Here is a 72,089-nt window from a genome sequence, read left to right as displayed (position 1 = left end):
TAATCAATCCTCTCTATTATAAATGGAGAAAATCAGTCAAATTAATTAAAGACGACTTGACTTCAACAAAGCTAGATTTCCTTAATTAATCTACACTTGTCCAAGTGACTATTTATTTTGTTCCTTCTCATCATTTTTGAAATGTTTCCTATCATCAAGGTTAATCTGATTTCCTAGGACTTGTTGGATTTATCCTTACATCCTTTTTTTGAACCAGGAAGTAACTTCTGCAACTTCCTGGTCCTCTGGCTGCAACTACATATTTAAGGACAATGAGAAGACTGTGCTCAATACCTCCACAATTTCTACCTTTAATTCTGGGCTCCGATGACACACTCCCTTGTAACAACTTAAGCTGTTATCATTACATAGCCTACTTGTATTTCAATGCAATTATTAGGTTTTCTTCCAAATCAACCTGTGAAATAAATAACCAGGCTGATGAAGCTCCAGTTATCAGAATGCTCTGTGATATCATGGGTTAATACTATCTCTTTATCCTTCCACTCAAATAAACCTCTCAAGGGCAACTAGCGATGAGCAATAACTGTTAGCATAGCCAGTGAAACCCACGTCCTATGAATGAATAAAACAAAATAAATATATAGTGCAAACGACGAAGAGCCTTTGAGATCTGTTTTATAAAGGGATGAGTCCTACTGCATATTATCAGAGATCTTTCTTTTGAGACAAGTCAGCTGAGTAATGGGATTTTCTTTTTAATACATCACTCAACCTTGTAAGTGTCATCAAGACCATAAAAGTTCAAAGTCAGTGAAAATAGATGGTTAAGAAGTTCACATACTTCAGTCTTCATTAGTATTGTCAGTTTTTTTAAGTTCATGAAATCAAAGACAGCTATCAAAGGAGCACAGCCTTTTCAAGAACATTTGATTGACGTACAAATGCCCTTTATGACCATAAATGTTATTCAAATTGTTTGTAAAAAATAGTTGGAAAATGTTTGTAATTTCAAGGCAGTGTTACTTAGGGCATGGGTTCACGTAGGTCTAAGTATTCAAATGATAACAATACACACAGCCTGAGTAAAACTTGCTTGCAATAATTAAAGATTTTCATTTTAACAGTGTGGTACTTTAATGTCATTTGTTTTGATTTCTTGAAGTGCCAACATAAACTTGCTAAGAGCAAGTTTCCATAAAACTTGACTGACGATATTTCTAATGTTAATAAAAATTTGAGGTCTAATTTTAGAAAAGTGTTCATAAGGCATTATAATTAATAATGCCATCAATTCAGCCTAAGCCTGAAGACAATTCTCGACTATTGAAGGCTTGGAGTTAAGGGCAAAAAAAATTACAAGCGAAAAAATGTCATTAGAAGATATTCATATTCTACAACTAAGCATTTTGATACTTAGTTATAATTATTTGTATATATCAATGTGAGAAAAGTTGGGAATAAAAACAGAATGCTGGAGAAGTTCAGAATAGGCAGCCAATGTAGAAAAAGAAATTGGGTCAATGTTTCAAATCAAATATACCCTTGCTTCTTCCAAAGAGGTCTGTCTCCACAGGAGCTACCAAACCTGCTGAATTGCTCCAGGACTTTATATTGCTTTTCCAGATCTCCAGCATCTGCAGTAGTTTGCTTTAATTTAATAAATGTTAAAGCCTGGCAATGGAGATCTCCATTTGCCATGTAAATGGCAGTCATCCATTTTTAGGCTTGGAATCAACATAGTACAGCAAGCGAACAAACAAACTGCATGATATTCAAAAGGTAAGCTACTAGCACAATTAATTGGTAATTCACCTAATGGAGAAAATGGAAGCCATTATGGGGCAATAAAACATCAGACCTTTTATAAGACCATAAGATCATAAGACGTGAGTGCAAAAGTAAGCCATTAAACCCATGGAGCCTGCTCCACCATTCAAAGAGATCATAGCTGATTTGATAATCCTTAACTCCATTTTCCTCACAACACTAGATTCCTTTACTGATTAAAAATTTGTCTGTTTCAGTTTTGAATATACTAATAACCCAATTTTTACAGCCCTCTATCATAAGAATTCTACAAATCCATTACCTTCTGAGAGAATAAATTTCTCTACGTATCAGTTGGCATGGTGGCTTAGCACTGCTGCCTCACAGCATCAGGATCCCAAGTTTAAGATGGGCCTTGGATGACTGTCTGTGTGGAGTTTGCACATTCTCACTGGGTTTGCTTCTTGCTTCCCCTCACAATTCAAAGATGTGCAGGCTGGGTGAATTGGCTGTGCTAAATTGCCCATAATGTTCAGGGATATATAGGTTAGGCGCATGTGTCAAGGGTAAATGTAGGAGAACGGGTCTGGATGGGATACTCTTCGGATTTGTTGGGCCGAAGGGCCTGTTTTTAGGTGCATTAGTCAGAGGGAAATGGGTCGGGGTGGGTTACTCTTCGGAGGGTCGGTGTGGACTGGTTGGGCTGAAGGACCTGTTTCCACACTGTAGGGAATCTAATCTAATCTTATTAAAATCTTCCTTGATGGCCTATTTGGTGAATGCACTGCCAGTTGCAACACTAAGCCAGATATTCGTAGATGTGATTCTCAGGCTGTGCTGTATTAACTGATTGTACCAAGAATGCTTGTTAAAGGCAACCTGCACCTCTTAAATGGGGAGATGTACTGTGTTCGCAGGCAAATTGCTTTGATCTCAACTGCAAACAAATGAAAGTTAAAAAAAAAGTCGTAAAAGATAATTTTCATGTGGCACTTTAAAACTTTCAATGATGGAGACTACACAAACACAGGAGATGAGAGCACACATTGACCATGCAGCAAGTGTTATGCTTTCCTTTATTGGTCAGAGTATTGAGTACAAGAGTTGGATTTACAAGGATGTTGCCAGGGTTGGAGGATTTGAGCTATAGGGGGAGGCTGAACAGGCTGGGGCTTTTTTCCCTGGAGCATCGGAGGCTGAGGGGTGACCTTACAGTGGTTTACAAAATTATGAGGGGCATGGGTAGGGTAAATAGACAAAATCTTTTCCCTGGGGTGGGGGAGTCCAGGACTAGAGGGCATAGGTTTAGGATGAGACAGGCAACTTTTTCAGAGGGTGGTACATGTATGGAATGAGCTGCCAGAGGAAGTGGTGGAGGCTGGTACAATTGCAACATTTAAAAGGCATTTGGATAGGAAGGGTTTGGAGGGATATGGGTCAAGTGCTGGCAGGTGGGGCTAGATTGGGTTGGGATATCTGGTCGGCATGGGAAGGTTGGACTGAAGGGTCTGTTCCCATGCTGTACATCTCTATGACTCCATGAGTCAAACTACTCTACCATTCCATACGATCAGAACTGATCTTGAATTTCAACTGCACTTTCTTACCTGCTTTCCATCTTGTCTGATTACTCGAGAGACAACAATCTGTTCAATCTAACCTTAAATATAGTCAGTAATAGAGAATTCACAGCCTCTGAGAGCAGGCAATTTCAATGATTCATACTCCTCGAAATGAGGGCATCTTGATCTCTAAGGTCCCTGAGTGACAGTGACTTCTGGAATCAAAGGTCATTGTGTCAGCGCCAATCGGCACCTGTGGAACCTTCAGGTAGCTGTGTGGATGTACAGATTAGAAGGAACATTGCTGTTCACCTCAGTCTTAGCCTCAGGATAAGTGGTCACTTAGTTATGTTCCCATATGATAGATATCACATCCAGAAGAAATAACTTCTAAGTGCTTATCTTGTCAAGCCCCTTCAGAGTCTTGCATATTTTAACTCAATTAGCTTCCATTCTTCTCAATGCCAGAGAATATAGGCACAATATATTAGCTCCTTATTTCTATTCCAGTAACTAATTCAGTGAATCTTCCTCTAATGTAAGTGTATCCTTCCTTTGGAGATGAAACCTGAACACCGTACTCCTGATGTGGTCCCAGCAAAATCCTATACAATGGTAGCAAGACTTTTTATTCCTATACTCCAATTCCCTTGCAATAAAGGTCAATCTCCTTAATTTCTTCTTGTAGTTTCTGAATTCCTTCTTCAAGCAGACCTAAGTATCTGCATATCAACCTGTACAAACTTCATGACTTTTTAAAAATCATTCTGCTTTTTTATTCTTGCAACTAAAGTCAATAGCTTCACACTTCCCAAATTGTACTCCAACTAGTATCTCATTGCCCATACAATTGATCTGCAGATGATTGACTGCAGTCCGTGAGTCCATCTCAAACTTGCATTACTGAATAGCTTTGAATCGTTAGCAAATACAAATACGTTACTCTATGAAAGTCTTTGCTTAAGTCATGATACTTGTGGCACTCCACTTGTCACTGTCTGCCAACTTGAGAATGCTTTTTTTAAAAAAAATCATTCATGGGAATATAGACATCCCTGGCTAGGCCAACATTTATTGCCCTTGCTGAGATACCTGGTGAAGTTGATGATGAGCTTCATTTTTTGAGCAGTTGCAGTCCATGGGTTATATAGGGATGCCCACAGTGCTCTTAGGAAGGGAGTTCCAGGACTTTGATCCAGCGACAGTGAATGAATATTTCCTTCCCTTAATTATTAACACTTTACCAAATTAACTGTGGTGCACTTCTCTTTACCTCATTTATTTCCAATGTCACAGTCTGCAGCTTTTAATCTCATTATCACTGCTTGCAGCTTCTCAATACTCTAACAGCTTCTCATACTTTTACCTCTGCATACATTGTGCAATAGTTATACTCTCGTTTATTTTTTCACATGGTTCATGAGCAGTCTTTGCAAGGTGTCGCATGGCAGTCTGGTTAAAAAGCCAAGAGCCCAGGGGATCCAGGGCAACTTGGCAGATTAGACCTAAAATTTCCTTAATGGTAGGAATTGGGGATGATGGCCAATAGTTGAATGGAAGCCTGTGTCCAATGGTATACCAAAGAGTTTGGTGCAGGATCCCACACTACTTGTTGTGCATATTAATGATCTAGACATGAATGTAGGAAGTAGTTATGATCAGTTATTTCACAGATGGCACAAACATTAGTGTGCTAAATAGCAAGGAAGAAAACCTGAGCTTACAGGATTATATAGATGGTCTGGCCAAATTGGCGAAACAAAAGGAAATGGAATTTAATCCTGGAAAGTATGAGGTGATACATTTTGGGACGACTAACAAGGTAAGGGAATTCAGTGAATGTTAGGATCGCATTTGGTACAGATGATCAGAGAAACTTTGATGTTCATGTCCATAGATCTTTAAAGACAGCAGGATAGCTGGATCAGGTGGTTAAGGAGGCACACGGGCGAGTTGCCTTTATTTGACAAGGCATTGAATATAAGAGCAAAGAGGTTGTGGTGGAGCTGTATATAATTTAGTTACACAACAGCTGGACTACTGGGTGCAGAACTGGTTACCACATGATAGGAAAAATGTGACGGGCGACAGGGAAAATGAGATTCACCAGCATATTACCTGGTGTGGACTGATTCAACTCTGAAGAGAGACTAGATGTTTTCTTTATCACAAAGAATGCTGAGGAAAGATGAGCTGCACAATGTTCTGAGGGCACAGACAGGGAGGAGAGGGAGTAACCTTTCTCCTTAACAGAGGGGGTAATAACCAGAGACACCGTTTTTGACCATAAGACGTAGGAGCAAAAATTAAACCATTCAGCCCATAAAGTTTGCTCTGTCATTCAATCATGACTGATATGTTTCTCAATCCCATACTCCAGCCGTCTCCCCATAACCTTTGATTCCCTTAAGAACCTGTCTATCTCTGTCTTAAATATTCTCAATGAGCTAGCCTCCACAGCCTTCTGTGGTAATAAATTCCAAAGGTTCACCAACCTCTGGCTGAAGACGTTTCTCTTCATCTCCATTCCAAAGGTCTTCCCTTTACTCTAAGCCTGCTCCCTCGGATCCTAATCTCTCCTGCTAATGGAACCATCTTCCCAGTGTCCACTCTGACCAGTCCATTCAGTATTCTGTAAGTTTCAACTAGATCCCCCCCCCCCCCCCTCACCCTTCTAAACTCATCAAGTATGGTCCCAGAGTCCTCAAACGTTCCTCATATGTTAAGCCTTTCATTCCCGGGATTATTCTCGTGAACCTCCTCTGGACGTGGTCCAGGGCCAGTACATCTTTCCGGAGGTATGGGGATCAAATTTGCACACAATACTCTAAATGTGGTCTGACCAGAGCCTTATAGAGCCTCAGAACACATCCCTGCTTTTATATTCTAGTCCTCTCGAAATAAGTGCCAACAGTGTATTTACCTTCCTAATTACCAACTAAATCTGCAAGTTAACTTTCAGAGAATCCTGGACTAGGACTCCCAAATCCCTCCTCACTTCCAATTTCTGAATTGTTTTCCCTCCTTGAGATGACAATGTTTGATTTACAGGTACCATTGGCATGGTGCTATCTGTCCTAACCAGCACTTCTTACCTCGGAGAATTTACCCTGCGTGCATAGCAAATGGATGAGGAAATTATTGGAAATGAAATGCAGTTGGAGTTTACAAACACATGCTTCAGATATTTGCCCCTTCAATGGCCCAGCATCCAGCAGACATGGATCCTGCACTTCCATCCATCAAAGTGACACTGACTCTACCCACCCAAGGCCTTGGAGTGCAGGTTCATAGCTCCTTGAAAGTGGAGTCACAAGTAGATGGGATAGTGAAGAAGGCGTTTGGTATGCTTTCCTTTATTGGTCAGAGTATTGTGTACAGGAGTTGGGTGGTCATGTTGCGACTGTACAGGATATTGGTTAGGCCACTGTTGGAATATTGTGGGCAATTCTGGTCTCCTTCCTATCGGAAAGATGTTGTGAAATTTGAAAGGGTTCAGAAAAGATTTACAAGGATGTTGCCAAAATTGGAGGAATTGAGCTAAAGGGAGAGGCTGAACAGGCTGGGGCTGTTTTCCCTGGAGCGTTGGAGGCTGAGGGGTGACCTTATAGAGGTTTACAAAATTATGAGGGGCATGGATAGGATAAATAGACAAAGTCTTTTCCCTGGGACCGGGGAGTCCAAAACTAGAGGGCATAGATTTAGGGTGAAAGGGGAAAGATATAAAAGAGACCTAAGGGGCAACTTTTTCATGCAGAGGGTGGTACGTGTATGGAATGAGCTGCCAGAGGATGTGGTGGAGGCTGGTACAATTGCAACATTTAAGAGGCATTTGGATGGGTATATGAATAGGAAGGGATATGGGCCGGATGCTGACAGGTGGGACTAGATTGGGTTGGGATATCTGGTGGGCACGGACGAGTTGGACCGAAGGGTCTGTTTCCATGCTGTACAACTCTATGACTCTGACTTTCAGTTGTATTTTGCTTTCAGACAGCAGCATGTAATGGCTGGGAGTTCAGCTCGCCATCACTTTTCCATTCTGCCTGGTTGCCTGGTAACCTGGATACCCACCTCCATGCCTCCCTTTTGATCTACCCAGAAAGCATATTTCCACCTAACACTCCCATCATCTTTGTCAGACCATCACAAATGCTTTCACTTTTGTAAACCTCAAGCTGGATTCCTGCACCACTTGAGGCAATGATTCCCTCCATTGCCCCCACAAGCCCCACTTGCACCTTCCCCAGAGATTGACAGATGGATCCATTTGGATGAATGGCACTAGACATGACTGACCAAATCCCAGATGATGTCTTTGCAGTTCTCCAACTGACAATATACAATTCCCCTGATTGCCGGTGCTGGTCCTACAAGTCTGACCATTGCTCACTCCCTGAACTGTGATTGGACAGATCCTCTGTGACCACACTGACTACTCACCATGGCCATGTCCTTTGGTTTTTGTGTGAGCTCTGCTCCTGACTGACAGGGACACCTCCCTCCCCCAGCGGACTGAAAACCTATACCCAGTTTCAAACATGGCAATTTGGTTGAATAAATATCAATGTGCCATACAGCAAGCTAACCCACCCTCCCTAGAATAACGAGAAACTTGATAAGCAATCTGTGTGCCTGTACAATATAGCTCGTTAAAATGGCGATGCTGATAGCCTTTGGCTCTCATTGATGCACCAATGTATTAACAGATGTCATACAGTATGACAAGCCAAGGATGCTGCAAGCATGCAGGTAGATGTAAGTGAGTGAATGCTAAGAAAGCAAATGAGCCGCCCTGAATTGCAGCCTGACTGAATTAATGAGCTGGATATTTGTCTGTGTTCACAAAGTGTCCTTGTAACAGCCTTTCAATGCTAGGTTACCGGTGTGCACTGCAATGTCAGTCTGGACTTACTAAGCAATCTGCAAGTGGAACTGAAAGGTGCCATGATTGGTTGTGATGGTATGGCAGATGCTAATGCCCTTGGATGACAGTTGTGTCTGGGTGGTGCCCAGAGAGTGAGAGAGATATTGTTTGGCACTGAGCAACATGGAGGCTTCTCGCAGCTAACTTTCATATTGAGGATGCTTGACATGTAGCTTGTTCAGTAAGATTGGAAGCTCAATATTAATAAGGTGAGTTGCAGTATTAATAAGGTATTTAATTAGTTCTAATCTCAGTTAACTGACAAATGACTGCTACCCAGCAAGAAACTAATCCTGCCGCTTATCAAATGTGTAAAAGGTGCATCAATTTGCTTCTGATATCAAGAGAAGCCTTTAGACTACTCACCCGATTCTGCCTCAAAGCATTGCCACAGCCAGCACTGCTCAGATCCCCATTTGATTCTGTCCCAGCAGTCACAACCTCAGAATGAGATGAGGAGAAATGGCTTCTTGTCAAAGGTTACAGATTTTTGGTATTCTTACCGCTAGTAAAAGTCTAAGATTGATAGCTTTCTAGTTACGTATGAAACTAAGGAACATGGGGATATTAGAGGAAGGTGCTTTGAGTTAATCTTAAATGGCAGAGCAGACCCAAAGGGCCAAATTGTTACTGTTCCTTGTGTTCTTAACTCGGAGGCAGTATAATGGGCAGTGGCAGAGGTTGGGGGGAAGTGGTAGTTGTCATTGGGGGTATATGTTGAACCAGCATTGTGGCTTTCATTAATGATGTTACTGAGTGACAGGATATAGTTAGGAAATAGAAGAAGTGAAAGGATAGATCCTTGGGGATACCAGAGACAAGGATGCAGATGCAAGAAGAGAAACAATTGCAGGTAATGTGCTGGCAACAATTAGATACATAAAGATGGAAGGAGATCAGGGCAGTTCCATCCAACTAGATGAGGAAGTAGAAACATTGCAGGAGGATGAAGTGGATAGTTATGGCAAAGATTGAATAAGGATCAACACTTTTCATTACCACTCACACAGATGTAATTTCTATTTGATAGCACTTTAGTTGGGACTGAAACCTAATTGCAGAGGTTTAAAAATGAAGTTGCAGGACAGATGGTAGATTTTGGGAGGCAACAGCATGTTCAAGAAGTTTCCAATAGAAAAAGAGGGTTGGCGATGCAGAGTATTTTATAAATATACAAGGGTCAAGTGTGAGGATAAATTGATGACAAACGATCTGAAGGATAAGAGGACAAATACCCAAAAGAGCAGAAGTGCTAATTATATCAGATATATGGAAACCAGAAAAGTTCAAGTGGGAGATCAGCCAAACACAGTTGAAGGAGCAGCAAGTCGCATAGACAAGATGTCTTGGGAAGAGCATGAAGGGAGAGAGCCGAAGAACTAGATAAAGATTGGAGTTCACAGACACTTTACAGCATAGAAATAACTTCTGTTGAATTAGATAAAGAACAAAAAGCAAGGTAAAGTGAAAGCTATAATTTAACATTACTGTATACAGAAGTTACAAAGTAAGCTGGGATACAATTTGGATGTTAAATATAATTGCTTAAAAGTTTGCAGCAATTTCCCTATTGCTGTTCAAGGAGTAAAATGTTGCAGACTAAAAGCTGTGAAGCACATTCAGTGTTCAGAGTTAATGAGGATCTTAGTAGAAATGTAACTACTACAATGCGCGGTGAATTCTGAAAAATATTTTGACAACATCCAGTGAATCTATTTCAATGATAGTTTAACTCATTAACATGTCCTGTTCTTAGATTTAGATTAGATTACATTACAGTGTGGAAACAGGCCCTTCAGCCCAACAAGTCCACACCGACCCGCCGAAGCGCAACCCACCCATACCCCTACATTTACCCCTTACCTAACACTACGGGCAATTTAGCATGGCCAATTCACCTGACCTGCACATCTTTGGACTGTGGGAGGAAACCGGAGCACCCGGAGGAAACCCACGCAGACACAGGGAGAACGTACAAACTCCAGTCAGTCACCTGAGGCGGGAATTGAACCCGGGTTTCCGGCGCTGTGAGGCAGCAGTGCTAACCACTGTACCACCGTGCCGCCCCACCATTCATATATGAAACAATTATAACTCATTAACTTCTAATATTTCAGTTTTGAATATTTGATTGGCTCTCGCAGGACTTTTAATTTAAAATTGGGAAGCTGACTGAGATATGCATATAACTAACAATATGGAACAAAGACAGAGATTGCAGGAGCAACTCAGCAGGTCTGGCAGCATCTGTGGGAAGAAAGCAGAGTTAATTTTTGAGTACAGTAGTTCTTCATCAGATCTCCAGCATCCACAATTCTTTGCTTTATTATGTAACTACATGAAATCATAGAATCCCTACAGTGTGGAGATAGGCCATACTGATCATCCAATGATCATCCCAGACAGACCCAATTCCCTATTCTATCCCTGTAACTCTGCATTTCCCATAGCTAACCCATCTAGTCTGAACATCACTGGACACTATGGGTAATTTAGTGTGGCCAATCCGCCTAATGTGGGAGGAAACTGGCATACCCAGAAGGCAAGGGGAGAATGTGCAAAATCCGCTCCGACCCGGATCCCTCGTGCTGTGAGGCAGTAGTGCTAACCACCAAGCCACCAAGCAGTACTTCAGGAGTTGAGCTTGATAGCTTCTCCTACTTAAGTCTCAGTTTAGAAGCAGAAAAAAACCCACTTTAACCACTTCAAACATTTTTTTGGAACTTGGAGACAAAAACGCTTTTCAAAACTTTTTTTGTGCATTTTATCAAAAACTTATAATTCAGATTGTAAGCATTAAGAATATTGTGCACAAATTGCAAACTACTGATATTTCTACTTTAAAAATAGGCATACAAAGTTTTATGTAATCCGTATCATCGAAGCAGTTGAGGAATTTGCATCGATTCCTTGGCGGCAGGCAGCACGCCTGGTCATGACTTGCATGGCCCATTTGCTTTTCCTCTGCCCTCTCCCGCTAACGTGTTTTAAATTAATCCCAAGATTTAAATTGCAATGGTGGTGAAGAGAAAAGCAAATAATGAAAACGTACCTGCAATGATAATCCTTTGACACTTCTCAAGTAGCTGACGAGCCACATAGCCTGTAGAGATGTTATTAACTCAGTGACGGAGAGCAAATTACTGGTTAGTAAATAGTCTTGCAGCTGCTGATGACCACTGTATGAACATTGCAAGGATATGTCTGGTGGAAATAAGATCTTTCAAAATTGCAATAGAGGAGGTAAATGTGAAAGCAAGTAGAAGGCTAGAAAAGTACGAGACGTTCTTGATTGAAAACATTTTGCGCTTCCCATCAGAAAGGCCAAATTTGGTGAGGGAAATTAGTAACGTGACTTACTTCCACCAGCAGTACAAGTTGGCCCCTGTAGTAACTTGGGCTTAGATGTTGAGCAAAAAACTAAGGCCACCAAGACCAAAGAAGTGGTTACTATGGTTGAGGTTACCGGATTGTTCTTTGAAAAGAGCTTGTTTGAGAATTACTGAGGGGGATTGTAAGTAAGAGATGACATTTAATGTTTGAGCTTCCTGAAGATTTGGGAGAATCCTTAATGCTTTATTTTTCAGAATGTCCTTCGATGCTCAGCAAGTTAACCTATAAGATGCTGTCCAAGTGCTATTGTTGCTTCACTGACCTTGTTTAAGTAAAAATGCTTAATGGGAGTATGGATGGAGAAACTCTGAGATCTGGCAGCATCTGGGGAAAGAAATCAGAATTAATGTTTCAGGTCCAGTGATCCTTGTTCAAAATGCAACAAAACAGAGGTGTCTTTTTTTGTTAGATCTTCAGCACTTTCTTCTGATACTTTGACCCATATGGAATAAGTGGCTGATGAGGAAAATTTCTCCTCTGTACTCTAAGCCTTCATGTTAATGTTTAAGAGCAAATATCTCATTCAGGAAGAATACTGAGGTGGGACAAGAAGTACATGCCATCTTTTGAAGAGTTGAATGCTGCAAGTTAGTATCTGTGGCAACAGGAAGGTGTGCAAAACTATGTATGTACCAGCTTTGCAAGTAATCACCCCCATGGTCATGAACAGAGGTGCACATATTTTACCATTAAAATGTTTTGACTTTAATTTACTTGAGTAGTTCTGAAATGGCTTTAGCAAGATTATGGCAAATAAATAAATAGATGATTATTATTTTATCTTTCACTCATGTTAATATTTGGAGTCCTCAGAGTAGGATTAGAATAATGCAGATGCACAACTTCATCAACACTGCACTAGTTTTTTCATAACTCAAATCTGAATTATTAAATGTTAAAACAACTAGAAATATCAGTTAAAAGTTGAAAAAGGGAATGGTAAGTCTGATTTGTGAGGTTTGTGATTGAAAAGCCATTTATAACCTGATTTTAGCTATTATTTGAGTTATTATTCACATTAATTTTTCACAATATCATGAACTGCTTCATCATTGCTAGGCCAAAATCCAAGAATCCCTACCTTAGAGAGAACCTTCACCACATTGATTGCAGGCTATGAAGCCAGTGCCTCACCTTCACCTTCTCTAGGGTGGTTTGGCATTGGCAATAAATGCTGGCCTTGTTAAGGACACCCACATTAATGAATGAAATTTTTAAAAAAAACACACATACAAGAATGACCACAAACAATGTATTTAGAAATTTCTGAATTGTGAAAAGATTTTGTGGAAGAGACCTAGTAAATACAAAATCTTAGATTTTGAACAATAGTTCAAGGGTTTGCAAACAGCTCCCTCTTGTGGGGATAAATCTCTTTCTTCTGGGGTCGGTGTAATTTTTGTGAAGCAAATGTGATGACAGTTTAATAATTATTCTGCAAAGCATTAACGTATGTAATTTCTAAATCATGAGGAAATTGGTTTAAAATACAGTTTATTTTAGTCATTATGCTTATTCATAATATTTTATAATGGTTTGTTTTGTTAAAATCATAAATAAATATTAAACTTTGTCCAACTATTAAACTTTCAAGATGCTACCTTAACAGCCAAAAGGATAAAAAAAACCCTGAAAAATACAATAGTTACAAATAACTTGAGATAAATGCAAACCTCCAGTCAATACAGGAGAAAAAAAATGTTTTAAGCCAGTAGTTAATTCAAAATATTTAGGTAATATTTATATTAATTTTGGCCGAGAACTGGTAACATGATCTTAATGCTCTTTGGATTTTCTCTGAATGTGGTTTCAAAATCAATTCAAATTACCTTGCAGATGTTGGAGATCAGAAATAAAATCAGAAAAGTGCTGGAGAAACTCAGCAGGATTGGCAGCATCAGTGACAGAGAAACTGAGGTAATGTTTTAAGTTCAAATTCAAGGAAGAGTCGTAGTGGACTTGAAAGGTTAATTCTGTTCTCCCCGAAGGTACTGAGTTTCTCCAGCTCATTTTGTTTTAATTTTAAAAAGTTTAGAGTTATATACGATTTAGAATGCAAGACAAAACTTTTAATGGGCAAATGATTTTAGGAAGTGTGTACTGTACTGGGTCACCCATACTTAGAGAAGATGTAAATGCATTGGGAGTTATTCAGAGATTTATTAGATTAATGCCTGGATTTCTTTATGAGCAAACTAGACCGCTTAGGCCTTTATCCTCTGGTGCTTAGAAGATTCAGAGATGACCTAATTGAAATATAAATGACCTTGAGGGGACTTGACCAACTGGATGTGGAAAGGATGCTACCTCTTGTGGGAGAATCAAAAATTAGGGGTCATAGTTTAAAAATAAGGAGTCACCCTTTAAGACCGAGGTGAGGAAACCGATTTTTCTTTCAGAAGTTTCTGAGCTTTTGGAATTCTCTTCCTCAAAAGGCAATGGATGCAGAATATTTAAATACTTTTAAGATAAAGATGGATAGGTTCTTGATTTCCAAGGGGATGAAAGATTTTGGGGGTATTCAAGAGTGTAGAGTTGAGATTAAAACCAGATCAGCCATGATCTTATTGACTCTCAAAGCAGACTTGAAGCGCTGAGTGGCCTACTGCTATTCCTTGTTTGAATGTTCATAAAAGAGAAAGACCTTCCATTAAATGAAAAGTTTATATACTGCCCTCAAAGTGTAATTCTGAAAGAAATGGATAGACATCATTACGCTCAACAACTCCATTCTCATCCATTCTCAGCCATCTGTGTATGATTCAGCTGAAGTCATATTTTACAATGATAGAGAAATAGAATGCACCCAAATATACCAAATAGGCTTCCTATTAATAGATCAGAACTGCAATTTGTTCACATTGAGCTTCCTGAGTTTTATCATGGAGTCATACAGCACAGAAACAGACCCCTTGGTCCAACTCGCCCACGCCAACCAGACATTCCAATCTGACCTTGTCCCATTTGCCAATATTTGGTCTGTATCCCTTTTAACCCTTCCCATTCATATACTCCTTCAGATAGCTTTTAAATGTTCTAATTGTACCTGACCCCACCACTTCATCTGGCTGCTTGTTCCATACGTGCTCCATCCTTTACCAGAAAATGTTACCCCTGATTCACCCTATCCATGCCCCTCATGACTTTATAAACCTCTCTAAGATTATCCTTCATCCTCCAACATTCCAGGAAAAAAGCTCCAGCCTATTCAGCCTCTCCTTACAACTCAAAATCTCCAGTCCAAGCTACATCCTTGTAAATGTTTTATGCACTCTCTCAAGTTTAACAACATCGTTCTTATAGAAAGATGACAAAAATTGTACACAGTATTCGAAAAGTGGCCTACGTCCAGCCCAGCTGCAATGTGATGCTCCAACTCCTATACACTATGTTCTGATCAATGAAGGCATGTGTACTAAATACCTTCTTCACCACCCTGTCTAACTGTCGCTCCACATCCAAGGTACTATGCACCTGCACCCTTTGTCTCTTTGATTTTATGAATTCGTCTTTCAATGGCTTCATTTTTAGCAGTGCTATTGAGAATTCAAGAATCTTTTTTGTGTTCTTGTTGTCAGAGTACATAAGATGTTATAGTATGTGTTGCTAACAGAATCATTCGTTGATGGTCTGATTGTTCAATACATTAGCAATAATGGCTTAATTGCTGAAAGGCCAAGAATTATTCCTGGTATATCTTTGATTGGTAAAGGTAATAGTGGGAGTGCACAAGGTCAATAGTAAGCTGGAGTGCTAGGAAAGTCTCTGTTATTGGTATGTCCTGCACTTCTCTTGAAAATAAAAGGGCTTTGGATTAGCTGGAATATCCAAATGTAAAATGATTGAGTCATTAAATAAGATAACATAATTTTGGCATAACTAGTATCTTGTTGCTTAGATAACTCTACCACATTGTGTAGTAACATTTAAAATCTAGTTGATATTAACAATTCACCCCAAAGATCAACCACCCTCTGGTTTCAACTTTAAGTACCAGCTAAATGAAAATTTCTTAACCTGACTCTCCTCTGTGCCAAACTAAGCTGACCATCACAGACATACATGCTTTGCAATCCATAGATTCTGTCGAGTCTGTTCTGGGTTTACAAGTCATGGCCATTCACTGAGATCTGTTTTGTTTCCTTGGCAAAATTCTGGAGCACTGAAGCCAATCCTTCACCTAACCTGCCTCCGCACCTTGGCAGCCACTGTGGACGCCTCTGATCTCCTTCTGCGGCGTGCTCACAATTCCCAGTTTCAAATGCCCCTTTTGTCCCCATCATGGGCATCAAACTACTGGAACACCTGCTTTTGGTTTGTGTTTGTCGATCCAGGGATTGCCCTGATTCCTGAATCAGGAATAAATATCCAGGTCCTACATATTGAATATATAATAAAGATGAGCCAGCATGCAATAAAAGTGTAAAAGTCAGACTTGTATTATATTCTAGTACAATCTATAATTTAGTATATTGCCCACTCCACCATTACCATCCAGCAAGGGGACCAACTTAACAAAAAAAGAAGCCAGTCACTCACCCAGTAATTAGAGCATCATCCAATCTCTTCATTACCAAACAGAAGTCCAACTTTAATTTTTCACTCTAACCTAAATTCTGCACATCTGCAATCATATTTATGTTCACTTTAGAGTAAGAATGCCTGTCTATCCCATAATTTAATAACTGGATTTGCACATCTTCAGATGGACTGACTATTTCCTTGCAAACCAACAGTTTGCACTACTATAACACTGCTAAGGCTATCCAAAGTACCATGGTGAATTTTATCTTATACGTAAACACTACTATTCATCTTCAATCAAAAGGTAAATTTCATGATCAGTATGTTGAAACACTATTCCAGCATATAATTCCTCTTTGAGGGTGGAATTCTATTAATTGTAACAGATGGAAAATCTCCAAGGAGTCACTGAGATCTGTGCCTGAATTCCGACATGTGCTTCTGGCTCACGACATTCTGTACCCAGTGCACAAATTCATAAAATCCATCCTCTGCTTCCTTGTTCCCTTTCTAATTATTTAATGTTTGCCAACATGGAATTGCAGCTGTTGTTTATTGATCCTTGTGTCTAAAAGACCTGGGGATCTGGATCTATTGTTCTTTATTAATCACCATAAGTCTAATTGAGTAAGTATGCTTTTAAATGGGGCTACAGATGACACCGGAGAGGATTCACTTTTTGTCTAACTCTTGGCATTTTGTAAACAAATAAGTTTTTAATTGCACTGATTAAAAATAAAATCTTTTCAGTTTAGCATGTCCAGACAATAGTTAGATAATACACAACAGAATACTCCTTTCTTATCCTTTTTGAAGAAAGATACATCAGCACTGACCAGCTGCTTACATTGACTAAGCTTTCGATCAGAATGTGGAGACTTAAAGCAACTGGGTGGTTGTTAGACTGAAAGAAATGAACCCTTTGTTTTTAAATATACAATGTAGGGCATGGTTAAGAACTTTGGCTATAATTTTAGAATCAAAACATCAACATGTAAAGCTAAAAGAAATTAAGGCTAATTTTCAAATTACTGATCTTACCACAGATGACACAATATTCTATGTGTTTGCCTCCAATCTGCCCTTCAGGCCATGCACATAATTAGAAATATTATGTAAGGAATAACATTCTGATTGACAAACTATCTGAATCTATTAGTGCTTGATTGCAACAGCCATGTTTGTGATTAAAATTTCCAAAAACCAACAATGCATTCGCAATCACCAATTACATAATAATAGACCTGCTATGGATTCAAGAATTTATTGTCTGATGGTTATAGAGGAGAAACAATATGTTTAAGGGTCAGTTATATAGACTTTAATCTTTCGAATAATCAGTGACTGAAATAGCTTGGATATAACATAGCCATGAGGCTTCATTTAAAATGAGGTAGTTTGAAAGGAAGGAAGTCTCCATTAGTGGTTATGGATTTAGTTCCAGCCACAACCATAAGCAAGTTTTATTTGCTAGTTTTTTCTCCCCATTCCTTTCTTTTCTTTCCCATGAAAACATTCTTTCAGACACTTCGTGCCCAAACCACAAAGTTCAAAATGTTATTTCAAGCAACATGGAAATAATTTTGTATTTATCTTATCCATTACCATTACTATTAGTCACTAGGTGTATGGTTTCAAGTATAAAAATTACTACCATATTGCGGGAAATAAGTGGTTACATAGTAACTGGAGTTAAATTGAACACAGAAAAGATGACTGCACAAATCCATTCTCAATTCCAACAACAGTACCCTGAAACAAAACTGGAATCAAAAATACTGTCTTGCATCCAAACTTTAGCCCAGTTGTAAACACTGTGGAGCATGTCTGTTTTTCTCTAGTTTATTACAGATTATTTGCCAGTTGCCATCAGCTTTTGGGTTTCAATAAGTGTTTAATACTTAAATTCAAACCAGATTTTGGAGTAAAGCAAAGATAGTGAATTGTCATTGTAAGAGATACAGATCTCAAAGTGATAAAGTATCAGTGCATATTCACAATTCCTAATTCAGCACTTTTCTGCTGGGATGCATGTTTGAATGTACAATTTAAAGCTACCCATCAGAAATTCTTGGAATTTGATTACAAAGATTAAATAGTAACAGGTGATTTGTCTGCTATTGTGACCAAGGAACGACAAACAGCAAATATTTAATGATGTTACATCTCTTCACCAACCACACACAATTCTTACTTTTGATCTATGCATTAGGCTGGTGCCCATCTGCTCACCAAATTGCTAAAGTTAAAGATAGGAAGAATTTACATTTATATATAATGTTAAGGGGGTAATATACTTGCATAGACTGAGAATTGGTTAGCAGAAAAGAAACAATAGGAATAAATGGGTCTTTTTTGAAATGCAAACTGTTCAGGTGCCTGAGGGATGTGTGCTTAGGTCCCAACTATTTACAATATACATTAATGATCAACACAAAATTTAGTGGGATTGTGAGTGGTGAGGAGGATGTAAAACAGGCTTCAAGGCAGGTTGGACAAGTTAAGTGAAAAGGTCAAATACATGGTAGAGTGAGTATAATATGGAGGAATAACTAAAGACTTGCTGATGTAGGTACTGTATCCTGATGGGGGAAGCTTTCACATTTGCTTCTTCTTTTATCATATTCCTGTTAGCCCTCAGTGTAGATTGAAAATGAGAAGCAAACTACCACAAAAAAAGTAGAAAGCATACAAATTCCATTCACTTACCTTGAAGGCCCGGCCTTCTCATCTTCATAGCTCGCCTGAGATGTGGTGACTTTCAGGTTAAGTACACCCACGGGTTGTCCTCTGGGAATATGGCAACTTTCACCTTCACATACACACACACATGGTAAAACTGCACCCTGGTATACTTGATTCATTGGCAGATCTGCCAGATAATCAGCAGGTACTAACTCGGAACATGGAGAGGTCTGGTGCCACAGTGGCACATATCACATAGTGCTTGGTGGCCATGCTTTCTACTATGAAAATGGTGGGTACCTAAAGGACAGAAATGCCCAAATCAGTCCCTAAAGAGTCATCTACTAGCAATATTTTCAGCTTCCACTGCAACATGAGCTTATTAACCTCTCTTAGGATAACATCATTCATCCTGACACCATTGTGTTGAAGAGATTTGCTGGATAAAGTTATTGAGTGAGGATTTTTGCTGTTGACCTTTATTGAATGCAAGTGCCAATACTAGTGACAATGCAAATGGAAATTTGAGATGGAGAATTTGAAATGATATTCCAGTTGAGAATGGTGGATCTTTGTCAGGGGTGAGGAAATGCGTTTTAACTGAAGAAATACCTCTCTTGGGTCTTTTGCTCCCAGTTTTTCCAGAATTGCAGAGCGTCCCAAAGCTCCTCAATGTATTTATGAATGATGGCATGAGTGAATAGGTAAATGAATTTTTTTATGAATGAATTAAGTGAGTGAGGTTAGGGTGACATCTGGTTAGGATGATAACTGGGTAAAGTGGCACTGAGTGGGAAGACAGGTAGGTAAGGATGCAGGCTGATAAGGATGTAGAGTATCTGGTAGAAAAGGTGGTAGGTGGGTAGGGTTGTAGATGGGCACAGAAATAGGTAGCGTCAGAAATAGGTACAGTGGTGAATGGTTAAGATGGAAGGTAGCAAGCTGTAGGGAGTTGGATGACAGGTAGGATACAGTAACAAAAGTGAGGACTGCAGATGCTGGAGATCAGAGTCAAGATTAGATAGCACACAGTGCTAGGTGGGTAGGGGTGTAATTAGGTAAGGTGGTAACTTGGTAAGTGGGTAGTGTGGCAGTTGCATAAATGGGTGAAGTGGACACTTGATAAGGTAGGTGGATGGGTGAGTGTATGGGTAAGTCAGCAGTCATTGGGTCAGATTGGGAAGGGCTGTCAGGTCATTGGGTCAGGTTGGGAAAGGCTGAAAGGTCATTGGGTCAGATTGGGAAGGGCTGTAAGATCATTAGCTAGTCAGGTTCAGTTGGGCTGGTTAGCTTAGGCTGGGGAGATCAGAAAGGAGAGGCAGAGGGTAGGTAATGGGTTGGGGGTTATGGAGCATTGGGGTGTGAATTTTGTAGCTGTCCAGGGGTTCAACTAGCATTTTTCAGTCTAATATTTTCTGGATAACTATCCAGGTAAATAATTAGAAACAGAGTTTGCGGCTTTTTTTTTTAAGGCTCGGGGATTTGCAAACTGTGAATTAAACTTGCTAGCATTTCCTATGGACCTCATTGTTTTTGGACTTGCATGGTTTCTCAATATGAATCTTCAGTGGTATATCTGATGTCTGATGATCTGGAGATCACAAGATCTGTCAATTTCTTTGAGTACAAAAAAAGTATGCAACACTTTTTTTTAGAGCATAACAGTTACTGGATACAAAAATTAGGCAAATCTTCATAGAGTTGCTCAAGGTGATGCATACAGATTAATTTTGCACCTGCAGGGTCTACAGTACAGAAGCAGGTCATTTTATCCTAACTTGTCTGTGCCATAATTTATATTTCCTATAAGTCTTCTCTCATGTCTCTTCATTCATGCCGAACAGTGTAAAATTCTATTCCTTTCTTGCTCTTTTCCTTCTAGCTTCCCCTCAAACCGTTCTATTATAAGTGCCTCAATAACTCCTTATGGAAATGCATTCCATATTCTTATTATTCCTTGGGTAAAGAGATTTCTTCTGAATTAATTCCTGAATCTAGTAGTCACTGTCTTATATTTATGATCTCTAACTTTGGACATCCCAGCAAGTGAAAACATTTTCTCTATTGTTACTTTATCTGCATAGTGAAGAACAAAAGGGACTTTGAAGACTATAAACCCTGATTATAATGCCATAGACCATAATAATGAACAGACTGAGATCCAGAACTTAGGTTTTTTTTCCACTTGGAACAATTATTTTGTAACCATGAGCTGGATTTGTGTCTCAGCAGACTGTAATGGCTAATGGCCATTGCTAAATTTAACCAGGCAGCCAGTTGCATATTTTTCCACTTCTACAGCTAACTGGCAGATTAAGATACAACTCTTCAGGCCTGGGAAGGGGAACAAAACTTTATCACATTAATCGTTTAGAAAGGTTTACTCTATACTTAAGTGTGAAAATAATTCACTTTGTTTCAGAAAAACTAAATGTATAAATTGCATATGTCAAAAATCTGAAACAAATGTAAAAAATACTGAAAATATTGAAAAGATATGTAATGAGGACAGTTTAATATTTCAGGTGTTCATTCCAAAGAGAAAGAGGTGTAAAAAACAGACATAGGCACACACGTGCATTCACAGTTTATAAAATAAAGTATGGGCAATGAAAACATTTTGTTTAAAAGGCAGGAGTGTTCATGGTAGAGTAGAATAGGAGTCATAAAGGCATGGTTAGTCTGTTCTAACTTGTACCCATCACACCTGTGTTTGCTTATATTGGCTCTTGACTGGGCAATAACATTCTTCTCCTTTTCAAATCCCTTCATGATCTCATCTCCTCCCAGCAGAATTTAATGTTTTCCTCTTTGGCCAAATACCACAAATTCCCAGAAGTAAAAACCAGCAAAACTGGCGAATGGACCAAGCTTGTCCAACTTGTCTTGTAGAGTTCATAATGGAGTATGACCAGTGTATTCATTTCCCATTTTTTAGTATTTTTGCCCTGGCAAACTCTGTAGTGGAAAAGTGTGGTGCTGGAAAAGCAGAACAGGTCAGGCAGCATCCAAGGAGCAGGAGAGTCGACATTTCGTGCATAAGCCCTTCTTGTAAACTCTGTAGTTCAAAACTAGGCTTGTCATATGAGCTAGCATAATCAGACCTTCAGGTTCAGGGTTAACCTTAATTTTGAGATTCTTTAACATATCCGTTTTAGATTCTGTGCAACATTTTCTATCATCAATATCTTCTAAAATCTGGCTCCAACTCTGGGACTTGGATTCTCGTTCAGTCTAGATTGAATGGATGCCAATAGTAAATATTCATATTACCCTTTAAAAGCTATGGCTGTGTGTCACACTTCCTGATGAGTGTCTGTGTGTGTTGCCACAAGCTAATCATGATTTGAGGCAGTACCTTATCAGGATTATTTAAGTAGATAGAAACAAACTCTTCTGACAAAATAAGGATACTATCTTCACCTATATCAACTGTGCGTTTTCCTGAGTGCCCTTATTAACAATTGTAATGACTGCTCTAAGATAATTCATCTGATCTATACAAAACACTTCATTGAAGGTGTGAATGAGATTATTTGCTTTAGGTTATTATTACCTTGCAGCCATTCTTTGGGGCTTATTATATTGTTACTAATAATATAAGAATCTGAATTACTTTGAACATGATTTATTTGACATGATGCAGTTCATTTAACAGTTATAGCTGAAATATAGTCAACTGTGGTGAACTCTGACCTTGTGGTTTATACTTGTCGCCATAATGCCTCAAATTGCTGGACACATTCCTAAATATAATGTACAATAAATTCCTTGTGCTAGTTTTAATTATTTAACAATATATGAAGGGAATTTCCCAAACATTTGTTCGCTAATTGCCTCTCAGTTTTATCAGTTATCTTTACCCCTTCTAGTCAGTGGTAACTCCACCGTAACCAACATGAGACTGCTGGATGAGTCAGATGGTCAATTCCTGGCCACCATTATCATTTATTTCTAAACTCTCACAACTACCTTCCACATACGAACAGAGAGGAACAGCTTACGTTTCCCAGACCAGGTTAGCTGTGAGCACTCATATTTCTGAATCAAAAGGTTGTAGTCAACCTCCATTGCGGTAACATCTAATCAAAGCTCACTGTGTAACATCTAATCAAAGCTCACTGTGCAATATTGAGAGTTCTGAATTGTCAGAAGCATTGTTAAAACATAACATACGAAAGAGAAGCCAAGGTTGGCTATTCCTGATATCGGCATAGTTTTTAATTATCTCACAGCGGTGTCCCAAAAAGAGCAAAGTGTTTTAGCAACATTAGTGATGTTGACTGAAGGAAAATGTTACCTTTTTGTTATTTATGGAATCTGTCCATAACTGTTGACTGCCAGCTTGCTTACAAAATGACAGTAGTGTAAATGTGTTTCAAAGAAATTAATTAGAATACATTGCTTTGAATTGTTACAGAGAAATGTGATACCATGTAATACAAATTCAAGGCTTTCTCTTTTTCCACCTGCTCCATTTCAAGAAACTGGAGGAAAAAATGGAATACATAGAATAAATGGAAAACAGAAAAGGGTGTGGACATCTTATTGATCATTTATACATCTTTCTCTTGCATTATAGTACTTGCCAAAATATATTATTCTGATAAATATCTTAATTGTAAAGTATTTCAATTCGCAATTTTAATCTACAAGAAATGTTTCACCTTCTAGATCAACAGATGACTTGTTAACCAATATTGTATAGAATATATTGTGCATTTCTATCTCTAAAGAGTGTATTTTCCTTAAATGATAAAACTTGAGACATATATTTCAGATATTTGAATTTGTTCAAAATGAAAATGAGAAGTACCGTCAGTTCTTCTATAACGCAATGGTTATGTTCTTGTGCAACTCCATGTTATAGAAAAATTGTGCTTTCGAAACAGTGCTTAATGTATTGGTGCTGTAATCTCATTACAGCCAACGCATGTTTTAAAAGTTTGCACTGTAGAAACAGCGTCCCCAGTTCATCAATGAATTCGCGTTGACAAAACGTGGGTTATAACAGAATGACCGGTACAGTATTTTGTGTTCATGCTGACTTCTATAGTGTTTTTTGTTTCCTGCTCATGTCATAATTCCAGTCTTTTCAAAATTTGGTTTCACAATTGTCTTGGTAAAGATCCCTGATATGTTTTTCTGATCATTTAAACATCAGTCATTATATTCTTGAAATCCTCCCATTTCCCAATTATGATAACTGTTTGTTACTCCAAGAATATAAGGACCACAGGCCACATAAAATGTGGTGAGAGATCAGCCAACAAATTTTCACGTCACTTGATCAGCGATCCCACTGGCTCAAATGAAATCATAAACTTTTGAGTAGAAAGAAGATTACTCCTGACTTCTAAAGTAGAACTTTTTGTCTTGTTTCGTTTGATATTTCACAACAAAAGATAATCTGCAGATATTGAAAAGAAAATCTATGGGCTAGATTTAGTCAGACAATCTTCCACAATTGTTAAAATAACTCTTGACTACTTTAAAGCAATGACTTTAATAATGTACTGAAATCCCGGAACCTTTGGTCAGGCGTTGCATGTTTAAAAAACTTTTTGTTGGCATTATAGTGTGTCAAAGTAGTACCGCTAGTCAATATTTTCGTTACTTCAAATGCTTTTTGACATCCAAAGGCCACTTCCAAGCTATTCCATCTTAGTGCATTTGATACAATGGAGCATATGCATTTGCTAAATTGGGGATGAATTTAGAATAATACACATCAATCCCCATGAATATTCAAAATTCTTCATTCTCAGGCCTTTTCGGCTTTAAAAATTCCTTCAATCTCCTCTTGCATTGGGTGGATACATTCATCAACTATTTGTCGACCAGGTATGTTAGACTTGAGTCCATGAAGAAATACATGCATCCTTTTATCTTTGATGCCTTATCCTTAAATTTTTCGAGGACTTCATTTAATGTTCCAATGTGTTCTTTCATCTAAGAAGCAACCTACTCCTTTAATTGGGTTTCCTACCTGTTTCAAGATGTTCAGGGACACAGTGAGATCAGTAAGCTTTTCAAATGGTAACCTTTGGTACTGGAATATACTGAAATTCTAGATTTGCCTCTATGAATGGTAAGAACTTCTTTGCTTTTGTCAGTTAATTCAATTGCAAATATGCATTTGACATACACAGTCATTTTGCTATAACGTGTGTTTTGTTAACCTGAATTCACTGTAACATGATTGATGAACTGGGGACACTGTTTCCAAAGCATGAACTTTTAAAACATGTGTTGGCTGTAACATAATGACATCACCAACACTTTAAGCACTGTTTCTAAAGCATGCTTTTTTATAATGCAGGGTTATACAAGGATGCAACCATCACATTCTAGAACAACTACCTGTTTCTAGAACACCATTCCCACTGACAAAGTAGAAAATAAATCATCACTGGTGAGATCATTCTCAAGTACTCAATTTGCCCTTATAATCTCCAGAAATGTTAATGAACTCATCTTGCTTTTTGAAATACCATAATGAGTTTAGCTCATTCATTGCTTTTCACCTTCTTCACTGTCCTGTTCTTTCTTACCTAACCAACTTCTTACCTGATGCTTCTAAGTCACTGGCCTTGTGAATTATTGGCTGTACGTTGTCTTTTCTCTTGACCTGAGTCCTTTGGTGTCCAGCTTTATCATTTGATCTTCCTCGGTCAAAGCACACTTTGTGCTCTGTCAGCTCTTTCACAATGTCAGATGTACTCTGATACCGATTGTACATAACTCTGTCTAGTTTAACGGTATTCTCTTAAGTTGGCTTCTTCCCATTAGAGAGACTTTGCTTCCCCCCAATATTAGGAGGAGCAATTAAAGGATGCACCATCATAGACCTCCTATGATTTCATCTCTAAGGCTGAATTCTAAATTTGTGCTTTATCTGCATGCATAGGAAAGCTTCTTCAGTTTAAGAATTTAATCTGCCACAGTTTTACTTGGCAATTGCTTCTTTTGACAGAACATAATCAGTTAAATTTCATTCTCAGTCACACCATAATGTGAATTCAGAATTTCCTTAATTTTAGTATATTCTATTGAGCTCAGCATTCTTGGACAACACTGATATTAAAACATCCAAAGTATTTATTCCATCATGGTAAAGGAAAAGGTTTCTTTATTCTTGTCTGTTATTTTAGTTGCATCACACTGAAACGTTCATAATTGTACCAGTCATCATAGTTAGTGTTGAATTCTTGCATTCTCTGCAAATATCCCTTCAGTCATTTTTTTCAATTCTGCGCCATGTTGGCTCACTGTGTGTCTGAATATGACATGCACATATGGAACAAGCCTTCAAACTGCTCAAACATCTTGAAAATCAACCTTAGAAGTTCCAAAAATATGTCACAATTATCTTCAGTCCTTAAATTATCAAACTAAATGTTTAAAAAAAATGGTTGCCATCTTTCTGGTATGCATTGCATTAAGAAAGATTAAAATGGAAGCTCATGGTCCACAGCCTTCAGTGAACCAAGTTTATTTACACCTCCCCAACAGAGAAGGCAGCAGATACAGTGATATAACTAATCTTGTCATGCACAACAAATATGTTTTAAGAGCTTCTTTATATCTTGCTCTATCTCGCCACATCTTCTATTCCTCTGTCTGCCAAATAAATTATTAATTTCCCCTAAATTAATCTATAACTAGACAGAGTGCTGACCCACTCTGAAGAGTATTTAACTTTTTTTACAGCAGATAGTACTGTGCAAATAATAACAGCTCATCCCTATGTTTTACAGAGAAACAGTTACAAATTTAAAAAAAAAAGATAAAGTGAAGTTTCTTGGATCTCCAACAAAACATTGGGCCAAAATTTGTTGGGAAATTTAGCCGGGAGTCTCATAGCATCTGCTAACAAGCTGATAATGATGCAGTGGGGGAACAGGGCATCTGGGACCTGAACAAACAGGGCAGTCAACGGGATTTCACCGAAACTGATGTGAGTTAATGATTTGAAAGTCAATGCATGAAGAAAACCTGAGAACCCAGGTGTGTTAGAGAGGGTGAATGTAACATCTTGTCATGTGTTAAGAGAGAGATTGGAATGAGAGAACGGAAAAATAGACAAAGAAAATAAAAAGCAGTATAATGTTAATGTTTTGCATTTTCAAAATTTAAGAGAAAAATTAAAAACATGAAGGAATAGGACTGCACATTTATAATAATTTCTGGTCCTAAGCAGTTTAGTTAATAGTAATATTTATAGCTTGATTAATATTTACTACATCATTGAAAGGGTAGTTACTCCAGTTCTAACATGACTTAACTTGAACAATGAGTTTCACAGACAATTGATGGGTTAATAGACACGTTTCCTTTAAAAGAGGCAAACTGATAAACCTCTATCGGAGCCTTCAGTCTGCAACTTTGTCTTGTACTGGGATCCACACTGAAACCATTGAAATGAGAAGGCAACATTCCTCGACAGTACAGGCCACAGGGTAACAGTGGAGCATGACCCCTGTGCATGAAAGACAGCCTTAATTCAATATTTCCTCTTTTGTCTTATGGTGCTCTTTAAATGAGCGATGTGCATAAACAGCCCTGTGTGACTCATCTTATAGTATTCAATCTTCCACCCAACTTCCAATCAGCGACTTCTCTTGTTGGCATTTGTGATTAGACATTTGCTTTGTATGGAACCGTGCACATGAACTCACATTCCACCATCTGTGCCACAGCAGGTTGAAGCATCAACACAAAATGTCACCAGCTTTTGGTGTTAACTTTAATTTGCTTTCGAATTTCAAGGCTTATTGGTAGTTTCTTGCTTTTAAAAAAAAACTGGGAAATAAATTATTGAAATCTTACATTGAAGTTGAATTCTTTCTTTTTAAAGATTGTTATTAACAGAGCAGCATGAACTAGTAGGCCATTATGCAACTAAAATCAATTGAAAATGATTATTTACCCCACTTTTTTTCTTACAATATGGACATGATTATATGCTCTGTGAAATGTAATGGTTGCTGACTTGTTACAGTCTCAAATGAAATGTCAGGAAAGTCAACTGTTCAAAGATGAGTAATGCAGGGTACAAAGTTAAATATTCTGACATTTAACTTTGGAAAAGCAGAATATATCAAGCACATTGCCGTGAGAGAATAAATGGGTCGGGTTGATCCTTTGAAAGGAATGTCTTGATATACTGGTTAGCTGTTTCTCACTAAATCTTCTGATGTGTTTGACCACCACTGTAATAAAAGTATTGGTGTCCTACTGATTTTCATCCGGGTTATCCATTTTTAGCCAAAGTTTGAGTCGCCTGAGATATCTTTCTCAATCAGACCAACTTTACTCTTTTTTTTTTTTCCTGGACTGCAGGTTATTATTGATGTGCGGGAGTCTCCCAGTCAAAATTCCACCACCAAGAAAGTGCTCAATACTGAGACATAGTACAGATAGTATTACAATGGGAGCACATTATTAACAGAGGAAAATGTCTGAAGGCAGAGTCTTGATTAAAAATATGACTGTGAAAAAGATTATAAAACCAAAAAGCCAGTTTTAATAGAGTCTTCAAGGAAGGATTTAGGAAATGTTTATCAGAACAATCTAAGGCACAATGTAAAGATGGAGTGGAAGATGATTTCAGTAGCAGAGGAGAAAAAAAATGCAATGTAAATCAGTGAGAACAAGAATGATAGTTAAGTTGGACTTATCCTATGGAACAGAAATTGATGTGCTGGGTTAGACATCTTAAAGAAGAAGAGACTGGCCAGGATGGCATTTTATTTATTGAATCTCACAGTTATAAATATATGGATGATGGTTTAGCAGTAAATATACTTAAGTGGCAACAGAAATCTATAAATTTTCAGAGGTAGTTATTGTGGTGGACAGGATAGCAATTAAAGGCTTGCATTGTTTTATGGATTGAAAAGTTAGGCTCAGGGTTTAAAGTTTTGATAGCTTGGTTCAGCCTGATGCAATGCCCAGTGAGAAGAATAGAAACAATTAATAGGAACAGGAGTTTATAGTGTGGGCTGAAAACATGATTTCCCAGTGTTTGACTTTAGGAAACTTCAGCTCAGCTAGGATGTTACAAAAGCTGAGGATCACCAGCCGGAGTTGATAGAATGGGGGGGAGTGAAGGGGGTCATTTCAGGGAAGAGTATTGGCTATCATTGAGCACCCCTCTGTGATGATGGGCCTTTTGATCTAGCATTGAGTGCAACGGAAGGAGGACTCTCCTGCTGTTCAGTGCCCACAAACAACTCAATGAGGTTGGATTGTTGTGCTGTCTGCATAGTGTGTCCTCCTGCCACTGGGTGAAGACTGACAGTAGCAGATCGAAGCCTGTGCGCAGACATTAAGTATTCAATTAAGGACCTCAATTGGTAAAGGGTGGCAAGAAATATCCATGGGCCTGCCAACCACAGATCTCAATGGAGTGGAGGCTTTCCTGACTGATTAAATAGCCCAATAATTAAACTTAACACTTGGAAGATTCTGTCCTTACGTAATACAAAGGAAGATGGTTGTGGCTATTGAGCCCAATTGTCTTAGTCCCAGCATTGCCAGATTTCTTCAGGATAATGTTCTAGGCACAACTATCTTCAGCCGCTTAATTATTAACTTTTCCTCCAATGCAAGGTGATAATGGGGATATTAACTAATGATTGCTCATTGTTCTGTTCCATCCACAATAGCTCGTTTAAAGAAGCAGTCTACATACAAACCTGCAAAGTGACCTGGAGAACGGACATTACCATCACTAAATTCCCCACGATCCACTTCATGGGAATACCATTGATCAGAAACGGAATTGGTCCAGCGATTTAAACACTGGAGCAGGAGGAGAAGGTCAAAGGCATTGTGGCAAAAATATTGTGGCTAAAAATTCACCTCCTAATTACTGACCACTATCTACAAGACACAAGTCAGGAGCATGATGACAAGCACCAACTCGCTGCATGAGTGTTGTTTGTTCCAGCTGAACTTGAGAAACTTGCCACCATCCAAGAAAATGTTGTCTGCTTGATAACCCCCCCATCTTTAAATATTCATTCCCTCCAACAGCAATGTAGCATGACTATAATATTCCACTTACAAAATGCACTGTACTAACTTCTAAGGTTTTCTCTTGCAAACCCATGACTTCTACCACCTAGAATGACCAAGGATAGCAAGCGCGTAGGAACTGTGCTTCCACAAGTTCCCCTTCAAATCATTGACTATTCTGACATGGAACTATATCATGTTCATGCTTTTTTGTTGGATCAAAGCCCTGGAATTCCCTTTCTACCAGCTCCATGGGTGTACATTCATCACATGGACTGCAACAGTTCGAGAAGGGAGCTCAAAAACACCCAGTCAAGGACAATTAGGGATTATGGTCAATAAAAGGGCTTTTGCTTGAAACTCGATTTTTTTTCCTGCTCCTCGGATGCTGTCTGACCTGCTGTGCTTTTCCAGCACCACTCTGATCTGAACTCTGGTTTCCAGCATCTGCAGTCCTCACTTTTGCCTATTATGATCAATAAATGCTGACCTCGTCAACTATGACATCTCCTGTTGAATTAAATTAATAATTCACATTTTGATGTTATTTAACATGTTTTGACTATCTCCTGTCTGGTTTTATGGTAACTGGATGTCCAAGGCAGGCATGAGAAAAAAAATTAAAAAGACAAGTCAAGATGACCAGTGGCAACATTTTTCATTTAAAAAATAATAGTGGCTATTGAAAATGATGTTGCTTCTCCATGCTTTATATATTATAGTTCTCCCAGAATGTTGGTGTTAACATTGCTTCACAAGTAAGGAGCAACACAGTGGATGTTCCAGCAGAGATAACACTATGGGACTTATCTCAAAAATGATGCTGGTGGCAATAATTACAGCTTTTTGCTGCAAGTAGAATACACACTATGTTAGGAGAAAGTGAGGACTGCAGATGCTAGAGACCAGAGTTGAAAAATGTGGTGCTGGAAAAACACAGCAGGCTCCTCGGATGCTACCTGGCCTGCTGTGTTTTTCCAGCACCACACTACACACTGTATTGTTGAGTACAATAAATTTATAGTTCCACCTCAGTGTTTGCTGATGTGAATTAAAGTGTTGATGTAGTGTTCAAGTTACTGTAAGTTTTAAGGAGAATCGATGAGGGCGAATAGAAAGTAACATTCTCAATTTTAAGCAATTTGTACAAATCCCATACCTGCAAAAAAAAAGGCTGGCCAGTTGAGCATCCGGCCTAAGTTTGCAGTTATGTCACAGTTAAAAGACTTAGAAATAGTTGCCTGAATGCCAGCAATTTCCCAGGAACAGCAGTTCAGGCCAAGTGTTACTATATTGCAGTATAATGAAAAATGTCTGACTGAGAGTGGCTTGATATGATGAAAAAAGCTCTTAATCCATGAACTGTGGCAAAGGATGGGGTTCTTGTCCAGTAGAGACATATATTCTTTCAAAAAGAGGCTGGTTTAGCCAATAACGTCAAGCAGTTTGTCTGAACCAGTGGTGTTGGATACAGGTCAGCAAGTAGAAAGATATCCTGAAGAAAATTGCAAAGGTAATGTTTCAGCACCATTTTCTAGACAAAGTACATGCTCTAAGTATGAGTGCCTTCAAAATGTATCTTCCTGACATGTAATTTCTTTTGCTATAACCTACCCAATCTATTCATGGGAGCTTAGTCTGTATAATTCTACCAAGATAAGAATGTTAAGTACTTACCATGCAGGATATATTTGACAAATACAAACGGCACTACATAACCTCAGCCCTAGTAAGGCAGCAATCTTAAAATGACCTGATACAGAAAATCTAGGTAAGCAACAATTTGCATGATGCATACTTACTTACCATCAGTAAAAATGGGCGAGATGTTGTGCAGCTACATGTTACTCATTATGACGCCATCTCATACAAGCATACTTTCTATGCATTTATAGAATCCATCTACCAGGCCCGCTGTCAAGGAAAGGCCGCAGTATTCTCAAAGATCCATCCCACCCTGACAATGCTTTTCTCCAACCTCTACCAGTGGGGAGAAAGTACAGAAGCCTGTACACATGCACCAGCTGGTTTCAAGCAGTTTCTAACCTACTCTCGTTGGAATACTGAATGGATTCACAAACTCTTGACATTCGCCTGTACCTGTGTTTTTGATTTTGCCACTGTTTATCTATTATTTACTTATTTATGCCATTTAATTATGTGATCAGCCCATATTGCTTGCAAGACAAAGCTTTTCACTGTGCCTCGGTACATATGACAATTAATTCAATTTTACAGCATGGCAAGAGGCCCTTCGGTCCATCGTGTCCATGACAGTCATCAAATACCTCTCTACTCTTATCCATATTCCTACACTATTGTGTGGTCAGCGATCATGGGCCCAAAATTGAACATTCTAAATTAAACCATTGCCGAAGAAATTGGGTCTGACAAGAAATTGGCCAAATTAATTAAACAGCAGCCAGTAGCTATGACATCCCACGAGTTATTGAAAGAAAGTGGAGTTTTAAGTGAACTTACACACTGAGATAACATTTTCTTTACTCAATTGGAGACATATTCCCATTTCACAGACTGTATTCCCTAATAACTAAAGTGATGGCATTTGTGTAATGTCTGAGAATATGTCCATAGAAATAACGGAAACATCACTTTCTTTGACTTCAGAAATCCATTGAATAGTCATGCTCTCTAAAGGCATGATTTTGGTTGCAAACTGGAGAGGAATTTTAGTTCCTGATATTTTTGAGAGATATGGAGAGAGAGGAGAGTACAGTAGGAGGAGAGGCAGCGGGAGCCTGGAAATCTTAGGGATGTGTGAGCTGAATGTAAAGGCAGGATGTTATCAATTACCTACCCATCAACCAGGTAGATTAACAGGCAAGCTTGCTCAATTCCAGCTAGGATAGTACGAGAAGGCAGTATTTCCTTCAAACTCACGGTGATTTGAAGGAATGCTCCTTTTCAGATGGTTTACTGAACTGAAAATACTCAAGTTCAGAATTATTCTAAATAGAGATATAAAGGTGAAATTGACATTTTGGGCAAAAATCCCCCTCCAACCCCATGGCATCAATGTGGACTTCACCAGTTTCCTCATTTCCCCTCCCACCTTACCCCAGTTCTAACCTTCCAGCTCAGCACCGCCCTCATGACCTGTCCCAACTGTCCATCTTCCTTCCCACCTATCCGCTCCACCCTCCCCTCCGACCTATCGCCATTACCCCCACCTCCAGCCACCTATCGCACTCTAAGCTACCTTCCCTCCAGCCCCACCCACCTCCCAATTATCTCTCCATCTCCAAGGCTCCCAGCCTCATTCCTGATGAAGGGCTTTTGCCCAAAACGTTGATTTTCCTGCCCCACAGATGCTTTCTGACCTGCTGTGCTTTTTCATCACCACACTCTTGACTCTAATCTCCAGCATCTGCAGTACTCACTTTCACCTATAAAAATGTGAAACTCTTCCAATTAGAAAAAGATCAGAGCTGGATGGAGAGTTGGATGTAAAAGCCCAGCAAATGGGAGTGATACATTGCTGTTTAGTAATGGGATGCAGGTTGGCAAATGATAGAGCAGGCAGCCCAAGGTTGATGCTTGGGGATTAAGGTCTGCAGATCAAAGGGCAGGAGGAGTGGAATTAGGAGTAGGGAGTTGTTGAGTTGGCGATGAAAAGCAGGACATTTGTTTGAGGGAGAAAGCATTCTGACTCCTAGGTTGCGCTCCTGCCTTCTGCTGCCAGCAGGTCCAATCTCTACAGAATTGCCAGTTTTCCCAAATCTTGGGAAACACTGCTGACAACAGTAATCCAACTCTCAATTGCAATGGGAGAGATTTTATAATGAGATTTTATAATCTCATTAGAGAGATCAGTCTACCTGACAACAGAAACACCACCCTCTTCAGCAGGCTTAATGACAAAGTCAGAGTTGGAGCTGAGAGCATGGGGAGATAGGTTGGAATGGTCAAGGGGTCAGAGGAATTGAGGCAACCAATGTCATATTGGCAGTCTGTGTGTAGGTAAACAGGTGGAGGGAGATCTTTGAGATGGAGACAGGACCTAAAGAAATGGGCATGGTGATAAAGGCAATGGAAGAAGAGTTCACTATCATTGATGATTATGCTTGTTGGCGGTCAGTCATCTCAGATTCAAGACATCTCTGCAGGAGTTCCTCTGGGTAGTATCCTTGGCCCAACAATTTTCAGTTGCTTCATCAATGATCTTCAGAAGTGGGAATTTTCCTAATGATTGTATAATGCATAGGAGCATTCACAACTCTTCAGATACTGAAGCAGTCCATGATCAAATATAAAAAGACATGGAGAATTTTCAGATTTGGATGGACACGGGACAAGTAACATTAACACCTGAGAAATGCCAGGCAATGACCATCTCCAATAAGAGACAATTTAACAACCACTCTTTGACATTCAATGGTATTACCATCTCTCAATCCCCTACTATTAACATCCTGGGAGTTACCATTGGACTAGCTATATGAATACAGTGACCACATGAGCAGCTCAGAGTCTCAGAATACTGCAGTGAGTAATTCTGACTCATCAAAGCCTGTCCATCATCTACAAGGCACAAGTCAAGAGTGTGACTTCCCCATTTGCCTAGATGAGTGCAGCTCCAAAAGCACAAGAAACCTAACACCATTCAGGACAAAACAGCCCACTTAATTGGCACCACACCCACAAGCATCCATCACCGATGCTCAGTAGAAGCAGTTTGTACTATCTACAAGTTGCACTACAGAAATTCACCTAAGGTTTTTCGACAACGCCTTCAAAACATATGGTCACCTTTAATTAGAAGGTCAGGGGCTGCTGATACATGGGAACAACATAACCTGCCAGTTCTGTTTTTTTTTGTGTTTCACTGCCTATTGTAACTTTACTTTGTACCTGATTCCCCTGCCTAATTAGTTTAAGCCCATATCATCAGCACTAGCAAACACCATCTCAAGTTAAGTCAACACTTGATTGCAATAAACAGATAACAACAACTTGCAAATGATAAAATATTGATACCAATAGCACATATACAAACTTGCTCAGACTCTCTGCAGAGAAATATTAAGTGTAATGAAGACCAGGTTAAGTGGGAAAAGTTAGGAGAATAACTGAACAAAAGTTTGAAAATTCAGGTTCTGGTGTTTTGTAAAAGGACAATGAAATAAGAAAGGGATGATAACCTTATTGGGATTGTATTATAGACCCCCTAATAGTCAGAGGGAAATTGAGAAACAAACTTGTAAGGAGATCTTAGCTATCTGTAAGAAAAATAGGGTGGTTATAGTAGGGGATTTTAACTTTCCAAATATAGACTGGCACTGCCATAGTGTTAAGGGTTTAGATGGATGGAACTTGTTAAGTGCGTACAAGACAATGTTCTGATTCAGTATGTGGATGTACCTACTAGAGAAGGTGCAAAACTTGACTTACTCTTGGGAAATAAGGCAGGGCAGGTGACTGAGGTGTCAGTGGGGGAGCACTTTGGGCCCAGCGACCATAATTCTATTAGATTTAAAATAATGATGGAAAAGGATAGACCAGATCTAAAAGTTGAAGTTCTATATTGGAGAAAGGCCAATTTTGATGGTATTAGGCAAGAATTTTCAAAAGCTGATGGGGGGCAGATGTTTGCAGGTAAAGGGATGGCTAGAAAATGGAAGGCCTTCAGAAGTGAGATACTGAGAATCCAGAGAAAGTATATTCCAGTTAGGGTGAAAGGAAAGTCTGGTAGGTATAGGGAATGCTGGATGACTAAGGAAATTGAGATGAAAGTGTGTTGTTGGAAAAGCGCAGCAGGTCAGGCAGGATCGAAGGAGCAGGAGAATCGACGTTTTGGGCATGAGCCCTTCTTCAGGAATGAGGAAAGTGTGCCAAGCAGGCTCAGATAAAAGGTAGGGAGGAGGGACTTGGGGGAGGGGCGTTGGAAATGCGATAGGTGGAAGGAGGTTAAGACAATAGTAATAGGCCGGAGTGGGGGTGGGGGGCGGAGAGGTCAGGAAGAAGATTGCAGGTTAGGAAGGTGGTGCTGAGTTTGAGGGTTGGGACTGAGACAAGGTGGGGGGAGGGGCAATGAGGAAACTGGAGAAATATGAGTTCATCCTTTGTGGTTGGAGGGTTCCTAGGCGGAAGATGATGCGCTCTTCCTCCAGCTGTCGTGTTGCTATGGTCTGGCGATGGAGGAGTCCAAGGACCTGCATGTTCTTGGTGGAGTGGGAGGGGGAGTTGAAGTGTTGAGCCCACGGGGTGGTTGAGTTGGTTGGTCTGGGTGTCCCAGAGGTTTTCTCTGAAACGTTCCGCAAGTTGGAGGATCTAAGCTACAGGGAGAGTCTGAACAGGCTGGGACTGTTTTCCTTGGAGCGTTGGAGGCTGAAGGGTGACTTTATAGAGGTTTACAAAATTATGAGAGGCACGGATAGGGTAAATAAGCAAAGTTTTTTTCCCTGGGGTCGGGGAGTCCAGAACTAGAGAGCATAGGTTTAGAATGAGAGGAGAAAGATATAAAAGAGACCTGCGGGGCAACTTTTTCACGCAGAAGGTGGTAAGTGTATGGAATGAGCTGCCAGAGGAAGTGGTGGAGGCTAGTACAATTGCAACATTTAAGAGGCAGTTGAATAAGTGTATGAATAGGAAGGGTTTGGAAGGATATGGGCCGGGTGCTGACAGGTGGGACTAGATTGAGTTGGGATATCTGGTGGGCATGGACGAGATGGACTGAAGGATCTGTTTCCATGCTGTACATCTCTATGACTCTATGACAACAAAGAAGCAGAGAAATATAAATAACAAGTTCCAGAAAATATGGTCAGGAAGATTGAATGCTCTGATATTTTATATTTAACTTTAGCCCTAACCCTCATAATATTTTGGGATGAAGGTGGGTAGTATGGCACAGGTTTCTGGATCAGGAAGGAATATATGGTTTGAAGAATGTTTCAAGATCTGGAGATTTGATCTGGAGACAACATCAAGAACTATCTTTTTAAACTAACTTACATTCTCTTCCCTAGCTTCTCACACTTGTTCTTCATTGCTCCAAATAGTTTCTAATCCTTTGGAAATATATTTTTAATAGATGACTGGGAGGTTAGAAGCCAGCGTAGATCAATCAGACGTTGGTGATGAGAAAGCAGTGCATATCGCACAACTGATATTTTGAGTAAGTTGTGGAGAGTAAATTGTTTTTTATTCATTCATTGGAAGTGAGTGTCATTGGATGGATCAACATTTAATACCCTTTCCTATTTGCCCTTGAGAAGGGCAATTACAGAGTGAAGGGACAATTTACTTTGCATTCAATGATTTAATAGTCTGCAAAGAGAGAATTGATTTAATTGAATCTGGAGAATGTGTGGATGAAAGTTTCAATAGTCAGTGTAGTTACACTGGAAAGATTGAAGAAAGCTGACTAAAGATAGACAAGACATGGGAAACAAAGCACAGTGAAGGTTTGATCATGGCAGTAAGGTTCACCCTGAGGAGCTAACATCAACTGTGAGAAGAGTTTATATCAGGAAAGAAAGACTTGCAAATATAGAGTTCTTTTCACCATGCCTGATGTTTCAATGCATTTTACAGTCAGTGAAGTAGTGTATGAAATTGTTATAATGTAGGACATGCTGCAAACATGCTGCAAACAATATTCACACATCAAACTCCCATGAACAAGATCGTCAGATTTTGTGATATTGCTTGAGAGAAAAATATTAACCCAGACATTGAGGATAACTATTGTGGTCTTCAAAACTTTCACATCCATCTGAGAGGACAGAAGAGACCTTGCTGCCATCAGAATAAATAATAAGATGGAGCTCATGCTTACTGACGATGTGGCTGAAGAACAGCATTTAGATAAGAGAGGAGAGGCCAAGGAGGCACTGAGGTGTAGGAACATCCTCAGTGCTGTTTGAGGGTGAGCCCCAGGATTATGACCCAACAAGAGTGAAGGGACGCTGATGTGTTTCCAAGTCAGGATGGTATATGGCTTGGAGGAGTACTTGCAGGTGGTGGTGATCCATGTGTCTATTGCCTTTGTCTTTCTAGGAGATAGAGGTTTCAGGTTTAGAAAGTGGTGTCAGAGGGGGCTTGATGAATGTCTGCAGTGCATCTTGTAAACTGCACACTCTATTCTTCCTGTGTACTGGTGGTGAAGAGAGTGAATATTAAGGTGGTAGATGGAGTATGAATCAAACAAGCTGCGTTGTCCTCAATATTGTCAAGTTTGTTAAGTGTTATTGGACCTGTACCCATCCAGGCAAGTGAAGAATATTCCATCACACTCCTGGGAGATAGAAGGTGAGTTACTCACTGCAGAATCCAAAGCCGTTTTTGATCAATGGTAGCCCTCAAGATATTTATAGAGGACGAATTCAGTGATGGTAAGGCCTTTGAATGTCAAAAAGTGATGGTTAAACTCTGTCTTGTTGGAGATGATGACTGTCAGGCACCTGTGTGGTGCAAATGTCACTTCCAACTTATTGGTCCAAATGTAGATATTGTCCAGGTCTTGTTCTATGTGAACATGTATTGCTTCTGTATCTGAGGAGTTGTGAATGATGCTGAACATTGTATAAGCATCAGCGAACACCTCCATTTCTAACTTTATGATGAAGGGAAGATCATTGATGAAACAGCCGAAAATGGCTGGGTTCAGACAAGCTCATTGCTTTTCAGAAATGCTATATGAGAAGGGTGAAAAACATAAGTTAGAGGACAATTAAGATGGTGTTGTAAGTGGCTCCAAGGCGATGGAATGATTTATAATGGTCTTTTACAAATATCTCAGGAAGGATGGACTGGCTTTGGAGCTTGTTCACAGGAGGTTCACGAGAATGGTTGCAGGAATGAAAAGCTTAACATATAAGAAATGTTTCAGGACTCTGGGTCTATACTTGATGCAGTTTAGAAGAATGAGTGGTGATCAAATTGAAACATGCAGAATACTAGACAGAGTAGATGTTGGAAAGATGTTTCCATTGGTTGGAGAGACTTGGACCTGAGGGCACACCCTTAGAATAAAGGGAAGACCTTTTAGAATGGAGATAAGGAGAAACTTCGACAATCAGAGAGTAGTAGAACTATGGAATTCATTGCCACAGACAGCTGTGGAGACCAGGTCATTGAGTATATTTAAGACTGAGATAGATAGGTTCTTGAGTATCAAGGGGTCAAGGGTTGCAGGGCGAAAGTGGGAGAATGGAGTTGAGAAACTTATCAACCATGATTGAATTGTGGAGCTGACTTGATGGGATCAATGGCCTAATTTCTGCTCCTACTAGTTATGGTCGTATGGTCTTGAATCAAGGCATGATCCTTTTACCCTCATCAACACCAATACATTATATTAAAATCTCAGTGAAGGGTCACACTTCTTTACTTAAACATGTTTTGTTCAGTTGGCATGGCTTTGTCTGGTTTATTTTAGAAAAATGATTGCATTCATTAAAGGCTCTCTTCTTTAGTTAATGTCTCCTTATGAGTGTCTTAAGCAAAATGTTAACAGTAAGTTCACTTATTGGCTATCAGGTAATCTTTAAACTCTTGCATTCATAAGCCTTGTTGGATGTAATCCTGTCTGGAACTTTTAATATGACTATTTTTGGAACCTTTCTTTTCCTAACTTCCAAGTGACTCAAGACTTCTTTTCTGCTTCCCTGACTGCTTTGGAGGCTTCTAACTACACTGTTTCTCCTATAGGCCTTTCCCCTCAGAATGATTTGCTTCTCTCTGAAAGAATCCTGCTTACTTGCTGACCTTTACACTTTCCCAAAATAACTTGTTTCTGTCTCTTGTCTCCCTCTGCCAAAGGACAACTTGTTGTTGCGCAATAACCCAATTAATTCACACTTTCCCCTTTGTTTTCTAAAACACTGAACTATTTATTTCAAAGTGTTTCATTAGAAGCCTAATTTAGCTACAGTTAAAATGCTTTTCCAGATAACCTTCCACCCCTCACAGAACTGAAAATGCAACTAGAACTATGTTTCCCCTTCTTAACACACATACAATCACAGATGTATATATACACATATATACACACACAAGACAATATAGAAGTACAAATACAACTTGTAGCTATACATTGTCCTAACCACTTTAGAACTCAAATTTCCAAATTATAACAGTAATGCATCATGAACCTTTATTACTCCACCTGATGAAAGAGCAGCACTCCAAACGCTTGTGATGTTAAATAAACCTGTTGGACTGTAATCTGGTGTCGTGTGACTTCTGACTTTATCCAAGCCAGTCAAACACCGGTCTCTCCACATCATGGATTTATAACAATAGTTATCCTTTTGCCTTGATTTCCCTCAAATCTCTACTGCGCAGTTCAGTAATATCCAGTATAATCATTTAATATAAAATTAAAACTTAAAATTCTTGGGTACCCTTCTCTCTCCAGCTGTTTTCCCTCTTGTTATGTGGTCCCTTTTCAGGTTTCATTCCTCATGAAGTTTGGAAGGGTTGAAGGATATGTCAGATGAAACTTTCGAATCTGTTTTGATTGACAATGGTAATAATTTGATCAATAATGATTTGGGTGATTGAATGGGAAGCACATTAATACGACATTGGCAGTTACTGTCCAACTAAATCTCTTAACCACTTTTAGCCTGAACCATTATGTTTAGATTTCCTGATAACCACATGGTGTCATCATTCACCTTTTGTGGGTAAGTGAGTGAACTGGTATATTTGAGAAACTCTGTCATCTTGTTGTTGCAGATCAGGAGGAAAGCAAATTTAAGTGCCTGGTGCTTCTGGAAAAGCGATCAATCATCATCTGACAGCAAATTACTTGCTCGCTGTTAAATGTCCTTTGCACAAGCCTGAAAGGTGCCAGAGGCAGAATGATAGACATTCTGCCCTTCAAGCCTGCATCACCATTTAATATGATCATGGCTGATCATCCTTAATCAGTATCCTGTTCCTGCCTTATCTCCATAACCCTTGATTCCACTATCCTTGAGAGCTCTATCCAACTCTTTCTTCAATGAATCCAGAGACTGGGCCTCCACTGCCCTCTGGGGCAGAGCATTCTACACAGCCACCATTCTCTGGGTGAAGAAGTTTCTCCTCATCTCTGTCCTAAATGGTCTACCCCGTATTTTTAAGCTGTGTCCTCTGGTTCGGCACTCACCCATCAGCGGAAACATGTTTCCTGCCTCCAGAATGTCCAAATCTTTAATAATCTTGTATGTCTCAATCAGATCCCCTCTCAGTCTTGTAAACTCAAGGGTATACAAGCACAGTCGCTCCAGTCTTTCAGCGTAAGGTAGTCCCGCCATTCCAGGAATTGACCTCGTGAACCTACGCTGCACTCCCTCAATAGCCAGAATGTCTTTCCTCAAATTTGGAGACCAGAACTGCACACAATACTCCAGGTGTGGTCTCACCAGGGCCCTGTACAGCTGCAGAAGAACCTCTTTGCTTCTATACTCAATCCCTCTTGTTATGAAGGCCAGCATGCTATTAGCCTTCTTCACTACCTTTGTACCTAATTTTTTCTCTGCATATTTCCTTCTTAGTAATCCTCTGTTGTTCTTTAAAAGCTTCCCAGTCCTCCGTTTTCCCACTTATCTTTGCTATGTTTTAATTTTTCTTTTTTAACTTTATATGTTTCTTAACTTCCCTCATCAGCCACAGCCACCCATGCCTCCTCCTAGGATCTTTCTTCCTTTTTGGAATGAACTGATCCTGCATCTTCTGCATTATACACAGAAATATCTGCCATTGTTCCTCCACTGTCATCCCTGCTAAGGTATTGCACCATTGAACTTTGGCCAGCTCCTCCCTCATAGCTCCATAGTTCCCTTTATTCAACAGAAATATTTTCACTTCCGATTGTACCCTCTCCCTCTCAAATTGCAAATTGAAGCTTATTGTATTATGGTCACTACTTCCCAATTGCACCTTCACTTCGAGGTCCCTGATCAATTCTGGTTTGTTGCACAATACCAGATCCAGAATTGCCTTCTCCCTGGTAGGCTCCAGCACCAGCTGTTCCAAGAATCCATCTCGGAGGCACTCCACAAAGTCTCTTTCTTGAGGTCCAATACCATCCTGATTCTCCCAGTCTACCTGCATGTTGAAATCCCCCATAACAACTGTAGTAACATCTTTGCGACAGGCCAATTTCAGCTCCTGATTCAACTTATATCCGACATCCAGACTACTGTTTGGGGGCCTGTAGATAACTCCCAAGAGGGTCTTTTTACCCTTAGAATTTCTCAGCTCTATCCATACTGACTCTACGTCCCCTGATTCTAGGTCCCCCCATGCAAGGGACTGAATATCATCCCTTACCAACATGGGCACCCAACCCCCTCTGCCCGTCAGTCTGTCCTTACGATAGCATGTGTAGCCTTGAATATTCATTTCCTAGGTCCTGTTCACTTGAAGCCACGTCTCAGTTATCCCCACAATATCGTATCTGCCAATTTCCAAAAGAGCCTCAAACTCATCCATCTTATTTCTAATGCTTCGTGCATTCATATATGGTATTTTTAATTTGTTACTGCCCTCACCCTTCCCATCAACTCCTATTTCACTCAACCTTACAGCATGATCGCTTTTTGAGTTTTCTGCTTCATTGATACAGTTGTCCTTCTTGACTTCCCTTTTTCTAACTTTCCCTTCAATTTCCTTCTTAAACATAGTTTAAGCTACTTAGTTTAAACGTAGCTGTGTGGCAGTAGCAAACCTGCCTACCAGAATGCTGGTCCCTAACCTATTAAGATGCAAGTCTCTCTTGTAGAATTTATGCTTACCACAAAACATGCCCCAGTGATCCAAGAATTTAAATCCTTGCTTCCTGCACCAGTTCCCCAGCCACACGTTCAAGTCCATTATCTCCATGTTCCTGACCTCACCAGCCCGAGGAACTGGAAGCAAACCGGAGATAACCACCCTGGACGTCCTGCTTTTCAGCCTTCTTCCTAGTTCTCCGAAGTCCTACTGTAGTATGTTCCTCCTCTTCTTCCCGACATCATTTGTGCTGACATGTACCACCACCTCTGGCTCTTCACCTTCGTCCTTGAGGATTTCCTGCACTCTGTCTGTGATGTCTTTAACTCTGGTACCAGGAAGGCAACATACCATCCTTAAGTCCTGCCTGCTAATCACTCTGATGGCCATTTATAGTACTGTCTTTATGTATGAGATGGTTGCTGGGCTTTTGATGTTTTGTAATTGTCAAACCTGACCCTTTAGTATTGATGTTTCTTGGTCTTTCCAAGTCTTCATGACTAAACCTGAAATTGCATAATTTGCACTGAACTGAATCTAAGCATTATTTAGGCATCTTTGGGACAGGGTTCCAGCAGAACCACACATCATTTTAGCCTTCTGTAACTAAACCATTGCAAGAAAAAGCCTAACAGGATAAGAAAAGACACTCCACAATATCTGAAGGGGTGGTCAAGGTCCTTAAAAGTGTTAAGTTGCTGAAATGATCAGAAGGAAGACTCCCACTGAACATTCAGGTCCAGTGCTTTATCAGGTAGGGGTTTGCAGTTAACTGGATACAGAAAAAGCTGCTTGAAGGCCATTTTCTTCCACTGGGGATCTCTGGTTTGTCTAAAGCCACTTTGTAAGGCTTGCCATGACACCTCTCAGGTGATTGCTTAGGAAGTGGCATAAAAAGCAGGGAAATCTGTTGATGATCCTTTAGTCATTAATGTGCAATTAAAGGAGAAGCAGCACCCAAAGTTGTGCCAATCAAGATGGGAGAAAGAGAAATCCTGATCAGAATGGTGAGGCAGCAGTGCATCTCACTACTTGAATTCTGTAATGTGTTCTGCCACTGGATGGGTTTTGGAAGAGAAAGTCTTTCATTGCATATCTTTAGTGCTCTTTACCCCATTCATTATCCTTCATTATATCATGTTATTAAGGACTTTAAATAATTCTCAGTGCTGTGACTGCATGGATTGCTACTGTTATCTTCTGACACTTGGCATGAGGGAAACTGCTTGGTTTTTAGCTATTTCAGATTGCACATGTGGTAGATGCAAGTAAGCACTTATCTCCATATCATGTGCAATGTGTTATGGGAATTTTGTAATCTTCTTCCTTAACAAACAATAATAACTGATTACATTTACAAGGCACTGCCAGCTCAAAGAGTTCCACAACAATCTTATGCCAGATATCCAAAGAGTTGAATAATCTTAAAGATGCTCCTTGCTCCAGATTGCTGCCTTTGCTCACTCAGTTTTTGATCATTAACATATTTCTCACCTGTGAAAATTTCCAGGCTTGCATGATGGTGTGTTTAGTCCCAGTGTGCATAAACACAGGGATAATATTTGTAATAACCTACCCATCATCATTTGCAAAAGATCTGGTGTCCTTGATTTACAAAGCAGCACAATCACGCTAATTACTCGAGATCTTACATTCACAGAATTACAGAAATACAGAACGCCATAGTGCATGTGCCAGAGCGTTGAAAGAAGTATCTGACTAGCCCCACTCCCTTGATCTAAGTCTAGAGACCATGTTTTTCTATTTCCAATTTTACATCCAAATGCAACTATTGCAATTATCTCTACCAGCCTTTGATACAGTACATTTCAGATGAGAACAAAATCTGCTTGAAAAAAATTGTTTATCTCATCTCTGTTTGTTGCTTTCTGCTTTTGCCAGTGGAAAACATTCCTTCTTATTTATTCTTTTTAATGAATCCTTTATGATTTTTGAATCTCAATTAAATCTCCCATTTACCTTTTTTCTTCTACAGTGGGTTATTCCAGCTTCTGTGGACATTTTCACTTAACTGAAGTTTCTCATCTGTGGTGCAATTCCACTTAATCTCAGCTTTGTGCAATGGCATATAGTACATCCAGCTTGGTTCTCTTGAAGGCAACCTCTCTCTCTCTCTCTCTGAAAGGGAAGCTACATGAATAACAATCCTGCATTTTAAAAGATATACTGTATAGTGGAACTCCAGAGCTAAGAAAGTGTTTGAGATTGAGCGATGGAGATATCAGTAGTAGAGTTAACAGAAAGACAGGCACCAAGGGGTCCTCAGAATTACTCTCAGAACGGAGTGAAAGGAAATGGTCATGGAGGTCAATTCCTGGCATTTGAACCTGTAGATCTGGTAGGACAAGAAGTTTAATAACATTACATAGTTGGTCAAAGTCAGCGAATGTATCTTGTGTGACATCTCCTACCAATGACACTACCAAATTTGCATGAGGTTTAATATACTACACCCCATCACTTACCCAACCACAGTTGAGGATACTCAGGATCTAATCTAACATACAGATATCCCACCACATCTTCAAACAGCTCCCTTGGCTGTCTGCATCAGAAGCAAACTTCGCTGCTTCTGATATACTCAGAAAATCCCTACAGTGCAGAAAGAGGCCATTTGTTCCATCAAGGCCACACTGACCGTTGGAGGAGCATCCCACCAAGACCCACTCACTCCCCACTACCCCCATCCTGCTATGTGGTATGGTGAACAAGCTTCTGAAGATGAGACTATATGTCCTCTTATTTACACCAACCCATTCCCTTACACAGACCTTCTGATTTTCAGGCATCTACAGATTTTTGATTCCCAGCAGCTCAACATTGATGGAGGACTTTCACTTCATTTGATACCAGCTCAGTTACAAGTATTCCATACGCCTTACTCGGTCACGCAGTTGGGATGAATATGGAATGGGTTACTGACAGGAGTAGGCTACAGCCAGGCAGGCATTAAAGATGATTACTTTTCCAGCTCCTCAGAGGGTAAATTCATAGATGGGGTTTTTCTTTTGCAGTGGACTCAGTGAAGACTTTGGTGGATGACATAAAGAAGAGCGCAAAATTGCACAAGCATTGACATTCTGCATGTGTTGTCTGGCCCTACCAAACAGCCTCCTGTCACCGTCAAGGCGCATGGAGCGTTTAGCTCCTTGTTGACAAAGTCATCACATTTCCTTGCTATCCTAAAGACCAGTGACACAGCCCCATAATTGTTTCCCTGGAGAAGTGGATGTAAACTGTTTTTCTACTTCTGTTTTGGGATGTAGGCACACACAAAGTACAGTTAGGATGAGAATTTCAAGGTTTTGACTTTGTGATAATGGAGAAGTAGCAACATACTCTCCGAGTCAGGATGGTGTATGGCTTGAAAATGAACTTTGAGGTGAAGGTGGTCCCTTGCTGCCTTTGTCCTATTGTGTTGCAGAGTTTGTTAGTTTGGAAGATGCTGCCTGAGGGGTCATGATGAGTGACAGCAATACATCCTGTAAATGGCACACAATTCTGCCACTGTGCATTGATGTTGAAGGGAGTGAATATTGAAAACAATGGATGCGGTGCTGATCAAGAGGTTTCTTTATCCTGGAAGATGTTAAGCTTTTTGAGTCTTGTTAAGTGTCACCCATCCAGGCAAATAAAGAGTATTACATTACATTGCTGACTTGTGTCTTTTAGATAGTGAAAAGGTTTTGGGGACTAAGGAAGTGAATTATTCACCACAGAATTCCTAGCCTCTGACCTGCCCCTGCAGCCATAATGTTTATATGGCTGGACCATTCAGGCTCTGATGAATGATTCCCAGCATGTTAATAGTGGAGATTCAGTAATGGCAATACCATTGAACGTCAAGGGGCTATGAGCAGCAGTATGCCATTGAATCCTCAAGCCTGATCTACCACTCATTAAAATCAAGGCTGATCTGTCTACGGTCTGAACTCCAACTGACTCCCTAATTAGTCAAGAACCGATCATGCACTGTTTTAAAATAATCAAAAACTTTACTTCCATAGGTCTCTAGAGAACTAACAATTTCCAAAAGATAGGTACTTTCCTTTTCCCAGTCTTAAATGGGAGAATCCATATTTTTAAACTTTGAGTCAAGTTTAACTCCGAGGTAGACTATGGCTTAGATTATTAATTGAGAGACACAGGCACGTGTCGGGGGACCTGGGTTTGAAACCTCCAATGCAGATTATGGAATTTGAATTCAAGGATAATCTGGAAGTAAGAATCTAATGGCGACCATGAAACCATTGCCAATTGTCAAGAGTAACCCATCTGGTTCATTAATTTCCATTAGGGAAGGAAATCTGCTGTCATTACCAGGTCTGGCCTCCATGTGACTTCCAACCCACAGCAATGTGGCTGACTCTGAACTGCCCTCAGGGAAATTAGGGTTAGGCAATAAACGCTAGCCTATCTAGTGATGCCCACCCCACAAATGAATTTAAAATGTTCAAATTTAAAGTTCGAATACCTTCCACCAGGGAAACCATAAGTACTCTCAGAATCTAACACATTTCACGCTTAATTCTTCTTTCATCTAATGGTTACAAATCTAGTCTGTTCAAACTTTTATCCTGAGATGAACCTGCTTTTTCCCATCCCACCAATCTCTGGTTTCAGTTGGGAGAATTTTCTCTGTGATACTGCTAATGCATTTACTACATAATGCTTCAACAGGGTAATGCACTGGAAATCAAAAACCACCATTCCCAAAACCATTTACGGAAGTTAAAGACTTTATAGTGTATGTAGAGTTCCTCGAATAACCTGTCTTTTAGACTGAGGTTACAGACAATAAAACACTGCAGATGCTGGTATCCAAACTAGACAGGCAGGAGGCTGGAAGAACACAGCAAGCCAGGCAGCATCAGGAGGTGGAGAAGTCGATGTTTCAGGTGTAACCCTTCTTTAGGACTGGGAGTTGGTGTGGAGGGAGCTGCAGATAAAGGGGGAGCCGGGGGCAGAGTGGTGAAATGGGGTTAGGTGAAGGTAGGTAACAGGTGAGACGTGGTTGGTCAGTGGGAGGAATGAATCCGGTTGGTGGCAGGGACGGGGGAAGGAAGTCGGGGATGGGAAGGGAGGTTATTTGAAATTGGAGAACTCAATATTGAGTCCTCCTGGGCTGTAGGCTGCCCAGGCGAAAGATGAGGTGTTACTTCTCCATTTTGCGCTGTGGTTCGTTTTGGCAATGGAAGAGGCCAAGGATGCTCATGTCAGAAAGGAAGTGGTTGGGGGAATTGAAATGGGCAATGACTGGAAGGTCCAGTTGGCCCCTGTGGACTCGGCTGCAGTGCCCAGTGAATTGTTCTCTAAGTTTACATTCAGTCTTCCCAATGTACAGAAGACCAGATCGGGAGCACCTAATGTAGTGAACTAGGTTGGAAGAGAGGCAGGTGAACCTCTGTCGCACCTGGAAGGACTGTTTGGGGCCCTAGATGGAGGTGAGGGGTGGTGGTGTACTGACAGGTTTTACATCTTTTCTAGTTGCAAAGGAAGTGCTTGGGGTCCGGCAGGTCGTTGGGGACCGTGGTGCCAATCAAGGACTGTCGAAGGGAATGGTCCTTGCAGAAGGCAGAGAAGGGTGGGGTGATGTTCTTAATGGTGGGGTCGAATTGGAGTTGGCGGAAATATTTAACAAAGCACGGATTAGGTCACAGCACCTACCAAGAATTATTATTTAATGCAAGTAAATAGATTCTAACCACAGGTAAACAATTCCAAAATATTAACATATAATATTATTAGTTAAAACTTTTGCTAATTTATAAAACTTCTTCTCTACACACTTATAGAGACAGACACAAAAGAAAACCATGTCTATTACGAACGAAAGGGACAGCTGTGAAGGCAGCTTAGTGGACCCGGTCCACAGGCTTTGCTGAGATTTTTTGTGCTGATCAGAGCACTGTTTCTCAGCCTTTCTTCTCTGGGTACTTTCATTTGTTTGCAGGAAGGCAAGGGGTGACTGGTTCACACTTATAATGGTCCCTCTCTTAATAGTTGAAACTTCAAAAACTTATAGTAACTGTTAGGGGGGACATAAACTGTTTATCTTCAGTCTTGGAGATGCTTTTTGCTACCTGTTCACACATGAAACCATTCAGCTACTTACGAGTTAACCTACAGGGTTATTGATGGTCAGGAGGTCTTTGTCATCGATAACTGGTTACCATTTCGCAGACCAATCAACTATTTGTTGCCAGTCAAATCTCCATTTGTAACCATCCCTTTGCTTGTCTGAAACTAGGCTTTCCCCACTGTTTGTAGAAACAGCTGTGCAAACAGCCAGGTAACTTGCTTATACAAACTCTAGCAATCTTTGGCTTTTAAGCTCATTCTTTTTAAGTTTCAATGCACAATTGAAAACAGAATAAAATTATATAAGGTTATTGAAACAGTACACAGTACTTTGGAATATTTCTAGAGGCTTTGCAATAGAAGATGGTATTTAAAATCACCTTACCTGTGGTTTGAGTAATTCACCTTTTTTTAAAAAACACTTGTGTAAGGCCCATTGTGCAGCTCTGCATTTGCATTTTTTAGAATAACAAAGGACCCTGTTGCTGAACATATCACTGCAACTGCTAGTAGGCTGTGCAGTATCAGGATAGCATTGCATCGCTTGCATTCTGTGCATGTAGAGAAGGCAATCTTCTTAAAAGACATTCTGTGCAGGCCATGCATGAAGCAGTTGAGTGTGCAATATGCACATCAGGAGTGAGGAAAGACTCCTGTACAACTACCTCGTTGGGCTACAGAATTGAAATTCGTGCGCAAAGTGTACCATACGACATTTCCAAACAGTGGAAGATGCAACAATGAATCTTATCTCTAAAATGTGAAACATTAAGGATTTTTGACAAATGATTGTTGTGATTAAGCACAACCTGATCAACAACATTCACACAATGTTTGGAGACAGATTCTTCTATATACAATATGCATCATAGCTAAAGCAGTAGAGGATAGAGATTATTGTATTAACTGAAGTTTACAAACACCATTTACAATTCCGAAGCTGATTATTTGTTACAAATGTAAAAGCATTCATAAGCAGACTCGTCTTGCATTGCAGGAAAAGCCAAAAGAATTCTGCGACCTTGTATAAATTGAATATCACCCACTGCTGGGGACAGTAACACTTACTGGCTGTTACTGATGACTGTTGTGAAATGAAGTTTACACTTTTTCAATGCCTCAAAGCCATTTTTCCTCCTCAGCAGTGTGATTTCTCACAGCCCTTTCAAGGATTGATGTACTGAGATTTGTCTTTTGATGTCAATATAGCCTTAAACTATCAGGGCTCAGTGCTGCCAGTTTGTACATAAAGGAACATACAATCTTTACTTGTAGAAATTAAAAAGTCGTCGACAAGATAATCTAAGGTAAAACTTTTATCATCTTCACAATAAAAGGTCTCATAACTTGAAGGTGATGGTAACCTTATGATATCCAATTTGAGAAAACCGGTTGGAGTTAGATATTCATGATGTTCGTAATTTTCTCACCCACTTACATTCAGGCAGAAAAATAAGAGTACTTGGAATGATGATAACACCACTCTACATACTTCAATATATTCAAATATAAATGATTACTGCGCAGAAATTATAATCTTCAATTAGGCTATTATTGGAGGAGCGAGAGAGATCCAATTAATTTAAGTAACATTGAATATCCTGATATTTTACAAACCAATAATCTGCCAGAATTGTAAATCAAACTTGAAACTTTAATCATCTAAACAGTTGAAGTAAAATGTTTAATATAATTTTTCTTAAACCTGACAATTGCAAATTTAAATAAGCCGTGCTGCATCATCACATAATCAAATGTTGCTACTTAATTTAATGTATTTGTATTAAATCTTATTGCAGTTTTTCCAGTTAGACACATAAGCAAAATCTTCTAGGAATCTGAATGATATGGCCATGTTAAAATGTGTGGCAGAATTGGGCGATGAGTTTGGTGAGGCCTATCCCAATGTCTAGAACAATTCATGCCTTTGTTCACAAGTGGCATGGTGATATTCTTGCTAGAAAGTGGTGAGATGCCATTTGGCAACTTGTTTACATGTTTTGTTAAAAGCCCAACTCACCTCAATAATTGAGATAATTAATCAATTGAGGAGCTGCATATCAAACAGCCTATTACCCATCTCAACTCCTTCTGCCATGTTGTGGGCTGTTTTCCATCTGAAATGTGAGAGAGAAACAGGTATTATGGGAGATGAAACTGGGCGATACTGCTATTATATTCAGAACAGTTAGAGAGGTGTCCTGAGTGTGTGAATAGGCAGCGCAGTGTTAGTAGTTTCAGGTTTGGGATAGGTGAGAGGAAGTGAGGGAAGATGTTGCATATGACAGTAAGAGTGGTAGAGCATGAGCCTTAGTGGGAAATGAGGACACCATTGGAGCATGTTGGCAATTAATGAGATGAATTTGTTAAGATACGGTGAGAGATCTCACTTATTCTCACAGCAACAAATGCTCCAAAAAATATGACTCAATTTGTGCTTAGCCAAAAAAATGTAAGATTCAACTCAAAAATGTTGACAATGATCATAATTTTAAGAGAAAGCCATCACAGAGTTCCAGATGCCAATACTTTCCAAATCAGTCTGAGTGTTATGTTTTTCAGTTATTAAACAAAATAGAAACTGAGATTTGGTGACAAAGATTATACCTGTCAAGGAAGTGAGGAGAAGGAAACTGTGGGGGTAATTCCTTGTCTTCTGCATTCTTAGCATTCTTTATACACACCTGGAATATAGATGAGAGTTTAGATTAGAGTGGTGCTGGAAAAGCACAGCAGGTCAGGCAGCATGTGAGGAGCAGGAAAATTGACATTTCAGGCAAAACCCCTTCATCAGGAATAGAGGCAGAGAGCCTCCGGGGTGGAGAGATAAATGGGGGTGGGGTGGGGCTGGGAGAAGATAGCAAAGAGTACAATATGTGAAAGGGAGGTCATGTTCTGCCTCGGAACACTTCAACCCCAGCCATAAATGAGGACTTCACCAGTTTCCTCATTTCTCCTCCCCCCACCTTACCCCAGTTCCAACCATCCAGCTCAGCACCGCCCGCATGACCTGTCCAACCTGCCAATCTCCCGTCCCACCTATCTGCTCCACTCTTCTCTCTGACCTATCACCTCCATCCCCACCCCCATTCACCTATTGTACTCTTTGCTACCTTCCCCCACCCTCCTCTCTGACCTATCACCTCCATCCCCACCCCCATTCACCTATTGTACTCTTTGCTACCTTCTCCCCAGCCTCCCATTTATCTCTCCATCCTGGAGGCTCGCTGCCTCTATTCCTGATGAAGGGCTTTTGCCCGAAACGTCGATTTTCCTGCTCCTCGGATGCTGCCTGACCTGCTGTGCTTTTCAGCACCACTCTGATCTAAACTCTGGTATCCAGCATCTGCAGTCCTCACTTTTGCCTGGAATATATATCAGTAATTTTGGTATTATGGCCTTGTATTTGTCATTGCTGTTTGTGTGCCTTTGAAGATGGATGTGCAGGGAAAGCAAGTTTGTGCAGACTGATGGTGTGAGAATAAAAGGAGGTTGTAAGTTTAACTGTGAATCTTCTGTTTTAACTCTGTTAGAGTTAGAACAATTGTATGATCAGAAGGAAAGGCGACTGTTAAAGTTTTGGTAGGGAATCAGTTGGTGATTCTAAAAAAAGGGTCAGGCAAATATCTTCAGCTGTTATCAAAGCTTTGGTTGTAGCTTTTCATCTGCCTCCAGCTTCGCAATTTCACAGAGGGGATTCTTAAGACTGAACATGGTCTCTGTCAGTAACAGAAAGACTAGCAGCATTCCTCAAAACAGAACTTAAGCTGCAACACAATTTTGAATGCCAAAAGTAAAGGATGATGAGATTTTTTGACAATGTCAAACTGCTGCTTTAAGACAGATTGCTTTGCAAGAAGTAGCATCAGTTGTTTTGCTGTGGACAGTCTGCTCTTGAAAGGCAGCCGGTGAGAGTATGGGAAATCTGTTGCGGAAGCATCTGATATTCATTTACACATAAATTACACTATCATACCCTCTTCATAGGAATGACTCCTAAAAGGTCAGACTAGAAATTTAGGGGCAGGACTATTCAGGTGAAAAATAGGAATGAAGAAGTCGTGCTTAATTTCCCTGTGCATATTGTACACTTTCAAGGCACTAAACACAGGAAAATGCTTATTCCCCCTGTGGTAGATTGCTTTTGAATCCTTTCCAACATGAAATGTTCCCATTTCTTGCTACTTCGCAATGCCCTGTCTTCAAACCAGCTTTCACTTGAATGATGTATTACACTTGAAGTTACTCAAAGTTGAGAAAGATTTTTGATAGATAAGGGAGTTAAGGGTTTGTTGGGCAGGCAGAGTATTAGTACTGAAACTTAATCGAGATCAGACATGGTTTTATTAATTGGAAGAGCAGACATAAAGGGCCAAAAGGCGTAGTCTTGCTCCTAAGTCTTATGGTCCTATGTAATCCTTATACTTGTTCTTAATTAGATTCAAAGTGAAATGCTATAAATATGGCAATAACTTTAGTATCATTATCACATGAATCACATTTTCCCCCAAGAACTGACATTACCCCTCCCCTGCCATCAAATATGACACCGTCCTCTTCCTACTAGACCTGATATCCCCTGACTTTGTTGGTCTACTCAAAACATTCCATCTGGCATCCTACTCACCTCACACTCTTCCAACCTTGCCCACCTGGCACCTCACTTATCCAACACTCTGGCACACTACCCAACGAGCAGTCTGCACACATGGTACATTAACCCCACATTTATCTTATGTACATTCATATCAGCTGTCAAAAAGGCTGTCTGTGCTGCTGGACATGCAAGTCACAGAATACAGAAATATTGCTATGAAAAGGGAGTGTGGTTTGTCGTCCCCAACTAACCTGCACTATCAGGGACCTGTTAGATTGCAGGTATGTTCTGCATTTCTGGAGGAGGTGCAATTGAAATCACTTGCCAGAAATGCAGAGATCAGTCTTGACGAAGGAAATGTAGAAGTAGCGTGACAATCTGACAGTGATTGCTACTCCTGGGAGCATCTGGCCCATTATCTCTGTGTCAACTCTACTCCCTAATTACAAGTAACAGACTTATTTTACGAAATAACATGGACTGCTGTAAATTACTTACGTATTTTGAGTTGTAAGAAAATTGAAATGAACCCATTACATTCAGATATTTGAAAATTCCTTTTCTTTACATGGTTTCATTTTCTTAAACTGTTCATCATTGGGACAGTATGACCATTTTAGGTGAAAATATAATAGCAATTCTAGACGGTGGGCCTGAAAATACACAGAATTTTTGACAAAAACTAGAAAATGTCATTGTCATAACAAAGTATATCGATAATGGCAATTCATTGATAGTGGACAAAAAATGTTAAAAATGTGCTGTTTTTGACAATGTTTCCCAGTGCTAAGGACATTACTGGAGAGCGAGAAGCAAGTTGGTAGTCATAAGGATTCACAATAATCAGCAAGCTATATTAAATAATTATTAGTAACTGTCCCACCCTCTTAGCTCACTGAAAAGAAACAGGTGAAAAGGAAAATGCTGCAAGAAGCAAATTATATCTTCATTGAAAGAGATAGAGATTATAATTTTCTTTTAATTTTTCAAAGTTGTTAATTGCAGTGAAAGTGACCATCAATGGTCCATCAAAACTGTTTTGAAAAGTTGAACCAGTTGAAGGTTTGTAGCAATGCTCATCAGAATAGATATGGGATAATGTCAAGTGCTAACACTTGTCTCTTTTCCTTGTCTGGCCCACTGAGCAGGAGAATTATTCCACAGTGAGGCTCATAAATTAAAGACAGTAAATTGTGAGTAAAACATCAGGACTCCGTCAACATTGCAGCAGCAGTAGTAAAGACTGTGCGACAGAACTAACCACTTCCCAGCCCACTGTTCCAACACAGTTATAATAAAGGTATCTAGCTGGAAATGTGAAAACGTCACCTAGGTATATGCTATACATGAGAAAAGTAGGATGATTCCAACCTGGCTAATTACTGTTCAGTCAATCCACTCTCAATCATCTGTAATGTGATGGAAGGTGTTATTGACAGTGCTATCAAGAACTCACTGATACCTAGTGAGGATTCCATCAGGGCCACTTAGCATCCGACCTCATTATAGCTTTGATCCAAATGTAAACTAAAGGTCTGAACCCAAGAGGTAATGTGAGGGTGAATGCCCTTGAGTTCAGTCAACATTTCAGTAAGTGTACCATGAAGAAGTCCTTGCAGAATTGAAGACAGTAAAAATCAGGGAAAATTATTCACTGACTATTACCATTCATAGCACAAGGGAAGGTGATTGTGCTTTTTGGAAGACAACTGTCTTATTTCCAGCCTATCATTGTGGGAGTTTGTGATACTTGAAATTCTGAAGCAGTCTGTATTGCACAAATACCAGGCAATGACAATCTCTAACACAAGAGAGAGTTTAACTATCTCTCCTTGACACTCAGCAGCATTGCAATTGCTGAATACCCCACCATCAACATTCTGGGGATAACATTTGACCAGAAATGTAACGGACGTGTTAACCAGTGTGATGCAAGAGCAGTAATAGACTGATAATTCTGCAGCAAGTAACTCATTTCTTGTCTACCCACTATCTGTCCGCTAATTACGTGGCATTAGTTAGGAGTATGATGGAATACTGCTTCCTCATCTGGATCTGTGCAGCTCCAACAATGTTCAAGAACCTTAATACCATTCATGACAAAGCAGCCCACTTGATTGGTATCAGACTGAACATTTTTGGATGATATTTGAAAAATAAGTAGAAACTTAAGTCACATGCAACTTCCTTCAAGCTCAGGTGATACCAGGAGCCTGTTTCTGTCTGGTTGCTTGCTTGTCTTTGTAATTTTTACCATGTTTCTCAAAGCATTGCTGCTAAAGTTGTATTAATTCCACCCATTCTGCTGATGCCACACATTCGGTGGGCAGAGACAATAAGTTCTAGACAAATCTTCATCGGGAACAGATATATTCTGTAGAGTTCCTGAGAGTGTGGGTAATTATATCTAATTTATAATCTATTTGCATTTATTGCTATTATGGAATAAACCATCCTGTTAACTGAGAACAGTGTCATTTCTGTAAAGATTCTACATGGGTAAATCCTTTACCACTGATCATTAAACGTGTCCCGGACGAAGTGTAGAAAAGCAGGATTGATCGCAACAAGCGACCTCAAATAACCCTTACTATCAAACACAATATTGATAGATGTGGCAGATACCATAAAGTGTCATCCTGACGTGGCACTATATTGCTGTTCCTTTTCTGCAGTTGGATCAAAATCCTGGAACTCTCACCCCTAACAGCATTATGGGTGCACCTAAGCCAGACGGACTGCTGCAGTTCAAGAAGGTGGCTCACTGGCACTTTCTCAAGGCAGTTAGGGATGGGCAACAAATGCTACCTCCAACTGATATACCAATCCCATTAATACTATATTTTTAAAACGCGTCTAGTTAAGCAAAGGCTTGTATTTAAATAATGCCTATCAAATCATCAGGATTTCTGAAAATATTTTATAGCTAATGAAGTATTTTGAAAATATAGTCATTACTGAAATGCAGGGAAACACAGTTATTTTGTGTGTACAGGTCGTATGAATATCAATAACATGTTTTATAGGTAATGAAATAGATTGGAAATGTATTCATTATTGAAATATAGGAAAATAAGGCAAGCAATGTAGTTATTTTGTGTGTACAGGCCCCATGAATATCAATAAAATAAATAATCAGATTTAGTCTGTTTTAGTTGTTTTGATTGAAGAGTAGTTGTTCACCAAAACCCCAGGAGGAATTCCTTTCTTTTCTTTGAATAGTGTCCAGAGATCTTTAATATCCACTGGAAAGGGCAGACATGGCATCAATTTAATGTCTTATCCTAAAGACCGTATCTCCAACAACGTAACCTTGATTATATGCTCAAGTCTCTAGAGTGTCCCTTGAACTGACAACTATCTGTCTTGAGGCGAGATCTACCACTGAGCTAAGACTGACATCCTAATAATCCACAGTTAATCACCATGACAGTAACTGCAATTGTTAGGTTTAAAAATGTTATGTCCTGTATTGCTGTCGCAAATTATCGAAAGTTTATCGCACATACTTACTTTCAGTAAAAAAAGACAAAAAATGAAAAACAGAAAGTATTTGCATTAAAAGTATTGTTCTTGAATACTGTGATACAGTTCTAGAAATCAATGGGACTGGTGTTCTTCAAAAAAAATTAAGAGGTAATGTTAAAAACATCAGCAGTAATTATTGGCAAAAATTTAAATCCACATCGAGAAGGAAAGTGGTGCTATTATCTCAACAATCAGCAAGATTTAAATACTGCCATTGTTCATTCCAGGATATCGATAGTTACAAAAGCTGTATTTAACTACTGGTAGATTGGGCAATCAAATTGTAAAGGATATTGCTACATAGCTGGAAAAATCTCAAACAAAACATCCACAGTGATCAACCTGGAACTTATATAGAAGTGCTGTGTCTCATTAAGCATAGCTGATCTGCCATTATCAACTGATATTTAGGAATGCATTTTAATTTGTCAATTTACTTAGTTCAGCAAGCAGACTTTATCATCATTTCAGGAATTAATTAAACTCATTATTTCCTTAACAAAATCTTATATATTAATTGAAGAATACAACCTTGTACAAAAGTATTACAAATTTTTGTACAAGTGGAACCAAAGAATTAACCATGTGTATGGCTTGAATTTTACAAAAATTTAACTAAGTATCAATTTTGGGGAATTTCATGGAGGGTTTCAATCCTTGACCTGTGGTGCTTTCACTCCTCAATATGCATGTTCCATGTTCCTGCAGCACTGCACTCACACTATCATTGGTCATAAATGGAGAAAGTACTTACTGCTGCCAGAATCTTTAGGATTTTGTCTTGCTGGTGCCATATTTCAAGATCCGCTGTGTAACAAGTCTTTATGGTACACTGAATTGTTTTTATCCATGCTTGGGATGTGGGCATAATTGACTTGACCAGCACTTATTGTCCATCTGTGGTTGTGCTTGAGAAGGTGGTGGGGAGCTATCTTCTTGCATTGCTACATTCACTTAGTGTAGGTAGACCCACAATGCCTTTGGAGAGTTAGTTCCAAGATTTTGACCCAATGGGAGGGAAATAAAAAGGAAATGCTTCAATAGACTCATATGTGGACTCACTACCATAAATATATTGCCTCTTTACAGTATCAGTTGTCTGAACGACTACAATAGTAACTGAAGCTGCAAGAATGACACTTGAAAGGCCACCTATACTTAGTGCCAAACCATTCTGGAGCCCTGTTTGAAGGAGTTCTCCTCTTTCCTTAATGCATAGCAGAGCATTTTATCATTGTTCAACATGGGAGTATCACACATTGTCATAGATGTACAGCATGGAAACAGACCCTACAGTCCTACCCTCGTCCATGCTGCCTAGCTATCCTAAAATAATCTCATCCCATCTGCCAGCATTTGGCCCACATCCCTCTAAACCCTTCCTATTAATATAACCATCCAGATGCCTTTTAAATGTTGTAATTTCACCAACCTGAGCCATTTCCTCTGGCAGTTCATTTCATACATCCACTTTTTCTGCATGAAAAAGTTGCTCCTTCGGACCCTTTTAAATCTTTTCCCTCCCACTTTAAACCTATGCTCTCTATATTTAGACTCCCCTACCCAGGGGAAAAGACCTTGACTATTCACCCTGTCCATGCCTCTCATGACTTTATTAACTTGCTTAAAGTCACCCCTCAGCCTCCGAAGCTCCAGGGAAAACAGCCCCAGCCTGTTCAGCCTCTCCCTATAGCTCAAATCCTCCAAGCCTGGCAATATCCTTATAAATCTTTTCTGAACTCCTTCAAGTTTAACAACATCTTTCCTATAACAAGGAGACCAGAACTGAATGCAGTATTCCAAAAAATGACCTATAATGTCCTCTACAGCTGCAACATGACCTTCCAACTCCTATAGTCAATGCACTGACCAATGAAGGTAAAGAGTAATAAATATTTCAAACAGTTGGTAATGTTGTTTTTATTGAACAATAGAAAAAAAGTATAGAAGCACAAACAAAATATCTGCATTTGCTTCTGGGAATAAACAAGGGTTACTTGCTTTTCCAGCAACAACAAATTAATGATAAATGAATTATGGCATTGTCCAACTTGAAGGTTGGATTTGAAGGTTCTTCCTGTTCAATGACCTCATCTTCCTCCTCAGAAGACTGTTGCCACTCTGCTGTCTTTTCAACATCCATCACATTCTCTCATGCTCTGCTCCAGTTGCTCAGAGAACATCATGCAACATATCTGGAGTATACTGCAGGACACTTCATATTCAGGAGACCTATTATCGACTTGACAGACACCCCAGTGAAAGAATGGGCTGAATTGTATAAATGCTAGGCCTCAGTGGAAGGCTATTTACAGTTTCATCTGACATGGTCTCAGATAGTCTTTCCTTTCTCCCAGCAGCGATCCTTGTAAGGTTTCTGGCCCTTGAAAAGAAGCAGGAACCCAAGAGTTATCAATAACAGCTTTCATTGCAGCTTCCAGGGTATGTGGATCAGACCTCTAAGATATGGTACCAATGATCACACATGATTTGTACCTTTACTGAATGGATGCATTTTGTCCTGATAAAGTCGGCTGCATTATAAGACCATAAGACCATAAGACATAGGAGTGGAAGTAAGGCCATTCGGCCCATCGAGTCCACTCCGCCATTCAATCATGGCTGATGCGCATTTCAGCTCCACTTGCCAGCGTTCTCCCCGTAGCCCTTAATTCCTCTAGACAACAAGAACCTATCAATCTCGGCCTTGAAGACATTTAGCGTCCCGGCTTCCACTGCACTCCATGGCAATGAATTCCACAGGCCCACCACTCTCTGGCTGAAGAAATGTCTCCGCATTTCCGTTCTGAAATGACCCCCTCTAATTCTAAGGCTGTGTCCACGGGTCCTAGTCTCCTCGCCTAACAGAAACAATTTTCTAGCATCCACCTTTTCAAAACCATGTATTATTTTGTACGTTTCTATTAGATCTCCCCTTAATCTTCTAAACTCCAACGAATACAATCCCAGTATCCTCAGCCGTTCCTCATATGCTAGACCTGTCATTCCAGGGATCATCCGTGTGAATCTCCGCTGGACACGTTCCAGTGCCAGTATGTCCTTCCTGAGGTGTGGGGACCAAAACTGGACACAGTACTCCAAATGGGGCCTAACCAGAGCTTTATAAAGTCTTAGTAGTACATCTCTGCTTTTATATTCCAACCCTCTTGAGATAAGAGACAACATTGCATTCGCTTTCTTAATCACAGACTCAACCTGCATGTTTACCTTTAGAGAATCCTTGACTAGCACTCCCAGATCCCTTTGTGCTTTGGCTTTATTAAGTTTCTCACCATTTAGAAAGTAGTCCATTCCTATATTCTTTTTGCCAAAGTGCAAGACCTCGCACTTGCTCACGTTAAATTCCATCAGCCATTTCCTGGACCACTCTCCCAACCTGTCTAGATCCTTCTGTAGCCTCCCCACTTCCTCAGTACTACCTGCCTGTCTACCTAACTTCGTATCATCGGCAAACTTCGCTAGAATGCCCCCGGTTCCCTCATCCAAATCATTAATATATAATGCGAACAGCTGTGGCCCCAGCACCGAACCCTGCGGGACACCGCTCGTCACCGGCTGCCATTCTGAAAAAGAACCTTTTATCCCAACTCTCTGCCTTCTGTTAGATAGCCAATCCTCAATCCATCCCAGCAGCTCACCTCGAACACCATGGGCCCTCACCTTGCTCAGCAGTCTCCCGTGTGGCACCTTATCAAAGGCCTTTTGAAAGTCCAGATAGACCACATCCACTGGGTTCCCCTGGTCTAACCTACTTGTTACCTCTTCAAAAAATTCCAACAGGTTTGTCAGGTATGACCTCCCTTTACTAAATCCATGTTGACTTGTTCTAATCAGACTCTGCTCTTCCAAGAATTTAGAAACCTCATCCTTAATGATGGATTCTAGAATTTTACCAACAACCGAGGTTAAGCTGATTGGCCTATAATTTTCCATCTTTTGCCTTGATCCTTTCTTGAACAAGGGGGTTACTACAGCCATCTTCCAATCATCTGGGACCTTTCCTGACTCCAGTGACTCTTGAAAGATCTCAACCAATGCCTCTGCTATTTCCTCAGCAACCTCTCTCAGAACTCTAGGGTGTATCCCATCGGGGCCAGGAGATTTATCAATTTTAAGACTTTTTAACTTTTCTAGCACTATCTCTTTTGTAATGGCAACCATACTCAACTCAGCCCCGTGACACCCTTTAATTTTTGGGATATTACTCATGTCTTCCACTGTGAAAACTGACGCAAAGTACTTGTTAAGTTCTCCTGCTATTTCTTTATCTCCCATCACTAGGCTCCCTGCATCAGTTTGAAGTGGCCCAATGTCTACTTTTGCCTGTCGTTTGTTTCTTATGTACTGAAAGAAACTTTTACTATTATTTCTAATATTACTGGCTAGCCTACCTTCATATTTGATCCTCTCATTTCTTATTACACTCTTTGTTATCCTCTGTTTGCTTTTGTATCCTTCCCAATCTTCTGATTTCCCACTGTTCTTATGGTATTGTGTTGTCAATACACTACGTGCCAGAGGATGCCAGCTATGTTGGGAAGGCCTCCTTTCCAGCTACAGCACGAACCTTGTCACAAATAACCAAGATGAAGTGTGATCTGGCACAAATTAGACTTGAATGTAAAAGTAAGTTTGCAGATGATACTGAAATGTTAGGGTGGCAAGTAGTGAGGAAGAAAGCCTTAGATTGCAGAACGATATAAATGGCCTGGTCAATGGGCTGACCGATTGCAAATGAATTCAATCTGGATCAGTGTGAGGTGATGCACTAAGTTAGGGCAAGCAAGGCAAGGGAATACATGATGAACATTAGGACCCTGGGGAGCACTGAAGATCAGAGGGACTTTGGTGTGCTTATCCAACATTACCTTAATGTAGTGGGATAAGTAGATAGAATGGTTATGAACACATATGGGATGCTTGCCTTTATTGGCTAAAGTCAGAAATCACATGACACCAGGCTATAGTCCAACAGGTTTATTTGAAATCACAGTTTTCAGAGTGTAGCCCCTTCATTAGCGGAAGTGAGAAAGAAGCACACAGAACACAGAATTTATAGGCAGAGCAACCAAGGGCAGAGAGAGCGAAAGATCATACAAATGGTGTGAGTGGAGTGTGGAATAATAAGTCTGTGCAGGTGAACAAGAGTGTTAGACGGTATGAGTCAAGTGTCAACAGCTAAATAACAAGCAAAGGGATAATGTGTAATCCCATTAAATGAGGCAGAGAGATAATTACAAAAAAAATTAAAATAAGGTGGTGCTAGAGACAAACCAAATGACATTAGTGCAAATTTGATGGTCCAAAAGGCCTTTTTCTATGCCATACATCTCTATGACAGAGACTCTATGACTCTAAATTGCATCAACACGAGCCTTGGGTATATTTGTGGGTGAGGATTGAGAAATCCCAGACAGATCCCCAGTGGGATCCTGTGGAAGCAAACTGTTGCACAAAAAATTAATGCGTGGTCACCAAGATAGGATGGCCATCCGCCCCTTTAGTCTGCAAGTCCTGCAGAAATTCTAGTGGACTCACCACATAATCACAGTGGCATCAAGAGCAGGTCAAACACTAGGATTACTGCGGTGATTAACTCACCACCTGACTCTCCAGGGCCAGTCCAACATCTAGAAGGCACAAGCAGGGGTGTGCTGGAAAACTTGCCTGGATGAGTGCAGCTCTAACAACACTCAAGAAGTTGACACCATCCTGGACAAAGCAGCTCACTAGATTGGCACTGCACCAACAAACATCCACCATTAATGCTCAGTGGCATCTGTGTGTACTACCTACAAGATGCACTGCAGAAATTCACCAAAGATCCTTAGATAACACCTTCCAAACCCACAATTGCTCTCACTTAGAAGGTTTAGAGCAGCGGATATGTGAGACTACCACCATATGCATGTTCCTTTCCAAGTCACTCATCATCCTGCCTTGGAAATATTGCTTCAATATCACTGGGGCAAATTCCTAGAATTTCCTACCTCAGGTCATTGTAGGTCAACCTACAACACAGCTTAGAAGGCAGCTCACCTCCACATTCTCAAAGGTCAATTAGGGATTGGTAATGAATACTAGTCAGCCAGAAACACTCATGTCCCATGAATGAGTAATGAAAAGAAGTTGATTGTAACTACAGTAGGAATTCTAAACCCTATTCCCTGGACTGAGACCCAAATTGCTGCTGCCTAACTTGGAGGAGCGCCTAACTAATGACGGTCTCTCTTAATTTGAATTGAGGACCAGTCCTCTTGGAGTTTGTGATCAGGTCATTTATTTGAAAAAAATAACTTGGTGTGTTTGTTGTGTGAACACCTTTAAAACCATGGGTGTAAAATCGGTCCTTTTGTTTGTGACATCAAAAATCTCCAAGCTGAGACTTATTTTTATTTAGGTTAAGTGTTGGTTTCATTGAATTATTTGGAACGTTCCTCTCTGCAAGTCCTAGTGAGTTTTGTCACTGCATCTTAACAAATTCACATCATTAAGGACCTACTTACCCATATAGTGCCCATCTGTCCCATTCCAGCTGCATTGTATCACTCACTGTTCCAAAATGCACTTGCCACTGTCCAAATATCCTGGAATGGACTGGCATTCCTTGCACTGACACCATTTTTAAAAGGCTGTTGCTCATCTGGACAAGCACTGTCCAATTGGAGCAGCCGTTCATGGTTCCTAACATTTGCCCTTCTCCACTTGGCCAGCTAAAGTGCCATTTCTTCTTTCTGATAACTCATGCTCATTTTATCTGTACCCACCTCCCAGTTGGCCTTATGCTGTACCATTCTCACTTTTGCCTGCAACATTTTCTCTCACTCATTCTCACCCATCTCAGCTCCAAACTTTGGATCATTTTGTCCCACATGTACCAAAAGAAACAGTTGTGCCACCCACTTTCATCTTCTGTAATACCTGTCTGTTTGTCATTCCAGAAATAGGCTGAAAAAGTTAAGACAGTGATGGGGTGTCTGACAGTTGGCTGTTCACTCCTTCTAAGTTGAATATTTTCAGGATGGGGTCATCGCTGGCTGGGATAATGTTGTCGGCTAGATGGCAGCATTTTAGCTGTTCCAGAACAGCTTGATCAGGTGAGCAGCAAGTTCTTGAGTATTAGTGCTGGAATGTCATCAGGGCCCATAGACTTTGCAGTATCCAGTGCCTCCAAAATGTTTTTGACGTCACATGGAGTGAATCAATTGGCTGAAAGCTGGTACCTGTGATACTGGGGACCTTTGAAGAATGGCAAGTTGAATCATCCACTTAGCATTTCTGGCTGCATGTAGTTACAAATGCTTTCAGCCTTATCTTTTGCGATGTGTCAGGCTCTTCTGCTATTAAAGATAAGGACATTTACGAAGTGTCCTACTCCAATGAGTTGTTTAAATGTTCACCACATTCATGACTGGATGTGGCAGGAGCTATACAGCTTGGTTTCCTGACTCTGACCATCCTGACCTGCTGACTGACTGCAGCCAAGCCAAGATCCCCTGACTGAAGGCTATACTTTTTGAGTCTACTAAGGATTGCTGACAACCATGACAAGCTTCCTGGTTTTGTTTCTGTGCTAAATGGCAATACAACACAACTATGAAGCTGATATCTGTGATTAAAGGGCAAAGTGCAAAAAGGCAAGGCAAGGGACAGACATTGTGAGCATCCAGGTAGGTTCAAAGTGAGGATGCACTAGGAATACAAGAAAACGATCTGCAAATGCAATCTGGTCCAATAAGGGTCTGGTCAAGATACACCATACTGACTGCAAAAGTGTCCTTACTACAGCATAACAATGATAGTTACTATGTGCCTCGAGGTGCAGCACTGAAATTCAGTTGCATATTGTAAGTGGTTTAGAGGTGTGCATGAGAATTCTTAGAGAGTGGCACATATTGGTCGCCAATGATTGTGTTCATGGAAACTTCCCTTGTGATTGTCATATTTCTCACCATAGCTCACATTGTTTAGTCACCTATACGATTCTGCTCTCATTTTTCCAATTTCATCATTTTTCCCCAACTGACTTGTTATTGCGCACATCATTCAGGCAAGATTTCGCCATGTGAGTAAAGTAGTTAATTTGGCATTTGCAAGTGATTGCAAGGATTCATTCTCCAGAAGTGTAAAAATCATTCAGCTTCTGGCTATGTGTGAAAAAAAATTCATAACTAGTTGCAGATGCCAATGCCAATGGGCAATCAAGTAAGAATTCTGTAATTACATGAGCCTTAGACCTCAGAATCGTTTTGCTGATTTCACTTGTGGACTCTCCTACTCTTGGGAATGCTAGCGGTGTTAATTGTTGATCATCTGCAATCGTGTGTCCCTAAAACCACTATTTAAGAAGAAAAAAGTCATTCCTATCTCAGCAGTTCCTTATCTAAAACAGCACTGTCATGAGATCTCTCATCCAGTTTAGCATTTCCTGCATGTTTGTTCTCGATCCTCCTATCGTACATTTCTCAGAAGATCAGCTGCTTTTTCCCTTCTCATCTGTGCCAGCATAAATAGCCTTTGTGCCAACACTGCATCTGGGCAATGTTTTTGTTTTTTTTCAAACTTTCTTTTCAGAATTTGATATAAAAGACATAGAAGTACATCATGTTGTTACAATAAGATTGTTAGTTTTCCCACATTAACGTTATGATATTAAATTCAGACAGAAACGTAACAAATTGTTTTCACTGCAGCCTATTTGACTGACTTATGATCTAGTTAGTTGATTTTATTCTTCAAAATTCTTTGGGAATTAATAATTACAACAGTTTCACCTCGATATATTCATTTAGGGTAGGTAGATGTCCAAATTGGGATTTGTCATTTCCAGGAAGTCAAGTGCATTAAGGTTTTCTCTAAATTATTACCTGGAAGCATGTGGATAAGTACTAAAGCCAGCTCAATCTATCATTGCTCCTTGAATCATCTCTCCTGTTCCTGAAAAGGTGGGACTCCCTGCATTAGATCATAAACAGCAGCATTTCGACTGAAATTCAGACTATCCTGTCTGCCTGCTCTTTCATAGTGTGATATAGCCAGGTGATCCAATAGGATCACATATAGAAACAGGAAATTCTACTCCCAACTGCTATTGGGCTTATAAAAGCCAATTTTACTTCAAGACCAAGTACTTTTCTTTTCTAATATTACTTTTTTTTACAGGCTGCACACCTTGGAATGAAAAGGTGATAATTTAAAAGCTTCTTGCAAACATAAATGAGCCAAGTTAGTTGTTAGTGCAGCAGTAAGGATTATTCAGGATTATTTTGCACTGCTGACCAATTATGGGATCACATCGAGTAGTAGACAGTTGTTTTGGGGTTTGGAACACAAGCAATATTTGTAATCTGCTGGAAATGAACAGCTGGAGAAGTATTTTGTTTGATTCAATCAAACAATGTGATTAGAATTTGAATATTGCTGAAAAGAGAGATGTGTCAATGAAGTTTTGTGTCTGGCTCTCATCAGGATAAATGCAAAAAGTTCAAATTTCAACCAATCAGATCAATTTATTTAAGAGGAAACTAAGGATGCGGATTGGTGAAGGCATTGTTATGATAAAAGCAACGGAAAGCTATTGGGAAACCCCTCCAGTTTTCAGGTTACAAGAAAGACACAGAGTATGAATATCATCCTTGAGATGCAAATTTAGCTTTACCAGACAAAGGTAGAATATTTAGGTCCAAGTGAATGTACGGCACAACAGAACTTCTTCCTGTGATGGTAGAGATAGATAACCAAACTAAAGTGTAGTGGAGGATCATAGAAAAACTATTGACTTAGTTACTGTGGATAAAGATTCACGTGATAATGCTATAACATGGAATTCCCCACACGGAAAACTGAACTTCTGAAACATCTGTAAAGATTTTGCTATCTCTACTGGAAGAAGGAGAAAGTTCTTCAGAATATGCATGATGCACAGACTGTGACTCTATGCAAGGATGACCAAAAAGGTTGCAACAACTACTGGGACATCAGTCCTTTCACTGAATATCGTGGGGAAAACATTTTCCAGGCTACACTGGATCAGATTGAAGATTACACTGATTTCCAAAATCCAGAACTAGAAGATAACGGTGGCACGGTGGCTCAGTGGTTAGCACTGCTGCCTCACAGCACCAGGGTCCCAGGTTCAATTCCAGCCTTGGATGACTGTCTGTGTGGAGTTTGCACATTCTCCCCGTGTCTGCGTGGGATTCCTCTGAGTGCTCCGGTTTCCTCCCACAGTCACAAAGATGTGCAGGGCAGATGAATTGGCCATGCTAAATTGCCCATACTGTTAGGTGCCTTAGTCAGAGGGGAAATGGGTCTGGGTCGGTTGCTCAACGGAGGGTCGGTGTGAACTGGTTGGGCTAAAGGGCCTGTTTCCACACTGTAGGGAACCTAAACTAATCTGGAATTGACATGACCTTCTCAGTTCAGTCGCTGCAAGAGAAATTTCGTGAATAAGAGAGACCATAATGTCTTTGACGGTCTGTGTTATTGAATAATATAGTCACACTGCACGTAAGGAATACATTGACAGAAAAATATTGCGTAACTACCAAAGAGTTTCATAGCTATGGGCAAGTCGTGCAGGAGTCCCCTGTGGCCATCCCCCTCTCAAACAGATATACCATGCTGGATACTATTGGAGAGGGAATGACCTCTCAGGAGAAAGCAGCAGCAGCCAAGTTTATGGCATTACGGTTGGCTCCACTGCATAACGTGGAGAGTTTTAGTGATAGGGGACTCAATTGTAAGGGGACCTGACAGGCGGTGCTGTGGCAGCAAAGGAGACTCTTGGATGGTATATTTCGTCCCTGGTGCCTGGGTCAGGGATGACTTAGACGTAGACTTAGAAGGGGAAAAATGAACAGCCAACAGTTATGGTACATGTTAGTACCACAAAATGGATTAACAAAATAAGTGAGTCCTGCAACATGAATTTGGAGAGTTAGGTATTAGATTAAAGAAGAAGACTATTAAGGTTGTCATCTCCCAATTACTTGCAATGCCACATTGAGTAAAGGAAAGGAAGGTAGGTGAGATGCATGGTGAAAGAGCTGGTGTTGGAGAGAGGGCTTTGGATTTTCACTGGTACAGTTTCTGGGGTAGCCGAGACCTGTACAAGATGGTCAGGTTGCACATAAACTGGAATGGGTCTGATATCCTTGCTGAGACATTTGCTCACACCCTTGGGGAGGTTTTTAAAATTGCTTTGGCAGCAGGATGTGGCAAAGAGTAGATGTAAAATTGGGAGCAAGATTCTATCAGATATAGAAAAAATGCATAAGGGAGGACCAGAAAACTAAACTATATCTACTTTAATGCAAGGATTTTGATCTGGTAATGTGGGTGAGCATATAGTGTTGATCAGTACATGGGAATATGATATTGTTGCAATCACTGAGACATGATGAATGAAGGACAGGACTAGCAGCTCAACATTCCAGGAAATTGAAGTTTCAGCATGATAGGGAGCTATGTAAGAGAGATGTGGGAATTGCATTATTGGTAAAGAAAACCATCACTGCAGTAATGAGGGAGGATGTCCTAGAAGTTTCTTCAAACAAGGCCATCTGGATAGAGCTTAGAAATAAAAAATGACAATTTTTTTTGTATTATACTAGAATCAGAGGAGCAGATATGTAAGCACATCACAAAAAAGTGTGAGAGAAATTGGGTTGTCATTGCAGGGGATTTCAACTCTGCTAACATTAAGTGGGATCGTTTCAGAAAGAAAAGATTAGATGGAGTGGAATTTTTCATGCATCCAGGAGAGCATTTTTTTTGCAATGCATAGGAAGGCTGACTAGAGATAGAGCAATATAGACCTAATCCTCGGGAATGAAACTGGGGCAAGCATTTTGAATATACCAGAATTCTGTATGTTTCAAAGACATTATGGAAAGGGATGAGGATAGTGCAGAACATAAGTATCTAAATTGGGGGAAGGGCAATTTGAATATCGTTAGACAGGATCTGGCAAATATAGATTGACAACAGCCACTTGCAGGTAAGTCTAAATTTGAAAAGTGGGAGTTTTTTGAAAGTAGAATATTGAAAGTAGAATTCAGGGCCAGCATATTCCTGCAAGAGCGAAGGGCAAGGACAGCAAGTCCAGAGGACTGTGGATGTCAAGCCTGATGAGATGTATCCCAGGCTGTTATGGGTGGTAAGGGAGAAGATTACTGGGGCCCTGGTGGAGATACTTAATTCTTCACTGGCCACGGTGAGCTACTAGATGACTGGAGGATAGCTAATGTGGTTCCTAAGTTTAATATGGGCAGTGGAGATAGACCAGATAATTACAGACCAGTTCATCTGATAGTGGTTGGGAAATTATTGAAGAGATTCTGAGAGACAGGTTTAATCAACACTTGGAAAGGCAGGGATTGATCAGGATAGTCAGCCTGGTTTGTTGAAGGGAAATCCTGTCAGATTAACTTAATTGAGATTTTTAAAAAGGTAACTAAATTTATTGATGAGTTTAATATAGTTGATGTGGTTTACTTGGATTTTCATAAGGCCTTTGAGAAGGTTCCACATAGAAGCCTAGTCCAAAAGGTAAAAGCGTGGGATCCAAGGCAAGCTGGCAATATGGATTCAAATCTGGCTTGTAAATATGAGGCAAAGGGTGATGGTGGAAGGTTGTTTTTGTAATTGGAAGCTTGTGATCTGCAGTGTTCTACAGGGATTGTGCTGGCAGCCTTCCTGTTTGTTATGCATTTTATTGATTTAGATGGGAAAGTAGAAAGTACAAAGTACAAAGTATGTTTGCAGATAACATGGCATTGTTGATACTGAAAAGGACAGTTGGGCTACAGTCTAATATTGATCAGTTGCTAAATTAGGTAGAGCAATGGCAGATGGAATTTAATCCTGATGAGTGTGAGCTGATGTATTTTGGAAGATCTAATAGGTGGGGATATACACAATGAATGGTCGGGTTCTAGGGAGAGCTGAGAAACAAAGGGACCTGGGTGTACAAGTCCATAAATCACTGAGGTGTCAGCACAGGTAAACGAGTTGGTAAAGAAGGCATAAGGAAGTTTACCTTCCTTAGCTGGTTGTAGAATATAGCCACAAGGAAGTTTCATTACAACATTGCTTAGGGAATATTGTGTGAAGTTCTAGTCGCCATGCTATTGGAAGATGTGATTGTAGTGGAGAGAGTGCAAAGAAGATTCACCTGGACGACTCCTGGATGAAAGGTCTGTGTTATGAGGAGACACGGGAAAGGTTGGGTTGGTTTTCCTTGGAGCAAAGGAGGCTAATGGGGGTTCTGATTGAGACGTACAAAGTTATGAGAGGCTTAGACAGAGAATATCATGACAATCTTTTCCCCATGACTGACTTGTCTAACACCAGAAGGCATAAGTTTAAGGCGAGAAGTAAGTGAATTAAAAGAGATCTGAGAACATTTTTTTTTCACTCGGAGAGTGACAGAAATATGGAATGGGCTGCCTGAGACAGTGGTAGAAACAGATATGCTTGCAACTTTAAAGAAGCATCTGAATGAGCATGTAAAATGTCTGGGCATGGTAGGTTATGGGCCATGTGCAGGTAAATCAGATTAGTGTAGTTTGGTGTTCATTGGTTAGCATAGGGCCAAAGGACCTGCTTCTGTACTATATGACTCTATGACCTGACAGAAAGCTGTTCAGCTTTCTGTGCCTGAAATCCAGGCCAAGGATGTACCAAGTCCTCAAGTGGTGGGTTGTCAATTGAATGAATTCAAGGTTTATTAAAGTCTTTTGCTCTAGCCTCTCAGTGATTTTCCAAGAGGTGATAGCAGACAGATTAGTTCTGGTGGCAGACCATGGCGATAGTGGTCCAGCTGCCTCATAGAGGAGTTAACTCCCCTAGTGGCAGCCCAACTGCTAAATCTTTTTTGATTTTATTATTGACAAAGTTAGTGAGAGGGTGGTATGGCAATCTTTCTCACACTTTCCTGCCATGGCATTCTGCTGCTACTTTCAAAGTGTTCTTAAATAGACAGTGAACCCACTTCCCTGGCCATGAAGTGCCTTTTTGCGAAAGCCGTGACGAGTGCTTTTTTGAGGTTGACAGCTGAGTTTCAGAAGGCACATAGAAAATCCTGCCTATATCTAAAATTAAGGCAACATTATTAGCTAGAGCTAGGTAAGAGTTAGCAACTTCTCAAACATCCAGTTGCTATATACCAATATGAAGAACAATGCAAAGAAAAAGAATTTGACTTGATCAGAATAGGTATTCAGGAGAGTCAACTCTAAACAGTGGAAAAAAAACCCTTTGTCCGTGAGGTACGAATCAGATTCGTTTACAGTGTCACAACCATTGATTTTTCAATAAGTGCCAAAAATTACAGAAGGCATTGTTTTGGATTGGATGTTAATGAGACGTCAGACAGATAAATGCAGTGCACGTCCAACATGATGCAGATGAGGTGCTGGATCCACATGAGAAGTGAGGAAAATGCAGCAATCACAGGAATGACACTTAGAGCCAATGAAATAAAAAACTATTGCCAATTCCTTGAAGCATTTAGAACTTCAGCCAAGCAGTTGGATTTAATCTGTACTGCACAACATTGTTTTTGATACAGGCCACCCTGCGGCTGTTGCCTGCATGAAGACACAAATGCCAGGTCTGTTGAAGGATTACAGCCCCCAGAACATTATCATCTATGATGAGATGGGCTTATTATGGAGCAGCTCCTGATAGCAGCTTAGTGTTCAAGAAGGAATCCTTCACAGCCAGAAATGATAGCCTTTCAGCCATGTTATGTGCCAACATTAATGGAGAGAAAAATGTGAACTTTCTTCTAGTAATATTTTCCTCTGCAAATCACAAATAATGCTCCAGCATATTTTGACTATATTGCTCACAGAGAATTAAATCCTAATGTAAACAAAGGTTGATTTGCAAAAAGCTTTGTAAATTAAGTCAATTGTATATGATCTTTGGATTTGTAGGTGGTATTGTCAATTTTCCAACACCTTTGGAACATATCACAATTTTCAAAGCGAGGGGATGGGAGAGAAGTCATTAACCCACTTTCCTCCAGTTAATCGCCTCTTTAGCTTGCTGGATAGCTTATCAATGGCCTGGAGAGGAGCCGGAGATTTTCAAAGTGTTGATGGGCAAACTGTGAATGGTCTGGTGTTCATTGACATACTGCCATTGGCCACACTGTCATAAGACATTGTTACTGCTGAATTAAGATATAAAAAATGGTTTATTGAAATTAAGGTAATCAAGCAGTACATGACATTGTCATCACTTGGACAAGTAC

Source organism: Chiloscyllium punctatum, chromosome 2, assembly GCF_047496795.1.
Source record: "Chiloscyllium punctatum isolate Juve2018m chromosome 2, sChiPun1.3, whole genome shotgun sequence".
NCBI classification, from domain to species: Eukaryota; Metazoa; Chordata; class Chondrichthyes; order Orectolobiformes; family Hemiscylliidae; genus Chiloscyllium; species Chiloscyllium punctatum.
Note: the sequence above shows the minus strand (reverse complement) of the source record.